This window comes from Xenopus laevis, chromosome 4S (genome assembly GCF_017654675.1).
Source record: "Xenopus laevis strain J_2021 chromosome 4S, Xenopus_laevis_v10.1, whole genome shotgun sequence".
NCBI lineage: Eukaryota > Metazoa > Chordata > Amphibia > Anura > Pipidae > Xenopus > Xenopus laevis.
The window spans coordinates 100,689,918-100,762,006 of NC_054378.1; the positions used below are offsets into that span (position 1 = coordinate 100,689,918).

The following is a 72,089-nucleotide window of genomic DNA, read 5'->3' on the forward strand; positions in this document are numbered from 1 at the left end:
CCATTCTTTTCAATGAAACCTCTTCCCATACAGTGATTCCATCATCTGTGGCCCTCCTGCTTCCATACTGTATTCTGATGTTGGAGATAAACGTTTGGCCTTTTAATTGGGCTGGGGACAGACATTTTGTTCTGATCGGCTGGTAGTAAGTTGTAAACACTGCCCCAGAACTCCATCTTAGATAAGAACATCTAAGTATCACTTAAACTTGGAGATCCTCTCTCTATGAATTGCTGGGGAACCGATAATATTCCAGGTGACACAAGTTAAAAGTTACATTAACTTTTAAAAACTGTTTTGTCCTCAGTGAAAAATAAGGTCATGCTAATCAACCTTCCAATATACGTGAATTAAAAATGTAGTTTTAAAGTAATATGTAAATGTAATTGCTACTAACAGTATTATCTGTCTGGCTGTTAATATTCCTTGCACTCCAGGTTACAAACGCCTCCATACAATGTAGCAGAAGTGAGCTGGTTAACAAACCTAGAGGAAAAATTACTTTATTTTAAGAGTCAGATCCAAAAAACAGAAAGGGATACAAAGACTGCTTTTAGCTGCTATTGCATTTATAAATGACCAATAAAACTTTTTTTAAATTAAAGACCTTTCACCTTTCACCCTACAAAAGTAATTAAAAATGTTTATTTTGTGCTAGTCAGACAAACTAAAGTTTACTAATACTATATAAATTAAATAAATCTTGTTACCGTCGGTCTTGGAATTCACAATGACAGCAAGCAGGCAGGCCATTTTGTGGGGACTGTTAAGACAAGCATTGCATCATCCCAAAATCTTATTTATGTTCTAGAATGGGGGGCTTTATGCCCATAATATACAGTTATAGAAAGTGTGGAGGAAGGGGGAGAGGAGTGCATAAATACTGTACCTAGCAATTGCTGAATGGAAAGTGAAAGTAACTGCCTAAGGCATAATAGCGTGGAAAGTGAAATATGATGAGCTGAAATTTCTAAATGAGTTTATAACAGGTATGTATTTATTTAAAAAAATATAATGTCTCCCAAATGCCTGCAAGTCACTGCTACCTGTCCCCTGCTATATATCTGTGGTGTGGCTGGGTTGCTTGGCCAGTTAGGTCCAGAGCAGCTGTTGCCTTAAACAGGAGCAGATGGAAATCTGTGCTGCATATCCACACAAAGCGGCTGGATGATGATGATGTCAGAATGGCGTGGCATACCTCCCAACTGTCCAGTTTTGAGAGGGACAGTCCCTCTTTTGACAGCTCAACCCGCACTCCTGCGTTTGTACTGGAAAGTCCCAAATTTCTCTGCACTGAACAGTCAAAAAAAGATACATTTCTAATAGGGATGCACCGAATCCAGGATTCGGTTCGGGATTCGGCCGAATCCTTCTGCCCAGCCGAACCGAATCCTAATTTGCATATGCAAATTAGGGGCGGGGAGGGAAATCGCGTGACTTTTTGTCAGAAAACAAGGAAGTAAAAACTGTTTTCCCCTTCCCACCCCTAATTTGCATATGCAAATTAGGGTTCGGATTCGGTTCGGTATTCGGCCGAATCTTTAGCGAAGGATTCGGAGGTTCGGCCGAATCCAAAAAAATGGATTCGGTGCATCCCTAATTTCTAATTTTATTTGGCATAGAGCCCAGAATAGATGCTTAAGATACATTTGTAACAGTTTTGTCCCTTGGGAGAAGTTAGACTCACAGCTCAAAGGGCAATTCACCTTCATTAGTAAAACTGTAATAAAACATAAAAACTACAGAATTGTGTTCAAACTTTCATAACCTGGCAAATTTTGTGAAATGGACATGGTAATTAGGGGGTGTGGCCGCAAAAAGGGGCGTAGTCAAAAACATTGCTTTTCCGTTTCCAGAATGTTGGGAGGTATGCTTCAAGACATGACATCAGGAGCAGAGTTATGACATCACACAGTGGCGATTAGGCAGATGTTTGTCTGCTTCACACCTCTAGTCACAAAAAATATATTGGCATTAGGGTCTAAGGCAGGGATCCCCAAACTTTTGAACCCGTGAGCAACATTCAAAGGAGTTTGGGAGCAACACAAGCATGAAAAATATTCTTGGGGTGCCAAAAAGTGCTGTGATTGGCCATTTGGTAGCCCCTATGTGAATTATTAATCTACTTTGAGGCTGTTTGGCAGTGCACCTGGTTTTTATAGAACCAAAACTTGCCTCCAAGCCTGGAATTGAAAAATAAGCACCTGCTTTGAGGCCACTGGGAGCAACATCCAAGAGGTTGGAGAGCAAAATGTTGCTCATGAGCTACTGGTTGGGGACCACTGGTCTAAGGGAATCTAATTAAATAGAGCATGACAGAGACCTCTAGTGACCAAACAGAGGTAACACGTTTATAGTCCAAAAAATGTTCTCTACAGTCATGCTATTTAAAAAGTGTATTCATTGAAACATTTAAAATGCAAAATTACCCCACATGGAGCCTAACGCGTTTCATGCTTACCCAGCCCTTAACCATAGGCCATCTCAGAGAGCACCTGTGATTAAATGCTGGGTAAGCATGAAACGCGTTAGGCTCTATGTTGGGTAATTTCGCATTTTAAATGTTTCAATGAATACACTTTTTAAATAGCACGACTGTAAAGACATTTTTGGGACTATAAATGCTTCTGGATAGGATGTTTTCATCCAGACAACCACGTGAAACACCAGCTTCCAAACCAAAAGTGGCGATCCTATCCCCCAACTGCCCTGAACAGATCACTCTGCTCTTCTCCAGCAGCTCTGCACTTATCATCCTGCGCTGCTCCAGCTGTGAGCGACAACAACCCCTCAAATCCCTTTCAGATCCACCAGCAGCAGCAGCCCTCCCTTTTCCTCCTCCCACTTCTGGTTGCGCAACAGCAGCTGCTTCCCCCGAGCTGTCACGTGCAGCCGAGAATCTCACAGGTCCTTAGCAAGGATTGGTGCTCGCCACTCCCCATGTGACATCACCTGCCCCGCCCACATTTTGGTCACATGGAAGTGACATCACGTAAGCAACTCCATTCCAGCAATTACTCAGTACGTAGGGAGAAGTTGACGGGGTTAGTGCGAGATGTCACTTAATAAGAACCACTCACAGGGGGCCGGGATCATTGTCAGCAACGGGGAGAGGTCAGTGCTCTGTATTTATCTGTAAAACCTTGTACTGCTGCCTAATGTGGTGAATATAGTCTGTATGTGTGTATTGTACTATGTTGTGTCTTAGTATTGTGTGTTTGTATATATTATTTTGTAAGCTGAGTTAGCAATGATATGCTGTGTGTGTTTGTGTAGTAATTGTGTGTTGTTTGTTGTATGAATATGCTGTATTATGTGTACTGCTGAGTGTTACTATAGTGATTCATCTACCCCTGTTGTACAATATATAGTGAGTAAAGTTCTCCCTGTTGTAAAGTATGAGCATTTTCTAAGTCACCGAGGAGTTCCAGGACCCTTTGGTCTGGTGTTTTTATACAGGTCATGGGACTCCAGAGTGACTTCTAATCTCCTCATATTATGCAACAGGGGTACTTTATTTATTATAATACATCATTTTCAGTGAGTCATCATGTGACAGAAATGACATCACTAAGCTCTAATTATAACCGATGACATCATTAAGCACCGTTTATAAGGATATCATTTACAGGATATTCATGGCTCTTGTGTATATATAGTGAGTAAAGTACCCCCTATTGTAAAATATAAGGATATTATTAGTCACCGAGGAGTTCCATGACCATATAAAAACACGAGGCCCAAGGCCGAGTGCTTTTATACAAGTCATGGAACTCAGAGGTTTCTTATATTTTCCAACAAGAAGCATTTTATTATAATACACATGTTTTAGTGAGTCATGTGACAAAAATCACCACTTCTCACCGTTTATAACTGATGACATCACTAGTCACTGTTTATATAGTGAATAAAGTACCCCCTATTGTAAATTATAAGGATATTATAAGTTACTGAGGCGTTTCATGACCATATAAAAACCCCAAGAACTCCGAGGTAACTTCTAATATCCTCATATTTTGCAACTGGGGGTACTTTATTATTATAATACACAAGTTTCAGCGAGTCATGTGACAGAAATGATATCAGAACCGTTTATAACTGATGACATCAGAACTCACCGTTTATAAGGATAGAATTTACAAGATATTCATGGCTTTTGTGTATTGTAAGGATATAATTTACAGGATTTTCATGGCTTTTATGTATTATAAGGATATTGTATGTTTCTGAGGAATTGTATGACCATATAAAAGCACCAAGCAGACGACTGAGGGCAGTTGTGGGGGTAGAGTTGTCTCTTTTGGGTTTTGAATTTAGCCTAGATTTTCAAGGGGATGTCTGCTTTAAAACATCCTATACAAGTTTCAGTGTAAACCAGACAAAAATGTGCTTAATTGCCACTGTGTGATGTCATAGTGCTGCTGCTAATATTAAGTTGTCGTCCCTCATGTCATGGGTTCCTGCCATTATCGTCCCGCCCCCTTTGGATTTTGGTTCTGGAAAAGGCAGCAACCCTAACTGGGGGAGTTTAGAGTGATATGTACATAAATGCACAGGACCCACATCATATGAACGTTTGATGGTTGTTATTGCCTGAGGTGTCATATCTCTAATGCCATTATAAACTGCCTGTGTCATGCAAGAGTGACAGTTGCACCATATGTAGACTGATTTGCAACACTCCAATGCAGGTTATTGGGAGAGGGCCGCATTACCAAGCCAATGTGGTCCTCGTCCTGATGGGATTTTTAAATCTGTCCGATAGACGATTGGATAGGCCACCTGACAAGGTCCATATGCAGGTAGATAAGCTGCAAACTCAGCCTGAATTGGCCAAATCGGCAGGTTAAATCTTTCTGTGTATTTATACGTAGCCTTAAAGGAACAGTAACACAAAAAAATTAAATTGTATTTGTGTAATGATAATCTAGTGTACTGTTGCCCTGCACTAGTGAAACAGGTGTGTTTGCTTCAGAATTACTACAATAGTTTATATAAACAAGCTGCTCTGTAGCCATGAGGGCATCCATTCACAGATGAAAAAGGAGAAAAGGCACAGGTTAAATAGCAGATACCAGATAACCTCTGTATTATACAATGAGATTCTTCAGAGCTTATCTGTTAGCTACTTACACACTGCGCTACACAGCTGCTTGTATATACACACATTATAGCAGTGTTTCTGAAGCAAGCACACAGGTTTTACCAATGCAGGGCAGCAATTCATTATATTTTCATTACACGTTTTATTTTCTGATGTTACTTTTCCTATAACTATAGAAGTAAACCCTGCAACTGCTAGGTGGGCCATTAGTTCTATTGTTCCAGTGGGGTACTGAGGGTTTAGCGATTTCACTATATGGTTTTGTTGTTTAGGGGGACCCTAAAATGATGAAGGGTGGTGGCTGTGGAGCACAAATAAGCTAAATAAAATCTTATAGAGGGAAGCAAGTGCTGCGCATTTAGAGATACAAGAGAAAGGATATTATTATCTTTGTCAATAAAATGTAATTGCAGTGCTTACAAGTGCTAAGTTAATGGAAAGGCATAATATCCTATATAAACATAGGTTTATTGTTTAAGTTCAACCAGAAGTCAGAGCTTTAAGGATTTCACTTAATTACCAGTTGACAGCTGTAAAATTGTTATTAAATGAGTGTAAAAGGCAAATGTCGCCTGTAGGTAGATCCATGTAGAACAGACCCTGTACTATATGTCTGGATTTCGTTCTCAGCAAAGCATTGGTACATGTAGTTTGTGCTGGGCTGCAGAGCTGTGACTCGGGGTTGGTAGGTGGGGCAACATGAGAAGTCTGTGAAATAACAGGATAACTGAGTCACATTGGGAGGGGAGTTTGTCAGTGTAAACAGTAGTTGCTTGTGAAAGCTCCAACTCTGTGAATTGGACGAACCCATATCTGTCACATGAACCCTGATCATATGCATGCTTTTTCTCTTCCAGTATTCTCAGACAGTGTAAAGATGTGGAACTCTCCTTCAGCGATATGTCTCACAAATCAGAAGCATTCAAAGGCACAAAGAAAGGATCGCTATATCTCACCGCCTACAGGGTATGCTACTCTGCATGGTTATTTTAGAGAAATACAGACTGTAGTGCTGCTTTACAACTGCAACTTTTGTTCACGGATCCGCACACACACAATTATCTGCAGTTGGAGAAATCACCCCTCTTTTTATTTTATATCACCAACAGTATCAACGTTTCTGGATGTTCCTGAAGAAGGGATGGTGTAACCCCCCAAAATGTTGATACTGTTGGTGATAAAAAGTAAAAAGAGGGGTGATTTCCCCAACTGCAAATATTTGTATGTGTGTGGATCCATGAACAGAAGTTGCTGTTGCTGTGGGACCTTGCTGGGTCAACGAAGGGCCAGCACAACCATTGTAGTAAAAGTGAACTACAGGAGTGCGGTTGGTTTAATACTTTACTGTTTTACAACTGGCCATACACTCCACTCCTCAAGTGAGTGGATTTTTGCCCGTTCCACTACCCCCTGCAAACCATGCATCAGTTACTGTACAACATCCACCCCGATTCGATTCAGTAACTGATGCTGTCCTTTTCTGACTAGATTTCAGTCTTTCTGATCTGATCTCAAATCAGATATCAACCAGCAAGACCATTGTTTTAAGCCTGTTCATTGGCTAATAAGCTGTCACCTCAGTTTAATGTCACTTGGAGCTGTTTTTCCTGGTGTTGAAACCACTTGTTTGGTCCCCAGACACCCTGTGTATAATTTCTGTGACAGGGATGCAGTCTGCATGCCACTGCACACATGGGGCAGATTTAGGCCAACAATACATACTTGAGAGTTTTCATACTAAAATAACATTGTGGATTGTATTCCTGTTACTGCAGTAATCATCATCATTTATTTATATAGCGCTGTCAAGATACGCAGTGCTTTACTGCAGTTATAGCAAACAGGGAATAAATGGTGGATAACAAACAAGGATTACAGAGTACAATATGGTTAGAAGGACCTAGAGATTAGAGTTTACAAACTAAAGGTTAGGGTACAATTGAGAAGTTAGGATTATCTAAACACATTGTCATTTTTGATACAGCAATGATTAATTAAGGTACATCGAATAAGCCTCTTTAAACAGGTGGGTCTTTAAGGAGCGCTTGAAAGTTTGGAAAGAAGGAGAAAGTCTGACAGCTTGAGGCAGAGAGATTGAGAGAAGTCTTGTAGACGAGAATGGGCAGAAGTGACCAGAGGAAAAGTGAGGCGAAGATCAGAAGCAGAGCGTAGGTTTCGTGAGGGAGTGTTTGGAGATTAGAGTGTTTGGAGATTAGAGATGAAATATAGGGAGGGGTTTCATTATTAAGGGCCTTGAATGTGAGTGTAAGTAATTTGAATTTGATTCTAGAAGAGATTGGGAGCCAGTGAAGGGACATACATATGGGAGCAGCTGATGTTGAGCGGCAAGCCAGATGAATGAGTCTAGTGGCCGCGTTTAGAACAGATTGGAATTGTGAAAGGTGACTTGTTGGAATACCTGTGAGGAGAAAGTTGCATTAATCAAGGCGGGAGATGATGAGAGACTGAATCAGTGTTTTAGTTGATTCTGAACTGAGATAGGGTCGTATTCGAGCAATGCTGCGCAGTTGAATACGGCAAGATTTTGCAAGTGTTTGAATGTGTGGTGAAAAAGACAGATGAGAGTCTAAGATGACTCCTAGGCAGCGTGCCTGTGTGGTGGAATGAAAGGTTGTGTTGTTTACGGTGAGTGATATCTGAGGGACAGGGGAAGATCTTGGAGGAAATATAATGAGTTATGTTTTTGAAAGGTTCAGTTTCAGGTGGCGCTGTGACATCCAGGAGGAGACAGCAGAGAGACAGTCTGTGACTTGGGAAAGGATAGAATTAGAGAGATCAGGAGTAGACAAGTAGAGTTGGGTGTCATCAGCAAAAAGGTGATACTGAATGATTGAATAAGTTTTCCTAGTGAAGTTGTATAGAGCGAGAACAGCAGGGGCCAAGAATAGAGCCTTGAGGAATTCCAACAGAGAGTGGGAAAGTAGTAGAAGTAGAGTTAGAGAAGGAAACCTTAAAGGAACGGTCAGACAGATAAGATGTAAACCATGAAAGAGCAGTGTCCTGAATGCCAGATGAGTGTAGAATGTCAAGGAGGAGTGTGTGGTCAACTGTGTCAAAGGCTGCAGAGAGATCTAGAAGGATTAGAATGGAATAATGACCTTTAGACTTTGCCAATAGAAGATCATTGGTTACTTTGGTGAGTGCAGTTTCAGTCGAGTGTGATGGGCAGAAGCCAGATTGCAAGGGGTCGAGGAGGGAGTTGTGAGTGAGATGCTGGATCAGGCGTTTGTAAACAAGCCTTTCTAATAATTTGGATATGAATGGAAGAAGGGAGACCGGCCGATAGTTAGTGGGAGAGCTGGGATCAAGGGAAGGTTTTTTTAAGGATAAGAGTGATTAGTGCTTGTTTGTATATTGATGGAAAGGTACCAGTAGAGAGTGAAAGATTAAATAGGTGGGTAAGTGCAGGAGAGAGTGTATCAGAGATTGGGTGGAGAAGGCGAGAGGGTATGGGGTCGAGGGAACAGGTGGTGGGTTTTGAGCAGGCTAGAAGTTTGCTAACTTCATCTAGAGTTGCAGGGGTGAAGGAGTGCAAAGTAGATGTGAGTGGACTGCACGTTGGTAATGTGATGGTATTTGAAGAAGTGGCTTTGTGTGAAATTAGCCAATATCTGCCCTTGTATAACCAGCTTAACTGAGCATGTAACAAATTTAAAAGGTGGACTCCAAATAATTATGCTACTTTTATGCTTCTGTTCCAGTGGTGTGTTTATTTTCCGAGTAGTTGTACCTTTTCTACATTAACATGTTTGACTTGCCTAGGCCACATTCCATGTTTTGTTTGCGTACAGGACATATTTGTCCCAAAACTGACTGCCTCAGCAAGATATCTCCAGGACATTTAACTGTGCTGCAGTCAAACTAATCCTAATAGATTGCAAGCTCTACAGGGCACGGACTTCACCCAACCTGTGTTTTTAAACTCCTACCACCAAGTTTTCACTGTCTAATTTGTACCACCTCTATACCTGTTTATTTATTTTTATGCCTTGTTAAATATGAATAAACAATACAATTCACTACGGTATTCCGGTATGATAGGGGCAACCGCTACCTGCAAATGCTCCCCCCCCCCCCACACACACACACTAATGATCATGAAAGGGGGTTTTTAACTTTGAGTTACTTTTTAGTATGATATAGAGAGTGATATTCTGAGAAAATTTGTAACTGGTTTTTATTTTTCATTATTTGTGGTTTTTGAGTTCTTTAGCTTTTTTTCAGCAACTCTCCAGTTTGCTGTTTCAGCAATCTGGTTGCTAGGGTCCAAATTACCCTAGCAACCTGCATTGATCTGAATGCGAGACTGGAATATAAATGGGAGAGGACCAGAATAAAAAGATGAGTAATAAAATGTAGCAACAACAATACACTTGTAGCCTTACAGAGCATTTGTTTTTAGATGGGGTTAGTGTAGTGACCCCCCATTAGAAAGCTGTGAAGAGTCAGAAGGCAAATAATTCAAAAACTATAACAAATGAACGATGAAGACCGACTAAAAAGTTACTTAGAAGTGGCCATTCTACAACATACTAAAAGTTAACTTAAAGGTGAACCACCCCTTTAAAATCAATCTGTAGTCATTAGTCTTGTTCATGGTTAATCAGCAGGTATATTTTATTTTATTCTGTTAAATAACACAACACACTATGATACTTCTGTATGGTAGTTAGGGGCAACCTGCTCCCTGCAAATACTATTCTCCCCCCCCCCCATGGTTAATCCTCATGTATAATGTATTCCTTATCTGTTGTACTTTAGTCACAAGGAACACTGAGAGAAGTGGCTAAACCAAGCTTCTTATCTGTCCTTGTGGAACCTGTAGATTGTAGAATTAGAGGGGAGGTAGAAAGAGAGCAAATCTAAAAAAAAAAAAAACATATTAGTTCAAATTTATTGGACTCATGGTAAACATTTAATAAAGTGTAAAAATAGTGTTTTCTGTTGACAGTTTGATTACTCCTTGCCAAGAGTGTTCAAGGGGACCTGTCACCTATTCATACGAATCTGTATAATAAAAGTCCTTTTCAAACTAAGCACAAAACCCAAATTATGTTTTTTAATTAAAACATCCATACCTGTTAAAAACTCTTTTAAAAGTCTCTGCTGTCAATCATATATTGCTTGCCCCTCCTCTATACCGTAGGCATAGGGGCGGGGCAGGCAATTACTTTCACTTTTCATTCTGCACTTCCTAGATTTCTCTGTCCTCCTCACATTCCCCCTCCTCACCATCTAACTGTAACCAGTGCATCGGCACGGGCATCAAACGCCCCATTCTGGCACATAAACCAGACTTTGGCATGATGCAAAGCCTGTCTTAACAATAGTCTTTACAAAATGGCTGCTGCCTACTTGCTGTGATGGAGAATGCCAAGACTGAATTAAACAAGATTTTAAATAATTCATATAGTGTAAGTAAAGTTTATTTTGCATGACTAACATGATAAAATAAGATTTGGAATTATTTCTTAGGGTGACAAGTCCCCTTTAAAGTAATCCTGAAATCCAATATGCATGTATTGAATATTTGTACAACTCTTTACAGAGATTGTATGTAATTCACATCAGTCCTTGCCCCAGTGGAGCTTTGGTCCAAGGTACTTATCTTAAGCTGGCCATACATGGGCCAATAAAAGCAGCCAATATAGGCCTTCCAGACTGAGTCGACAGCTTATTGGCCACCCGTCTGATAAATGGTCAAAAAATTGAGCAGCTTTAAAAATCCTGTCAGGACAATAAACACATTGGCTTGTTGTTTGGGGTTATTTATCAAAATCAGAATTTTTCAGATTTTTTAACTAAAAAAAAGTCCGACCAAACTAGAATCCACGATTTACCCTTATTTATCAATAAAAAAACGGAACAAAAAACTGTCGCACGAAAACCGTGACTTTTCCGTATTGTTGCATGAAAAAAACCCAAATTTTTCAGATTTGACTCCCAAAGAGTCCCAATTCTTCGTTAAATCGGCTGAAAAGCACAAAATGTTTGGATTATCCTACAAAACCCTGCGCAGACAATAATATTTTCAAATTGCAAATAGGACTTCTACAGGATCGACAGTTTGAAGATGGAGTTTTTTTGGATTCAGACTTGTTGCAGCCTCGGGCAAAAATAATAATAAATCTGGAAAAATATTTTTTTTTCACTAAAAATAAGGATTATATAGTAAAAAAAAACCTCAATCTTTTTGAGTTTTTACCATTCAGACTTTAATAAATTACCCCCTAACTGTTGCTGCTGGTGTTTTTGTGTTGTGATCGGCCTTAGAGCCAAAAATTCAGATCAGCTCATATCGTCCACCTCAAGGTGGGCATTTTGGGAAAGGATCTGCTTGTTTAACAACCTTGATAAACTAGTGACTTTTTTTTTTAGTGTATGGCCATTTACATAATAAACATTGGGGTCTGTTCTACTTATGTAACTAAAGTATTGTTTTTTTTTTATAGTTGTCTTGTACAGTTGTCTGGCGAATTAATACGGTTCGGTGATTTCGGTACCCAAATATTCTCTGTGGTTACTAGATGCTGAAATAATCTATCAATCGTGCAGCATAATGAAATTCAAAATGGAAGATGAATATCAGAGGGCCTAAAAATAAAGCATAAGCAACAAAAAAATATAGAAATAGAATGGAAGCCTTACAGTCAGTCTGTATTTTGATTTCCTGGGTCCCTGGGTGGCCCTGGCTACTATTTTAAGTTGCAGCCTGGAATGAAGCACAACAGGAAGGCTAATAATTTTAAGAACAAAATAAAAAAGAAATTAGGCCAAATTACATTAGACTGCGTATGTATAACTAGGCCAAATATAAAATGTGAATGTGCTTCCCTCTGTACTGGTACTTTTACTTTGTAGTGCTATGTGTAAAAATAGTACAGGTATAGAATCCGTTATCCAGAAAGTTCCGAATTACGGGATGGTTGTCTCCCATTGACTCCATTATAATCAAATAATTCAAATTTTTAAAAGTGATTCCCATTTTTCTCTGTAATAATTAAACAGTACCTTGTACTTGATCCCAACTAAGATATAATTAATATTTACTGAAGGCAAAACAAGCCTATTGATTTTAGATGATTTTTTAGTATATTTAAGACACAGAAATCCAAATTACCGTACCCATGTCCTGAGCATTTTGGATAATGAGTCCCATACCTTTTTAATAAAGAGCAGGGATTTATACAGTTGTTGTTGTGTTTTTTTAAAATAAATTCTAAATAAGGACGCCTCTAGCCGGTGTAAATACACAAATTCCCATAGTTTTTGAATAACGTACACCAAAGACATGCTATCTAACTTGATTTTCCATCCTCGGAAACAAGATCCACTTTCTGTAACATTACCCTCTCCACAGAGGCAAAAGGTCTTCTTGCTTAGCTGCATGGGTAGTAACCGAGCAAACAATAAATACCTCGAGTATTTAGAGGGCAGAGCTTGTAATTAAAGGTTTTTTCATATAGATTAGGAGAATGTAATTTCCTGGTGTATTCATTACTGTGTGCAAATGTGTAGTCTACATTCTTAAGCCACTGTTTATGTACAGCTATCACTTTGCTTTCCACTAACACTTTAATTTTCTGTATTAAAAATGGCAATTTTGCATTGTGAGGAAAACTCCAAATCTTCCTAAAGTCATCTTTTTATGATTTGTATTCTGTGCAGGTGATCTTTCTAAGCAAAGGGAAAGACCCCATGATGTCCTTCAATATGCCATTCTACCTGATGAAAGGATGCTCCATAGAACAGCCAGTCTTCTCTGCCAACTACATCAAGGGAACCATCAGTGCTGAACCTGGAGGTGTGCCCCCCCCCACACTTTTGTTTCACCTATAATTTCCACTTGTCAGTACCTTCATATAGGAATCTATTTCTGTGCAGTTTCATTTATAAGATATTAATTTAATGCAGACTACTGTGTGCTTAGTTTCTGCTTTGCATTTTTTCTTTTTCTTTTTTTTAAAGGAACAGTAACACCAAAAAAATGAAAGTGTTTTAAAGTTATGAAAATATAATTTACTGTTGCCCTGCTGTGGTACACCACTTTGACAACAGTACATTATATTTTCATTACTTGAAAGCACGTTCATCTTTTGGTGTTACTGCTCCTTTAACTAATATTGATGCTTAAAGGGATTCTGTCATGATTTTTATGATGTAGTTTTTATTTCTAAATTACATTTGTTTACACTGCAAATAATTCAATCTACAATATAACATTTCATTCCTGAACCAGCAAGTGTATTTTTTTTTTAGTTGTAATATAGGTGTACAACTAAAAATCTTGCCTGGTCATGTGCTTTTAGAAAAAGCCAGCACTTTAGGATGGAACTGTTTTCTGGCAGGCTGCTGTTTCTCCTACTCAATAACTGAATGTGTCGCAGTGGGACCTGGATTTTACTATTGAGTGCTGTTCTTAGATCTACCAGACAGCTGTTATCTTGTGTTAGGGAGCTGCTATCTGGTTACCTTCCAATTGTTCTGTTGTTAGTCTGCTGGGGGGGAGGGAGGGGGTAGATAACACTCCAACTTGCAGCGCAAGTCCCATGACTGGGGGCAGCAAGGAAACTGACAATATGTCTAGCCCCATGTCAGATTTCAAAATTAAATATAAAAAATTATGTCTGCTCTTTTGAGAAACAGATCTCAGTGCAGAATTCTGCTGTAGCAGCACTATTAACTGATGCGTTTTGAAAAAAAAAAAATATATATATATATATATATATATATTTTTTTATATATATATATATATATATATATATATATATATATATATATATATATATATATTTTAAATAAAGGTTTAGAAGCCACATTGACGCTGTACTTCGCTTATGTTATTGAAATAACTTCCTTTCATCAAGATATGTACATACTTCCCAACAAATTATACCATTGTCATTCACAGATGGCTGGGAGGGTAAAACCTCTTTTAAACTTACATTTAACAGTGGAGGAGCTATTGAATTTGGACAAATCATGTTCAAAATGGCAACTTCTGGTATGTTTTTATAATTCTTTTTTACATTTTGTAACTGTGCCTATGTAATGGATTAAACAGTCTGCAATTGCACTGTTATTTTTCACTATTTTGCACAGTACTAATGCGTACTGCAAAGTACTAATTTTTTTTTACCATTTAATAATTTGATTTTTGAGAACTAATGATTTGAATGTGGAAAATAACTCAGAGATGCTTCCTTCATCAGTTATATAACCCTCTAGCAGCAGTCCAGCATAAAAAGCTCAGAGCTGCTGTAAGAAAAGCATGATATAAACAGTATTAAACTGCCGATATCTAAAACATGAAAAAGACGAGCACATTAATATAAATGGCCAAATTGCAATATTGCATAATTGGGTGGTTTAGATCTACTTTAAGGCATTAGTTATTTGGTGTACATGACAGATAAAGGGCAATACTAATAATTTGTCCTTTGCTGTAGACTAGATTAAAAGGATGTGTGGGGTGCCATTATTTTATGCTAATTAATAATAATAAAGTAGCAAGAAAAGGACGTGTATAGTAAGTCAGTTCCTCTTTTATTAATTTGGTGATAAAATTCCTTTATTATCCACCATTGCATCCAGAGAGATTAGCTCTAATATAGTTTTGTTTTTATTAAGCTTCCAGAGCCCCTCCTGTTCCTCATGCTGCATATGGATACACTCCTGCTGCAGGAGGATATGGACCAGGCGGGTACCCTCCAGCTCCAGGAATATATACACCCCCACCCCAACCATCAGGCCCTTATCCATATGGACCCCCTGCTATGAATGGATATGGACCACCTCCGAATGCTATGGGATACCCGTATGCTCCGCCACCAGGTATTTATTCATTTTGAGTGTTTTTCTCGAATGTCAGAAAGGCTACACGCATCGCCAAATTGATCCTTGGACCTTTCCCATTGACTTATACAGTAATTTGGCAGGTTTTAGGTGGCAAATACTCCAGAGTATGATAAATCTCGAAAATCTTATTTTTTTTTTTAAAAAAAAAACTCAAATTGAATTTGGATAATTCCCTAGTCGAAATTGACAGTTTTGACCATAAAAAAAATTAAAATGCCCCCAGAAAGTATCCAAAAATATCTGCTATGAAGAAATATAGCAGGTTCCACTCATGTATAAATAAGCTGACAAGGGGAGCTCTTTCCACCGTGTAAGTTTCATGTTTCTACACGGTAAAAAAATAAGAGTAGGAATTATTTTAATTTAATGCATGTCCTAGTTTCTACCTAAACTACTATGTAGCTGTTTGCATATTCCACCATTATAATCAATTTATCACTATTCAAATTCATGTCCTAGACATGCCAGCATACAGAACAGCTTGTCCAGAATTTTTTTTTTCCAAACATTTTTATTTATTTATAATACACATAAAATTTGTTTTCTTATGCTGTTACGTGTGTAGTAAGAACAAGTAGTATGATTTTTCAACAATGGTTTTTCATCAAAATATAATTACATTACAAAACATACAGCTCAAAATATAGTACCGTATATGACCCGATGTAGTTGTCCAGAATTTTAATGATTTGGCAAGTTCATTATTACCTCTCATGCTAGAGAAGTATCCAATCTTTGTTCTAAAGCAGGCCCAGCTGAGATTGCACGTTGTCTGCTGATTATATAATATACAACACAGTGACGGGCCCAATTCTTTTAGAGTAAAGGTGGCCATACACTGAGAGATCCGCTCGTTTGGCAATGTCGCCAAACGAGCGGATCTCCCTCCGATATGCCCACCTTGAGGTGGGCAATATCGGGCTGATCCGATCGTGGGCTCTAGGGCCCAACGATCGGATCCTAAAGATGCCTTAACGGGCGGTCGGATTGCGGGACCGCATCAACGAATAGATGCGGCCGCGATCCGACGGGATTTTCTGTCCCATCCGATCGGTGAAGCCCGTCGGGGGGGCTCCATACATGGGCCAATAAACTGCCGACACAGTCTGTCTGCAGATTTTATCGGCCCGTGTATGGCCCCCTTTTGCATGTTCAGGAAAGTCTGTGCTGCAATTCAGCAGGTTGGGAAACAAAACAACCCCTTAGAGGATGATGTCTTGTCCTGGATCTTCAGTCGGATTCCATGTTTTAAAGGTTTTTTAGAAACTGCAACTGGTACAGGTATGTGATCCATTATCTTGAAACCCGTTATGCAGAAAGCTAAGAATTACACCAAGGCTGTCTCTCATAGACTTTATTATAACCAAATAATCCAAACCTTGTCCAAACTAAGATATTATATAATCCTTTTTGGAAGTAGAACCAGCCTGTTGGGTTTATTTAATGTTTACGTGATTTTCTAGTAGACTTAAGGATGAAGGTCCAAAATACAGAAAGAGCCATTATCCAGAAAACTCCAGGTCTTGAGCATTCTTGATAAAAGGTCCCATACCTGTACCAGTTTATATAGCCCACACGTGTACATAATGTTTTAATTGGTGTAAACAGAAATTCATACTGTTAATACAGATTAAATACTTGAAAAGTGGACCCTGTCCAGGAGCTTACAATCTATGAAATCTGTTTGTGTGACTGGACTCCTATTATGTGCACATCTGAACCAGTTTAATGTAATAATTGTTACGTACAGGTATGGTATTCGTTATCCAGAAAGCTCCGAATTACGGAAAGGCCGTCTCCCATAGACTCCATTTTATCCAAATAATTAAAATTTTTAAAAATTATTGCCTTTTTCTCTGTAATAATAAAACAGTATCTTGTACTTAATCCCCACTAAGATATAATTTATCCTTATTGGAAGCAAACCCGGCCTATTTGGGTTTATTTAATGTTTGCATAGTTTTCTAGCAGACTTGAGGTATGAAGATCTAAATTACAGAAAGATCCATTATCCAGAAAACCCCAGGTCCCAAGTATTCTGGATAACAGGTCCCATAGCTGTATATTATCTTTTTTCATGGAAATCTAGATTTCACTGGTCTAGGTCAATATGGTAACTTACAAAAAGGGGCATTTTACTGCTAGAAAATGTTGGTTTTAGAAACAAAATATGTAGTGTATTTAGCATTTATTTTTCGGTAGGACCTGGCATGTATCCACCCCCTCCTGAAATGAATCCCATTTACATGGCTCCTCCACCACCTTATCCTGGACCCCCGTATAATGGACCCCCATATAATGGAACCCCAGCACCTTCAGCTCCCTCTGGATCCATGGATACTGGTATGCCTGGTGAGTTCTAGTAAAATGTTTTGACTTGCTCTCTTTTGTCACAAAATATTCAGTACTGGTGCTTTTGGGGAAACGGCTTTTGGACATTTGAGCAGTGGTTAGCTCAGCCCATGAGCTTTAGTTTTGTGGATTTCTTGAAGGAGAAGGTATTGTATGACCACTGTCTGAAAATATTGTGCAGTAGGTTCTGATGCATTGTGTTGTTTTTTGTTTTAAAGGAGGCAGCAAAGCCACAGAAGCAGCATCCAGTGCATATTATAACCCAGCTGACCCGCACAATGTGTACATGCCTATGGTGAGTTCATCATTTTGTATTAATATAATGCAGTGGTGTTATTTGCAATTTGTTAATCAGACCTGTCTTTTCTACAGGATCGTCCACCTCCATATGCTCCCTATGAGGATAAGAAGAACAATTAAACATCAAATCCGGAGCCCACTGCTACATTGCCTATACATCTCTCTGTAACTGTCCTGTTTTATGTCCACCTGGTGTAGCCCAGACCAGCTTGATAACCATTGCACCCCACATGAGACATCCTGCTAATAGGTTGTTAGTAGTGATACATTTTGAAGAGTATGTGGAACTATTTACAGTATGTAAGGCAGAATAAATTATTCAATCTATTAACTTTTTTCTCAGTGGAAATTTCTCTAAGATAAACTACAAAATTCTTCACAACGAAGGTCAATGATCAGTGTCTGCTAAATCCTATCCTTTTAAAGTACCTTGATGAAATCATGATCATGTATTCACACAAACCATCGAATTACTCTCAGGGCTGATCTAGAAATAGAAAATGAATCACCATCTTTTTGCCTCCACCATAATGGAAAATGTAACTGTCCATGTTTAGTACACTTCTCCATGTCTGTAGTGACCAGGTCCAGATACATCATATAAGAGAATACAGAATGTTTAGGAACTAGAACACTAGAACTTTTTATTGTGCACTTTATCCAATTACCAGAACTAGTGCACCCTAGCACTAGCTTGTGAGGGGGTTGTGGGCCTTACAGTTCAGCACCCATACTCTATTGGAAGAATAGGTAAAGCTTCAGTCTTCATGTTATTGTCCCTGTCTGCCTTAGATGGTTCTTGCAAAACATTAATGCACAGAGCTGGCCTGAGTGACTTGTAAATACATTTTATAGAGATCCTTATAACCTCTTAATATACGTTAAAGGAACAGTAACAGCAAAAAATGAAAGCGTTTTAAAGTAATGAAAATATCATGTATTGTTGCCCTGCACTGGTAAAATTGATGTGTTTGCTTCAGAAACACTACTATAGTTCATATAAACAAGCTGCTGAGTAGCCATAGCTGAAATTGAAAAAAGTCTATATGGCACAGGTTAACTAGTGGATAACAGATAACACCATTATGTTCTACAGAGCTTATCGGCTGTGTAACCTGAGCCTTTTCAGCTTTGATGGCTGCCCCCATTGCTACACAGCAGCTTGTTTATATAAACAATAGTAGTGTTTCTGAAGCAAACACAGCAGTTTTACCAGTGCAGGGCAACATTGCATTATATTTTTTATTACATTAAAACAATTTAATTTTTTGATGTTACGGTTTCTTTAATCAATTGATGACTACAACACCCAGGATACTCCAACAACAGACTGGCACACAAAGGATCAGTTCTCTAGGACTGTAAATGCCAAAGAGCAGTGTTTCCAGAGCCGCATGGTTAATAAATATGTAATCTCTCCTTATTATGTCCTTGGGTGTGTATGGAGGAAAGTAGAAATGTATTGTATGTAAATATGTGAAGGAAGGTGCAGGTATTGATTAACATTATTCTGTTTACTGAGCACTGTCTTTTACAGATGTATGGAGGAAATATCTATATTTTGGGCAGTCTGAAATATTTGCACTTTAACCTCTCAGAAGGGTTGGAGACATCTCTGGAATTAACCCAATCTGTGCCAGGGTCAATGGACTTTCACTGAAAGGAATCTTATTCTCTGGGACTCATTCCGATAAAACAACTCTAGGAATACTTTATTTAATCTGCATTTATAGGTTTGCCGTGCTTTGTAAAAACTCTTGGGTGAAATTTCGATCTTTTTTAGAGTCTTATTCCTGTTAAATTTGAAGATTTGTAATTAAAATAAGTATAGTCTTTAATTAGACCATTTCTACTGTGTTATTATTTATTTATTTTTTATCTCTTTAGAAAGAATCCACATGGAAACTGTTTATGTTGCAGTATACATGCTTTATTGCTCCGCTGCTGTTGCAAGAAAAAACATTTAGACGTTTGCTTTGATTATTTTCTGACCTGGAGTAGACTGTTTACAATGAATTGCTTATTGATGGCTCTATGTTTGTAAATGAGCCACAAATTATTTATTTTGCTTTTATGCCCTTTTAAGGGTTGGGGCAGATTCGGGGAGATTTAGTCGTCCCACATAGAACGACAACTGGGCAATGCAGCTTTAAACTGTGTAATTGGCAAAGCATAAGGGTTGGGGCAGACTGGCAGATTCGGGGGGAAGATTTAGTCACCTGGCAGCTAATCGCCTCTTCTGCGACCATCTACCCGAACTGCCTTCCGCCTGCTTGAATGAAGAATCACCTGCACTAATACACTTGCGGCGCTTCGATTTCCGAAGTTGCCTCACGAGGAAACTTCGGGTGACTTCGGAAATTGAAGCACCGCAAGTGCATTAGTGCAGGTGATTCTTCATTCAAGCAGGCGGAAGGCAGTTCGGGTAGATTGTCGTAGAAGAGGCGATTAGTCGCCAGGCGACTAAATCTTCCCCCCGAATCTGCCAGTCTGCCCCAACCTTTATGCTTTGCCAATTACACAGTTTAAAGCTGCATTGCCCAGTTGTCGTTCTGTGTGGGATCCCCACGTAATCTGTTTGAGACTGGTATGGACTTTGGCAGCAGCAACCAAGAGATCTCAGTCTCCAGTAGGAATATGTAGGCTAATGTTCAGGTATGGGACCTGTTATCCAGAATGTGTGGGACCTGGGGTTTTCCAGATAACAGATCTTTCATAGTTTAAGTCTACAAGAAAATCATGTAAACATTAAATAAAGCCTATTGGCTGGTTTTGCTTCCAGTAAGGATTGATTATATCATAGTATGGATCAAGTACAAGGTACTGTTTTATTATTGCAGAGAAAAGGCATATAATAATTTTTTAAAATTTAGATTCTTTAATTATAATGGAGTCTATGGAAGACAGCCTTTCTGTAAATATGAGCTTTCTGGATATTGGGTTTCTGGATAACTGATCCCATACCTCAACTAGAGAACAGGGCATGCAGCTGCACTCTGTGTCCTTCCAGTCAACATACTCAATACAGCGAAACCACAGTTTTACATACCCTGATTTTAACCCTTTAAGTGCCACAGAACGTAGAATCTACGTTCTGTGGAAAAGTAACTTGAAATGCCACAGAACGTAGATTCTACGTTCTGCAGCACTTCCGGGTTTTGGAGCGGAGGAGCGGCTGTTAGAGCCGCTCGCTCCGTTCCGTTTCGATCCCCTGCCCCTAGGCAACGAGCAGAGCAGGGGATCGAGTGGCCCCTGGGGCGCGATCGCCCAGGGGCCCAAAAACAGCAGCAGGCACGTGTCACTTACGTGTCCTGCTGCTGCAGCCTGCACTGCGTCGTCGATCTCCGCCCCCACAGCACAGAGACAGGAACCACGACGCAGATGTCTTCCAGGGGCTCTTCCTGATCGCCTGCAACAGTCTCCAGCGATTTTTTCAGGTTAGTGCAACAATTACACACACAAACACACCAACACACACTTATTACAGTAATACACACTTAGATTCACACGTATTCGCTAACCGTACTGTGCAATACCTTTTGTATGTTATTTCGGTGATTATATTGCAATTTTGGGTATTTTGGTGCATTTTTAGCCATTTTATTGAATTTTTAGCCATTTTATTGCATTTTCAGCTCTGCACATGTTGTGTTCACTTGTTTCTAGCCGTATAACCTGTTTGGCCCAGCTAAAATATTCAAACTGTGATTCTGACGGCCGATAACACTAGTCTGGAAAAAAAACATTGATTTTTGTGGTTTTATTGGATTTTTTTGCATTTCACTCTTTACTGCCTTATTTTGTTTTGCCTTGTAAATTTTATATACTATATATCCATTTGGGGGTCTCTGTGTGCCACATAGTTTGGTATATCTATGCATATTGGGCATCAAAGTGTTCAGTAGACACCTGGTGTTCATATTTAGGATGTTTTATGCTGATACGTTACGAAATGTGGGGCATATAATGGGGTAAAATTCAAGCTTTCTGACAATTTTCAGAAATTTGATAAAAACCGTTATGTTCAGCATTGCTTTGCAGTTTGGCAGTTTGCAGTAGAAACATTTATTTACCCATATTGGATTCGTCAGAATGTGTACTTTCTGAAAATATATGGTTTTCTGGGGTCTCTGTACTGTTAGGGGGGTCTAATGTCGCATAATACACACACCAGGTGCTTATATTGCAGCAGCCAGCGCCTCAGCCATGAAAATGTATATACACTATTGTCATTTGGTGGTCTCTGTGCGCCACATAGTTTGGTATATCTATGCATATTGGGCATCAAAGTGTTCAGTAGACCCTTGGCGTTCATATTTAGGATGTTTTATGCTGATACGTTACGAAATGTGGGGCATATAATGGGGTAAAATTCAATCTTTCTGACGATTTTCGGAAATTTGATAAAAACCGTTATGTTCAGCATTGCTTTGCAGTTTGGCAGTTTGCAGTAGAAACACATATTTACCCATATTGGATTCGTCAGAATGTGTACTTTCTGAAAATATATGGTTTTCTGGGGTCTCTGTACTGTTAGGGGGGTCTAATGTCGCATAATACACACACCAGGTGCTTATATTGCAGCAGCCAGCGACTCGGCCGTGAAAATGTATATACACTTTTTTCATTTGGGCATCTCTGTGCGCCACATAGTTTGGTATATCTATACATATTGGGCATCAAAGTGTTCAGTAGACCCCTGGCGTTCATATTTAGGATGTTTTATGCTGATAAGTTACGAAAATGTGGGGCATATAATGGGGTAAAATTCAATCTTTCTGACGATTTTCAGAAATTTGATAAAAACCGTTATGTTCAGCATTGCTTTGCAGTTTGGAAGTTTGCAGTAGGAACACATATTTACCCATATTGGATTCGTCAGCATGTGTACTTTCTGAAAATATATGGTTTTCTGGGGTCTCTGTACTGTTAGGGGGGTCTAATGTCGCATATTACACACACCAGGTGCTTATATTGCAGCAGCCAGCGCGCGTCAGCCGTGAAAATGTATATACACTATTGTCATTTGGGGGTCTCTGTGCGCCACATAGTTTGGTATATCTATGCATATTGGGCATCAAAGTGTTCAGTAGACCCCTGGCGTTCATATTTAGGATGTTTTATGCTGATAAGTTACGAAATGTGGGGCATATAATGGGGTAAAATTCAAGCTTTGTGACAATTTTCAGAAATTTGATAAAAAACGTTATGTTCAGCATTGCTTTGCAGTTTGGCAGTTTGCAGTAGAAACACTTATTTACCCATATTGGATTCGTCAGAATGTGTACTTTCTGAAAATATATGGTTTTCTGGGGTCTCTGTATTGTTAGGTGGTCTAATGTCGCATAATACACACACCGGGTGGTTATATTGCAGCAGCCAGCGCGTCAGCGGTGAAAATGTCTATACATATTGTCATTTAGGGGTCTCTGTGCGCCACATAGTTTGGTATATCTATGCACATTGGGCATCAAACTGTTTAGTAGACACCTATGTTTATTTTTAGGATGCTTTATGCTGGTAATGATACATGGACAATACGATGCTGGAAAGTTGAAGCTTTGAGGCAATTTCCAGATATTTCACCCAAACCGCCAAATTTGGCAAAGCCTTGCGACTCAGTAGTTTGGAGCAGAAAGGCATGGGTACCCATTTTAGATTCTGTAGAATGTGTACTTTCCAAAAATATATGGGTTTTGGGGGGTAAACATATATTTCTGTGTTTTTACCCCACAAAAATGCAGTCAATGTGTTGATTTTTCATTAGATGAAGTTACCCACAGGACTATTTGTATGCGCTAACTTCATTTTGGGGCCTCTAAATGCCAGATACTTTGGTAAACCTATGAACAATGGCCACCAAACTGTTTGGAGGAACCCTGGCAATCATATTTAGGGTGCTTTTTCTTGGTGCGTAACGATACATGGGTGATATGGTGCTGAGAAGTTGAATTTTTGAGGCAATTTTCAGATATTTCACCAAAACCGACAATTGTGGGAAAGCCTTGCGACTCAGTAGTTTGGAGCAGAAAGGCATGGGTACCCATTTTAGATTCGGTAGAATGTGTACTTTCCAAAAATATATGGGTTTGGGGGGTAAACATATATTTCTGTGTTTTTACCCCACAAAAAATGCAGTCAATGTGTTGATTTCTCAGTAGCTGAAGTAAAGTCCTGAACAATTTGGATGTGCTAACTTCATATTGGTGTCTCTAAATGCCAGATACTTTGGTAAACCTATGCATAATGGGTATCAAACTGTTCAGTGGACCCCTGGCAATCATATTTCAGGTGCTTTTTCTTGGTACCTAATATAGTTTGGGATATGCGGAGCAGCAAAATAAAACCTTTGAAATGATTTTTCAGAATTTTGAATTTTTTTTTGAAAAACCGCTATGTTCAGACAAGCTTTTATGTTTGGTAGTTGGGAGTAGAGAGACATAGTTACCCATTTTGTAATCGGCAGAATGTGTACTTTTCAAAAATGTATGGTTTTCTGGGGTAAACCTACGGTTTCAGGATTTTTTGCCTTGGAATCTAAAGCATGCCGTTTTCTGCCTTAGTGCTTTCAAAATTCGGTAATATACTGCCGGGAGTTTTTGCTGTACAGAAATCCTAAATCTCCCTAAAACTATACATATCTGGTATTGGCACATTCGAGAGACATAAGGCTTTCCAAATCAGTTGGATTTTCATCCGTAACATAAAATATTTTTCTGGTATAAATTGATATACGATGAAAAATGGTAATTTTTCATTTTTTTTTTGGTATTTAGTACTATAAATTTTTTTGCACAGGTGGAAATACATGAAAACTCAGGCAGATTTAGAAAGCTCAGTTTCTCCCGAAAAAAACAATGTATAGTTTTCCTAGGTAAACTATAGGTTTCCCCTCAGAAAATGCCCCTAAAGCGAGAGAGCACAAAATGTTTCAAAAACGGCTGGCATTTCGCGTAACCAAAATGTGAAATTCTGCTGGCACTTAAAGGGTTAAGTTTTCCTGCATTTTACATTACTTCTTTTGTCGTCCTGCCAATTTATAATGCATTTCAATGGGTGCTTTTCCCTGATTGGACATCATGATTTTCCGCACTTTAAATTTTGCCCTACTATTCCCAAAAATGCCTCTCTATTAATCTTATTAAAAGAGGTTTGAAGAAGTTTAAAATACCAAACAGACACATACTTTGCCGTGGTTCTGCCTGTACATAGTCAATTTCAATTAGTCTGCCCCTCATACAGTCATGCACTAATCAATTAATGCTTTAAGTTGTGTATGTGACTGTCAGCAATTACTGTCCAATAGTGTAATATTAATGCTGCGATGTTCAATCCTTGTCATTAACACACTAAGTATTGTATTCAGGGTCGGACTGGGGTGCTGCTGTCTCTGCAAATTGCAACCAACTTTAGTACAACGATTTTACAGCCTAGGAACTGCGTTTCCTGGGAAATAGAAGGGGAGCGGCTCATCTGCAAAGGGTCAAGAGTGAGTTTATTGTCATTTCATCCATATACGTTTGTACAGTGAAACTAAACAACGTGGTGCTACACACAACATAGATGTACCGGACAACAGACAAGGCCCTGGACTCTGACCTTGGTAATAAATGATTAAAGGCAATACACCTAAAACTTGAAATGCTTTTATTTGTTGCTGAGCTGAATCAATGAACACAAAAAGAAACCACTGTATTGAGATAACATTCAGGAAATCAAATTAAAAAATGTTTTTAGATACGTCTTATTTAGTTTAAAACAGCACAGACAAAAATAGCTCGCTAATATCCCATTACAAGCAACGTTTGACCTCTTTGGTCATTATCAAGCTTATCAAAAGACCAAACAGATCTGAAACTGCTGCCACTCTGATCAAGTAGGGCATTGGGCAAAAGAGGTACCTGCCTAGGGTGCAAAGATAGTGGGGTGCTGGGCAGGTACCTCTTATATTATCTTCTACCAACCCCTAGTCCATGTTCACTACCCGCTAATTTGCTTTAGACTTCTTTCTATTAGATGCTGTACAACTGTTAATAAGTTATAGAGCAGCAGCTTCTAAGCAACTTAAAAGAGAACTCAACCCACCCGACTAATCTAGATAGTCCCCCTCCCTGCTTCCCCCCAGAATACTTCAATAGCCCTGAAAATGTCCTTATTGGCACCTGTGCAGTTGGAGCAGTCTTCTGGTTCATACCAACTGCATGCGGCAAAATTGCCTTAACGGACCCATATTGCCAAAGAGGACCCAAATAAATCTGAAGATCCGGAAGATGTCGCCCATAAGCTCTGCTGCACTTACTCTGCACTGATAGGTGAGAAATATTTTAGGGCTATTGAAGTATGCTGGGAGGAAGCAGGGAAGGGGGACTATCTAGCTTAGTAGGTAGGGGATTTTTGTAATTTGGGGGTTGAGTTCTCTTTTAACAGTTGCCTTTATTATTTAGTTTACATGGTTTTTGAGTTATTAGCCAACCTATTTCCAAACTGGAATTTGTCTCTGACATCAGCAACTAAATAATATTGACTAAATAACTAATATGCTGTGATAGCTCAATTTTATTGTCATCCTCATTGTGATTATGGATTCTTCCAGTCCTTATGTTAATCTCAAAATAGAGAATAGTGCACATGTTCCTTTTTTGTTGATTAAAGATTTAGGTTTTGAAAAGATTTACATACATTAGGATGTAAAGAGTGTACTCTTGCAAGGTATAGTGAGAAGTAACTTTATAAACCCCATAACTCCCCAAATCCCAGGGAGCAATTCAGATATTTCATATGATGGAAGCCAGCAAAGAATGGACCAATACCTTATCTCATTTTAGCACAGACATTAAAAGAGTGTGGGGTCAGTGTTAATGCTGATACAGGGTCAGCCTGCGGGCGAGGCTCATTGTCTGGGATCAGAAATATGAAGGTTTGTAGGAGAGTTGTGAAGAAGAGAAACATTTCCATCCTGGCCAACTGCTCGCCCAGGCAAGATCGGCGTCCTAAAAAGTACAGATTCAGCATCAAACTAAACGACTGATGAGCACTACAGAGATATTTCTAATTAGGTCTTCATTCCCCCCTGCTTCACAAACAACTAGATGTCTCACAGCATCATTGCAATTAAACTAACATCATGTATTTATAATCAAGCACAGAGCGTCTTCAGCAGTGATGGGGCAAAAGTGAATGGTACATATATTGAGAAGGACTCTCCCACCTGTGGTCCTACAGATTTCATTGGCTCCCGTTCCACCCAACATCCTCAAGCTTTCAGTGAGAACAGGGCTACAAGTTGGGCAACTCGATTCTGATTCTGCTGAAGCCTAATCCGTTGATACCTGCTTTCCCACAACTATTGGTTCCTAAAAGCTGTTATAATCATTGTTGCTACAGTTACTGTTCTATTTAGAGCCCATGTGAGTAATCATGGAGACTCCTACGGATACTTAACAGGGCCCCCAACCAAAGGCAGCATGGGCAGTGGACTCTGCTGACAAGTAGATCGAGGCCCCAAAAACGCCCCGCACACATGGTCATGCCTCTGATCCACCCCAGCTATAATCTGGCCAATTCCCCACTTGCTCCCCGGAAAGTCATGTCTCCTGTGCAACCTTCATATTGGATCTTTGCCCGTCTGGAAAGTGTACATCAAGACCTCACATTAGGGTGGCCCTGGCTGTACTATCATCTCCAATGCTACTACATGTGCTTCTGTTCTTCCAGCTGTGTCATAGGGCCACTACTTGGACTAGCCCTAAACACAAACCATACATTTTCTCTAGGGTCAGACTTGGCCAGTGGGACATTGGGAATAAAGCCAACAACAGACCTGCTGGATACTCCCCCTGACCTCTCCTTGATTGCTGCTGCAATGTACAAGTACAGTATAAAGTATGTGTGGGGCCATTTGGGGAGTCAGATCATGAAGGCGGAAGGTGGGGCCCCTGAGATGGAAGTTCCAGTGGGTCCCGGTCCCCCCAGTCGTACACCGTTTCCCTCCACTATTTGTTATAGCATTGGCTTTGATCATGTCCCTGTCACCATCAGTTTTTTTATTACCTGCAGCAAATGGCACAAATGCTTCTTTCTTTACAAATTTTCCCTCCTCATCCAGAAAATGCTCAGGATAAAACTGATATGGGTTTTCCCAGACTCTTTCATCTTTTAGAACAGATGATAGGTTTATCATGACAATCATTCCCTAGAAACAAAACAGGAATACAGTCAGAACAGTATGACTCCCAAACAGGTGGGCGTTTGCTTCTGGAACGTATTAAGTTGTCGGTTGTTAAAAAAGTCTGACTTTCATGTAGTTATATTACTTTAATTCACCTTTTATTTCACATTATTATGACATCCATTACCTTTGGGATGAAATAGCCTTGGATTTCTGTCTCTATACGCCATGTGTGGCAAAGTGAGAGGGAGCACAGCACCGCACCTCTAAATCTCATGGATAACAGCATTGGTATAGGGCAGGGATCCCCAACCTTTTGAGCCCGTGAGCAACATTCATAAGTAAAAGGAGTTGGGGAGCAACACTAGCATGAAAAATGTTCTTGGGGTGCCAAATAAGTGCTGTGATTGGCCATTTGGCAGCCCCTATGTGGATTGTCAACCTACATTGAGGCTCTGTTTGGCAGTACATCTGGTTTTTATACAACCAAAAATTGCCTCCAAGCCAGGAATTCAAAAATAAGCTCCTGTTTTGAGGCCAATGGGAGCAACATCAAAGGATTGGAGAGCAACATGTTTACTCACGAGCTACTGGTTGGGGATCACTGGTATAGGGCATGTTTAATACATCCAGCATAGCAGGTTTCCTGTTTCTTCCAATTATTTGATCAATTTCCTCTTGAACCTTCCCTGAATCAACAGATTCAGGTCAGTAGATAATCTAATGCAAATACGCAAATATACAAATATGCTGTATTCTCAGTATACCATCAGACTGTCAGGAGAAACTACAGTAACCCACATAATCAGGCATAGAATTATCCCTATACATAAGAATTGGCACAAATCAGAATAAGGTAAATTGGATTTAAATATTAGTATTTTTTTTTAAAAGTAAAAACAAATTCAGGCACTTACTCTGGACTTCTGGATACAGCAGCATGTACAGTAAAGCCCACCTCAGGGTGGTAGTTGTAGTTTCTGTACCAGCAGTACATATACTCAACTGGAGTATAAAGAAGATTATTTTCATTGAAGCTGCTCTCTTTGTCTCCTTTGGCCTAGGAAAGATAGAATTTGACCGTGATGAGTATGTCTTTTAATTGTGGTCTTTTGGATCCTCAAAGTAATTGGTATAGTCTTTGAACAGGCTGACACTGAATTACATTGAGTTATATCTGCTCCTAAAAACAGCTGCATTGCATACACTGAAAGGATCTACTCTTCCAACACTACCTGAGACAGTGAGCATCTCTAAGGAAATAAGGGCATCCGCTAAAATTAGGATGAAGGAGATTTTATCTTCAGGTGTGACTAGATTTGTCAGGAAGGGTATTAATCTACTCCTGAGGGGACTCTTTGCTGCTTGTAAATTGCACAAAAATCTGTTGCGTCTGCCCGCTGTCTGCCTATGGATGTGTGTGTTCATGTGCACACATAAAAAGGGTCACATAGGGGCAAATTCCCTAGCGACCGCTTCACCCACTTTGCAACACTTCGCCAGGCATAATTCGCCAGGACACCACTAATTCCCTAAAATGTGAAGTTGCCTCCAGGGCGCAGAATGCTGGCGAAGTTACGCTAGGGTTATTTCACCAAGCAAAGCGAAGTTGCGCTAGCGTTGGCTAATTTGCATACGGCGGGAAGTGAAAGCTGAATGGACGTATATGTTGCAGCAAATACATAACATTACACAAGGCCAGGGAATAAGATAAAATCAAGTTGTTATAATGCTCTACACACGAGCCAAGTGTATAGTTTATGTGCCATATGTTAGCAAATGTAGGGGGGGACCCGGGTACACAAAAACATTTTTACAGTCTTTTGCAGGCTATCACCCAGAAAAAAGGAAAAGACGATAGCGTATTTTGGGACAAAAAATGGAGGGTCCTATGCACTCCATTGCACTTCGCCTGGTCTGAAGTGGCGAAGGCAAGTCTGGTGCAAGAGGTAACGTTCAGTAAAATCCGCATCTTAGTAAATTTGCGGTTGACCGGATGTGCAGAACATCACAGCGGAGCACAGGGGTGCCACGTTCGCCAGCCTCAGCTTCTTCCGGATCCTCTTCTTGCTGTTCAGTCATTTAGGGCGTTTTCCGGCTCAACTGAGAATGCGCCATATATGGTCCTGTCGGCGATCGCTTAACGAAGAAGCTGAGACTGACAAACATGGCGCCCCTGTGCTCCGCTGCGCTGTTTTGCATGGGACACAATTTTGGAGTAACACTGTGCAGGGTGGAGGCAGGGGGGTGGAGCCTGTTTGGCTGAATTCGCAAAAAAGTGCTTCATCTGCCTATAACTGTCCTGAAATAAATACTGGATTATTTGCATCCCTTAAATGGCAGATACACCAAAGTTATGGCACTAATTACAGCATTTTTGCCAGAATGATATCACTAAACAGGTCACATTTTGGTCTCACAGGGCATCATATCCTACCTGACAAGGCTAATATGCATTTCCTGATCCAAAGACACTAAAGGACTCCATAAAAACTGTCAGGACTACAGTATGTGTAAGCTGCCTTGTCACACCAGCATGTGTGGCTGCCAGATCCCCACACTCACTCAGTATATTCTAGGGTTGCCACTTTTTCTGGGGCCAGAAAACAGGCAGGGGGTGGAGCACATGAAGTCAGAGATGGGGGGGACCGGTGACGGGGTCGGATGGGACTGATGATGTGGATGATCAGTGATTGGCTGATCGCCATGTCATTATTTTCAATGTCCTGTCCTGATTTCCTTATTTGGAAATCCAGACAGGAAGGTTTGACCCGAACAGCCCTTCCAAATACTGGGCTGTCCAGGTGAAATCTGGACAGGTAGCAACCCCAGGATTGGACTGGGCCGGCGGGACACCGGTGGGCCCCTGCCCTCATGGGCCCCTGCCAGCCCAGACCCACTCCCTTAATCTGCACAGACCAAAAACAAAAATGCCCACAGAAGTTTGGAACCCGGTGTGCCCCCTGTGCTCCAGTCTGACCCTGGACAACCCTAATATACAGTAGACACACATCTGCTGACAAAAGGACTTGTTTCTGGGTTTTTCTACTCTTAAGGTGGAGTGCACTTGGCTGGAGCCTTGTAAGACAACAGGGAAACACACTGCCATAGTCATGTACACAGCAAGGCCACCAGCCCACCTCACCCATACATCTTAATGCACTGCAGAGGGACCAGGCCATTTGATGTATTCAAGTTTAGGGAGGACCCATTACAGAGATACAGTCACTTCTAACCTAATAAACTTGTAATTAACAAGTTTCCTTTGCAAATCCTGGTATAGCCCAAAGGGTTTCCTTCCTATTATTCCTTTTACCTTTAGCAAAGCAGAAATATTCATATGCATAAAGTCACTGTGTTACATCTGCATTATACAATCTTATACCTTTGGAATTTCCAGTTAACCCAAGTGCTTCATAAAGGGGAAATCTAAGCCGATCTGCTATGTCTTCAGACTTCTGGAACAGAGCTTCTTTTATTACTTCAAACACATTTAGCACAACCATATTTTGCCAACAGATCTGCAGGCTGAACACATCTCCATACTTTTTACTGAGCTGCAAAAAGAAATATATTCATGTCAGACATCATCAGCCACGTACCAGGCTCTACCAGCTGATATTTATCTGAAATACTAAATAAGTGATAAGCAGCCGATGTCCCTCCTGGTGGTGTTGAATTACAGCTCAGAACCACAGAAAACCCAAAGGCTGTTGGGTTGATTCTGGGAATTGTAGTTGAACAACATCTGGATGGCCAGTGCTTTCCCATGTCTCCGCCAACATTTCTTTGTTAATAGAAGGTAATCTTATTTAAAATAGTATTGTTCAGGGTTATCAGTAGGGGGTGCTGGTGACTGAGGATTGTAGAGGACTGGGCACTTTCTTAAAGTGGCCATACACTATAAGATCTGCTCGTTTGGCGACTTCGCCAAACGAGCGGATCTTTTCCCCAATATGCCACTTACGGCAGGGCTATATCGGGGGTAATCTGAACGTTCGGCCCTATGGCCAAACGATCGGATTACGACAAGCGCAATGGGCTCCGACGGGTCAGTCGGGAGAAAAATCTTCCCGATTGATATCATGTCCACATATCGAAGCCTCTAAACGACCGATATCGGCAGCATTATCTGCCTGTGTATGGCCACCTTTAGAGATATTGGTGGAAGTCCCAACTACTTCTACTTATGTCAATGCTAAATTCTTGGCAGACTCACATTCTGCATACTTTATAAGTCTCCTAGCTTAAAGGGGAACATGTATGGAAAACATAGTTAAAGGAACAGTAACACCAAAAAATGAAAATGGTATGTACTATTGCCCTGCACTGGTAAAACTGATCTGTTTGCTTCAGAAACGCTACTATAGTTCATACAAACAAGCTGCTGTGTAGAAATGGCGGAAATTGAAAAAAGGCTATATGACACAGGTTAAGGCTGGGGGCAGACGGGAGATTACTAGACAACTTCGGAAATACTAGGCAAATTCTTGCCTGCGGGAAGGCAGTGCAGGGAGATTAGTTGCCCACAGTAGAGGAGATTTGTCACTGGCGACTAATCTCTCCATCTGCCACCACCCGTCCCTAAGGGTAAGGCCACACTGGGCGTTTTGGGAAGATTTGGTCGCCTGGCGACTAATTGCCTCGTCTTTGCGGCGACCAATCTCCCCAAAGCCTTCCCTCACTCTGCACTGGCTAAAATGAAAAAACGCAGACGCTAATCACACGCGGAGATTTGTTTTCCGAAGTCGCCCGAAGATTCCTCGTGAGGAAAACGAATTGCTGCGTGTGATTAGCGCCGACGTTTTTTAATTGTAGCTGGCGCAGAGTCAGTTGTTCTATAGCTCTCTCTGAGCAGTTTGCAGTCTACAATACCCCTTCACTTTTTGCTATACAGTCTACCTTAGCTACTATCTTGGTTATTCTCGTCTCACCATAGCTAACCTCTCCTGCTCCCTTCCTCTTCTCTTCTTCTGGATGGGCTGGGCTCTCTTACCCAGCCAAATACTGAAATGCCCAACCTCTCACTGGAAATGGTTTCTGCTCTGGCTTCTATCCAGTCAACTGCCTCTCTGTTTATTAAATGCTTCCAACTGAGACTGAGGAGAAGTAAATAAGTTCACTGCCAATTCCACTGCTCATAAGGAATTTTTCTTCATTTAAAAAGGAAGCTATGCTATAAAACACAGCTATAAAGGGTCAGTTTTACCTATATTAAATCAAGTAGCATGTATAAGGTATGTCTATTGCCAACAATACTAATGCTTAAACCCTTTATATTAAAATCCCCTACCCTCCTACCCTAAATATATCCCCTCCCTACTCCCCCCTAGCCTAGGTGTTACCCACAGTAAATGCCCTTACCACTTTACTTACCCCTCGTTGCAGATGCAGCTCATTAGAGTTCACGTGCGACATCTTCTTCTCTTCGGTTATTGTCGTAAAGTAAGTGCCGTATCAGCGCATGCGCAGTTGGAGCAGTCTTCCAGTTTTTCACAACTGCACGTGCGCTGAACTAATGGAAATTGCAGAAGCACCAGAAGAAGAATTGAAGAGAACCGAAGAGAAGAAGATGGCACCCGTGAACTCTGATGCCCTGAATCTGCACCGACGGGGAAGTAAAGAGTTAGGGGCATTTACAGAGGATAACACCTAGGCAGCCCCCTCATAGAGGGACAGGGTAGTAAGAAAAGTAATGTAAAAAATCTGAATAAAAAAAAACATTGGCACCAAATCCCCCCTTACAAAAAATTGGGGCCCCAGAGAATATTTTTTTTAAAAAAAAACATTGGTGGCAGGGGCATATAGAGTATTAAAATAATACATTGGTGGCCAGGAGATTAAAAAAAATTAAAAACACACACATTGGTGTTCAGTAGAATTGAACTTGTGGCTTCAGGACTTCAACTTTTATAATGACTTTGGGTCTTTCCGCCACTTCAGGACTTCAATTTAGACTGTTTTAGTGACTTCGACTTTGGCTATTTTCGTGGCTTCAGGACTTCGGCTGTTCAGCTTTTTGGCACTTCCGCATTTCGGCTGTTTGGGACTTTGGAAGGGCGGCACGACTTCGCGATGTCAAAGGGGGCCAGCTCTTTCGAAGAGTTCAGCACTGCCGGGCCCCCCTTCGATCACACCCACTTTACCACAATGACTTTTAAGACCATATCCAAATTAATGGTGGTAACACTACAGAAAACCAAATGGTTGCTGCTCACAGGAGGGATATCAGCTATCACTGATATGTGAACAAAGTGCATGAAGTCATGTTAACCTTAAGGTCAGAAACACACTCTATTATTTCGGGAGATTAGTCGCCCAGCAACAAATTGCTTCTTCTTCGGGTGAGTAATCTCCCTGAACTGCCAATCCGCCAGCTAGAATTTAAATCGCCGACGGGATGGCAATCGTAGCGATTCATTTTCTGAAGTCGCCTGAAGTTGCCTCACGAGGAAACTTCGGGTGACTTCGGAAAATGAAGTGCTCTGAGAGCCATCCCGCTGGTCATTTTCATTCTAGCAGGGAAGGCAGTTCGGGAAGATTAGTTACCCCAAAGAAGAAGAGATTTGTCGCTGGGCGACTAATCTCCCCGAATTGCAGCGTGTCTCTGCCCTAATAGGGAGGGAGTATGATAACTAAAGGGCAAAATGTCTTATTAAATTGTAGCCAAAGAGTCTGGAAAGAAAATTTTTTTGCCGCAGTTCAAGCTGTGTGCTTGACTAGTTGTGTGTATCTCAGAAAAGATGACAAAAAAGTATTTAATACATTTGACAGGATTGAAATTTCTGGCCCACAGGCCTAATTGATATATTGCTAAAATAATTGCACCAAAAATTTGTCAGGTGATTAAGGAAAAGCTTAGTTTATGCTAAACTTACTTTTTAGACACGCTGGGTTTTTTATTTGTCAGAGGTGTTTTCTTATCCTTGGCCGGGATCTTCATGCCTGTGCCAGGCTCATCCCTAAACAAATATATAAAGGTAACAGACAATATAAATTAATTGTGTGTTTTAAGAAATATATTCCCCAAACATTGGGACCTGACTAATACGCATATATCTTGCTTGTGAATATTGCAGAATTTCCTCAGGTGGCAAAAAGCCATTCCTGGTAACTTAAATAACCGGAATTTCAGATTTTTAATGCAGAGAGTGCAATTTGACTCTGTTCGCTAGCAATGTGGCCCCCACCAGACCCCCGTCAGCAATCTTAAGGTGTCCTGCCCGGATTTCCTAATTTCACCTGGAAAGCCAAGTTTTGAAAGGGGTGAAAACTGCCTGTCCGGATTTCTAAAACCGAACAGGTGGCAACCCTAGATGGTGCACACACATCTATAAATAGACACTGACGCATGCGGAAGTGAGGCATAGATAGGTAAGGAGTGGGAAAGGTGACAAGGGCAGCAGGAACCAGCCATACATTTTGTGTGAGTGGTGGCCCAAATCACGGGTCCACGCAGGGCCGGCCTTAGGCCTATTGGACCAATTGGGCCCAATAGGGCCCCGCACCTCTGGGGGCCCCGCACCTCTGGGGGCCCCGCACAACAGGGCAGCACAGATAATATTTCCCTCAGCACATGATGCTGCCTGGCCTGCCCCCAACTTTGATAGTCCAGCCCATCCCCAAATCCATAGGTCCAGCCCACCCCCAACTCTGATAAGCCAGCCTATCCCCCAACTCTCATAGGCCCAGCTTTCCTCCAACCTTGATAGGCCCTGCCTGCCCCCAATCCAACCAAGCCTGCTCCCAAGCTGAATCGGCCCAGCCTGCCCCAAACTAATTGGCCCAGTCCACTCTCCTATTTCCTCCCTCTCTCTCTTTCCCTGTGTGCCCCTATTATGTGCCCCTATTTCATCCCTCTCACTCTCTTGCCTTGTCTGCCCCTTTCCTTTCTATATTGTGCCTGTATGCCCTTATTTTCCTAAATACTTGGTGTGTCAGTAGCCAGCAACACTTTGTCTAGGGGCCCCGCCAACATGGTCCCAATTGGGCCCCACATTTGATAGGATCAGCCCTGGGTCCACGCATCACTATGAAGTTGCATTGCTCTCCAGACTCTAACTCTGAGTCCTGCTACACCTCTCACCTGTAGATGTCACTGTACACTAGTGTTACAATCAGGTTCCCTTGAAGCTGTTATTCCTGCTTAATACACAGTATGTTGCTAACTAGTCTCTCCTGTCTAGCAGCCCGTCTTTTGTTCCACACCAGGGAGAACTCACATTACCTCTTACCTTGGATTTGTATATTTGAGAACAAACTTGCTTTCAACCGGGGGAGTTGCCTGCAACTTGGAAAAAGTGCTTATTCATTGCCTTGGAACTGAAGGACAGCTTCTTTTTTATACCTTGCCAACTGTAAGGGGATTACTAACAATCCATTGTGATTTTTTTTTCTAGGAATCATGAAAAATATGCGGTTTACCTATTTTCTAAAAAGCTCTAAAAATTTGAGATTTATCAAGTAAAAAAACCAGGAAAGCCTTTCATGACAAACTCAAAATTTTAGAGGTTTTCTGATTTTTTTCCCACTACAAATTGTCAGTTTTTGAGTTTTTTCGAGGTACTCATAATTTTTCTGGATCATCAGCTATTTTCTTTGTTCCAACTGTTTTTAATTGGAACTTTAAACTCACAAACTCTAAAACCTCGTCTGTCGTTGATTTTATTAATCATGGTTTCAAAAACCTCTAAAACCACTAAAATCTGACCTTCAATAAATAAGCCTTCACGTGTCACTTAGGAGACAGCTCTTACTGCACACTCATTTCTTCTTTAAAAATAGTGTGCTCCCAGGGGCTCACCCTCGCCCCGTACCCCCTGCATGCAAACTAACCCCCCTTACACATTCCGGCACACCTGATTTGCTTGCATCCCTGCCCCCCCCCCTGTGATTGCACCTCTCTCACCTTAAAATTTAACTCAGGTCAAAATTCCTGTGTGGAAGAGCCGTTGCCATTCGATGACACGCAAACAACATGTCCGGTGTGCATAAAAGAATGGAACTCAATGTGAAATCGCAGGTACAAACAGTGGCGTAACTACCCTTGGGGCCCACTGGAGTCACGATAATGGTTATCGCAGGAGGAGATTTTACAGCGTGCATGGCAGCAGTACTCCAGCACCTGATTCATAGGGGGGAGGGCTCGACAGGGGGGCCCGGGTGCCCATCCTGTACCAGAGCCCACCTGGACACAAACTACATGTATCTGACTGTTGGATGAAAACTACGCATGCGTTTCATCCGACAGTCAGATGCATGTAGTTTGTACCCGCAAACATTAAGTTCCATTCTCTTCTGCACATCGAACACGTTGAATGTGTGTCATTGCATAGCGACGTGTCAAACGTAAGTGCGCCGTGGAGTTCAGCCCTTAAGGGAATTTAACAAATGAAATGCTTCAAGCCCACCTGTGAACGTTCTTAGAATATGATTTAACCCCGGCAATTACTTTTTTTTAATTGCAAGCCAAAAAATAAATCTTCCATAACAGTTGAAAATATACTGGTGATAATTCCTGAGCCTAGCTCTAAAGGTGGCCATAGATGCAAAGATCCGCTCGTTTGGCAACATCGTACCAAACGAGCGGATCTTTCCCCGATCTGCCAATAACAAACATGGCTATATCGGGTGTAATCTGATTGTTCGGCCGTATGGCCGAACGATCCGATTACGATGTGCCGTTCGCTCCGGCGGGATCGGTCGGGTAAAAATCAAACCTGACCGATCGACCAAAGGACCGATGCCCGCTGGACGAAAGATGTCGGCACACGCCACACACAATCTGAAAATCGTACGAATCCTCGATTCGTATGATAGGATCTATGTGTCTATGGCCACCTTAAGTCACACTCTCAGCTCAAGAGCAAGGCTAACACAAGGATTAGAAAATTCTACAGTTTATAAACCATGAAAGTCATAGACAACTCTCCAAAATATTTTTGAATTTTGATACATTTTGTTCCTTATTTAGTCAAGTTAGACATCTGCTTCAAGGGCTGTCCCTCTGAAGCTTTTGGTTATATAGAAGATACCCCTCTGCCACTGATACAATAAGTGCTACTAGATTAACTTGATTATAGACACAGTTGTCTGCCACACAGTCACTTTCTGCACTGACACTAAGGGGCACATTTACTAAGCTCGAGTGAAGGATTAGAATAAAAAAACTTTGAATTTCGAAGTTTTTAATTGGCTGCTTCGACCATCGAATTGGCTACTTCTACCTTCGACTATGACTTCGAATCGAATGATTCAAACTAAAAATCGTTCAACTATTCGACCATTCGATAGTCGAAGTACTGTCTTTTTAAAAAAAACTTTGACCGCCTACTTCGCCACCTAAAACCTACCGAGGTACAATGTTAGCCTATGGGGAAGGTCCCCATAGACTTTCCTAGCAATTTGGGATCGAAGGAAATTCGTTCGATCAATGAATTAAAATCCTTCGAATCGTTTGATCCGAAGGATTTAATTGTTCGATCAAACGATTTTTCCTTCGATCGAACGAATTGCGGTAAATCCTTCGACTTCGATATTCGAAGTCGAAGGATTAAACTTTGATAGTCTAATATCGAGGGTTAATTAACCCTCGATATTCGACCGATAGTAAATATGCCCCTTAAACTGGACCATTAATAAAGATACGTCATAGCTGTGCTTTGTTGCCTGTCTCTGCTTGTAAAATATGAGCCCTCCATTGTGCATAAAGTTGTTCTTTGTAGGGAGCTCTTTGCTTCACAGTACCTGATTGCTTAATCCAGTCCAAGTTTTGTTTATGCAACCAAGTTCAATCATTCCATCACTCAGTAATAATGTTTCTGGACTCCCCAAAGAACATTTTAGACAAAACAAAAATTCAACTAGACATGATGACACAAAGACATTGGAAATTAAATGAATTCACCCTATTCTGTAAGAAACAATGATAATATTGTCCGGTGGAACAAAATGTGTATTAAAAAAATGAACTGTAAATTAACTTTGCCACTCAATATCAAGAAACCCACAGCACCAGAATGACAAAAAAGACTGCAGAACCCAGTGGTCATTTCCCCCCACCCACAATAAATCGCAAACACCTTCTCAATCCTCGTAAGTGCATCTTGCGTCACATGTATTTTGGGCGCTGCCTGCTTAAGAAATGGTGATGCAGTCCAGAGAATAGAAATATACATAATTGAAGATGCACAGGGCTTTTACTATACATTGCACATTTGCAAATTGATGTCCTTAACCATCTGTATTTGGTAATGCATGTATATTGATGAAATTCTTATTTGAGAGAAAGTGAAATACATATTTTAATATGAATGTAAACCACCCCTTTAAAGTGGTGGTTCACCTTTGAGTTAACTTTTTTTTTTCTATTGCTTTATACTGTAGGTTTTGTGCATATTGTGTGCCTGGACATAATCCGCTCTAGGCAGAAGTGCAGTAAATGTAATTAGGACCATGTGCACACTTGAGTTTAGGGCAGAGACAGACGAGAAGATTCGGGGAGATTTAGTCGCCCTGCGACAAAACGCCTCTTCTTCGCTGGGCTAGTCCGACCCTGTACTGGTTCAATTCACTGTGAAAATGAAATGCCACTTACAACCAGCGAATTCTGCTATTACTTATTAAGGGCAGAGACACAAGTGGAGATTCAGGGATATTAGTTGCCTGGCGACAAATCTCCTCTTCTTCAGCGACTAATCTCCCTGAACTACCTCCACGCCAGCTAGAATCTAAATCGCCGGCAGGATGGCACTTCGATCACTTCATTTTCAGAAGTCACCCGAAGTTGCCTCAATAGGAAACTGGCAGGGAGGTAGTTCGGGGAGATTTCATTTCATTTCATTTTCACAGTGAATTGAACCAGTACAGGCTCAGACTAGCCCAGCGGGATACCGGGAAAAAACCCGGTGGGCCCGACCTTCATGGGCCCCCGCCGGGCCAGACACCCTCTCCTGATCTCCTGGTCCTAAAATAAAAAAGAATTTGGGGCGCCGCACAACTCTGTTATGCGCTCCGTGCAACTCCATGTGCGCATGCGCACCATGCGCTTCATTTACGCATGTGCAGTTTTGTGTGGCGTCGTGATAGGGGGGCCAGGGGGTCTGGAGGGGGGTCCTGGGTATGAATCAAGTTTTAAAGGGACTCTGCCATCATTTTTATGGTGTACTTTTTATTTCTAAATTACAATGTTTAAATTACAAATATTTCACAATGTAACTGCTTCACAATGCTCTGTTGAATATAATAGTGTACTACTTATCTGTTTTCTGCTATTTAACTTGTGCCATTTAACACTATTTGAATAGCCTTCATTGCTACACAGCGGCTTGTTTATTTATACACAATAGTAGTGTTTCTGAAGAAAACAGATTATTTTTACCAGTGCAGGGCAAAACTACATTATATTTTTATTACACTTTCATTTTTTATGGTCTCATTGTTCCTTTACTGAACAATAATTTTAGCAGCACAGGACAATTGTGCATTATATTTTAATTACTTTAAACTAGGCATGTACCGAATCCACTATTTTGGATTTGGCTGAACCCCCGAATCCTTCGCAAAAGATACGGCATAATACCGAACCAAATCCTAATTTGCATATGCTAATTATGGGTAGTAAGGGAAATCACGTGATTTCCCTCCCTACCCCTAATTTGCATATGCAAATTAGGATTTGTATTTGCTTCGGCAGGGCAAAAGGATTCGGCTGAATCGGAATCCTGCTGAAAAAGGCAGAATCCTGGCCGAATACCAGTGCATCCCTACTTTAAACACTCCTTTAAAGGAGAAGGAAAGCTTCAAGACAGTTTATTGCCAACAGATTATCCACAATAGTGCAAGCTAGAAAGCTATAATTATTCTGCAGAATGCTTTACCATACCTGAGTAAACAGCTCTAGACACTGTCTCTGTTTGTTTAGGATAGAAGCTGCCATATTGGCTTGGTGTGACATCACTTCCTGCCTGAGTCTCTCCCTGCTCACTTACAGCTCTGAGCTCAGATTACAGCAGGGATGGGAGGAGGGAGGGGGAGAGGAGCAAACTGAGCATGCTCAAGCCCTTCCCTGGAGGTTTAAGATGAAAACAGGAAGTCTGATACAGAGGCCCATGTGTACACAATAGAAAGAAAGAAATGCTGTGTTTTCTTTTGACAGAGGACTCAGAGCAGCATTACTTGTGTATTTATATATAGACCTTTCTGATAAAGATTACTTAATTTTAACCTTTCCTTCTCCTTTAAGGCCAAAGTGCTGTTGTGAATAAGCGGTGACCCCCCCCCCCAGGGCAAGTAGTAGATGGTAGTTCACTGATAAAAACACAGAGTGGGTGGAAGCTAATAATGGAATTATGCTAATAATGGAATCATAGGCTTTTGGTAATAATGGAATTATGTGTGTCACTAGGTCTACAGGTATTGCACTGATATCATTTTGTGTTAACCTGAACTGTCTATTCTAATGTTAAAGAACACAGAAATAACAATACTTGATGGCAACAGACAATGGATGGGCTAATATAGTCCTATGAGATAGTAAATGTGGCTTTGCTTTGGTTTGTACAAAAACTGAATAAACCCTGATAAACCCTTAGAATTGTATAAAAGTAATGCTGAAACCCAACGAAAAAGACGGCAAGACAAAATTGTAAATGGGACAGATTCGCTCTAGACAAAAAAGTTGCCAAGAGGAGCTCCGGCCATCCTTTTTTCTGCTTTGGAGACATCGTTGCATTCTGTGGTGGGGATGGTGAAGGAAGCTGTTTCTGGACAGGGAGGCAGTAGAACTGCTGGCTCCCTGCTGTTGTCTTTTTCTTATTCCTGACCCCCCTATAGAAATACACACAGACACCTAAAATTAAAAGTAAACAGCATTGGTTCCTCCCTACCCTCTCATCAAGCAGCACTTGCCCGCTGGACAAAAAAAGTGAATCAGAAAAGTGACGTTCCTAGTGGTGCCAATCAGGTCCGGACTGAGAATTAAAATAGGCCCTGGCATTTCAGATACACGGAGGCCCAGTCAGCCCCCACCAGCCCCACCAGCCCACTAAATACTGACTTTCTGTGGGACCTTATAGCAGCCCCTCTGGCATTTGCCAGAACCCACAGATTGCCAGTCCGGGCCTGGTGCCAATAGCAGTTACCCCACCACTGTCGCTTGAGAACTTGTAGTTTCTGACATGGACAGACCAAAACATTGGTGCCTTTTCATGGAGTATGACAGATAAAAGTCCAAAGAAAAGACTAGCAGAGCAACAGTATGGTAAATTATGGTAGAGACAGTAACATTTTGCAAAATAAATTGTGTAGCCCCCCTTCACCAATCTGTATTGTTAAGTGGTGTGTGGTAAAGCAGTTGACTCCATGCAGAATAACATTTAGCATACAGTGTAAACATAAAAGCATATCTTATGACTGATTAATCAGATGAACCACAATAAACAAGCCGAGTGTCTATCTCAGCAGACCTTTGCTCTCTTACCTGTGTCCTAGATTCCACATATACCACTCTGTTCTGTTCCCTGAGTCAGCGTATAAATATCTGCACAGAATGAAATGCAACTACTGTATATATTCCTGCTGCTGTTGCCCCTCAGCCTACTGCACCTTTATTTATAGTACTATCTGCTTTTATTATACTTAGCATGAAACAGTGGCTAATGTTTTCTGAAGATTGGTATGGGACCTGTTATGCTTGGGGTCCTGGAATTTTCCAGATTAGGGGACTTTCAGTAATTTGGGTCTTCATATCTTAAGTCTACAGAAAAAAAATCATTCAAACGTTAATTAAACGCAATTGTATCTTGAGATCAAGTCCAAGATACTGTTTTATTATATAACAGAGAAAATGGAATTCATTTTTAATAATTAGAATTATTTGCTTAAAATGGGAGTTGGCCTTCCTGCAATTGGTTTACAGATAACGGATCCCATACCTGTATTGTCTTTGGTGCTTTTAGAGAAAGAACATGTTATGTGTTATTCACATTCAGTAATACACAGAGAGTGACTGTGCAGACAGGGTTATCCATTGCACCAAGCAAATGATATATGAATTGCAGTGTATAGAGGTAAAAGGTACTCGATCAGTAGACCTTTTTATGTGATACTATTTCATGGTTTTGCATGTATTTTTTTATTTTTATTCAATGTTTATTACAATTAGGAAACAAGAGTAGCAAGTTATCTAACCTTGGCACACATTTTATAATCATGTGGGACCTGCAAGTAAACAAACACAGGATCTTCCCGTGGGCTGGGCTCGCCATAAGGAATCTCAAAGGAGAAACGCTGCAGGAGAGTCGTGAAGAAGAGGAACAGTTCCATCCTGGCCAACTGCTCTCCTAGACAAACACGGCGACCTGGAAACAACAGTTAAAATTTAAAAGAAGTACAGAATATGAAAAATATTCAAAGTCAAACTTTCTGGAAATAAAGGGAAGTTTTAGGCTGATGACACTTGGGTCATTTTACTTCTGTCAGATGGAAAAAATAGGTTGGGATTAAAATTAACTTTAGGTAAATTACATAAAACAAATATAATGTAAATACTGTATTATAGTCATGCTTATTCAATGCTACTAATTGTACGCAGAATGCCTTATCTAGTTTTGTATTTGTATTATTATTATTATTATTATTACCAGCAGAAAATGCCATAAATGCTTCTCTTTTTACAAACTTGCCGTCGCTATCAAGAAAATGCTCCGGATAAAACTGAAAAGGCTTTTCCCAGGCTTTCTCATCTTTAAGCACAGAGGACAGGTTGGTCATAATAGTGACACCCTGTAAAAAAGCAAATGAGATGAAATTTAGCAGATCCACCCTGCTATATAACCTACTGTATACAGCATACATGACTTTCCTTATGTCCCCTAGCAGCCTACTTACATTTATTCATAGCATCCAAAATAAAGACTTTCAGTTGTTCAAGCGTAGAATCCTTTGTGATGATTTGAAGCTTTCATTAGCTAAAACTGTAGGGTATTGCCTGTACCAAGCTGGTACAGCTTTTTTTTGTTAGAGTGGGCAATCATTCACATGAAAATCTCTTGATCTAAAAATCTACTGATTTTATGGCCTTTCAGTTTACCTGTTATGTAACTACTTCTCTACCCTGTGTTATAATAGGAACTAAGAACGTACAGTATATATTTCATCAATATGTCATCTATTATAAACTACTGGAGAACTGAACTGTACTGAAGGTGGGAATTCAATAAAAAAATTTTTTTTAAATAGAATTAATAGATTTTTAGATAACCTACTTTTGGGATGAAAAAGCCTTTGATATGTGTATCTCTGTATGTCATATGTGGCACAGACAGAGGGATTATATCCGCGTAACGCTGGATTTCATGGATTACTGCATTGGTATAAGGCATCTGCAACACATCTCCCATTGTTGGCTTCCTGGTTCTTCCAATCACGTGGTCAATTTCCTCATGCACCTTTCCTAAAAGCAGGAGTAAATGCTCAGTGTTCCATAATTATTAAAGGTTTTAGAATGCTGCATTCAACAGAGAGGATGCAAGCCAAATGTGTTCCTCCATATAGTGAACCCCAGTAATGCCCAGAGAGTCCATAGACTATGAAGGGGATCAGACAAGTCCTTCCCCTGTTTTTCTGTCTGTGACATCATCCAGCCTGGTTACAGGCTGGAGAGTCATCCAATTGGCTGGGCACCCTGGGAGAGAAGGAGGACCCAGGGGGATGCCTAACTTTGGGATCAAATTCACAGGGTTACAGATAGAGCTGATAAAGGAGCCCCTGCTGCAGTAGCCAGCCAGAGCCAGAGAGAGACTGAGAGAGACTGAAAGAGTAAGCAGGGAGAGTGCAGCATGTAATGTGACTGCAGTACTAAGGGAAACTGTGTTTTGTGCTGAGCTGGACAGATTTGAGTTTCAGCCTAGAAGAAAAGGGTGCCCTCCATTCTGTTCAGGGTTGGGTGCCCGTAGCAACCCTTGTGTGTCCCTGGTGTGAGGACAGGTGTTTCTTGTGAACCTGCCATGTGGGAGCTACAACCTATATCCAAAAGGAGAGGTACATTGGAGTAGGTAGCGCTATCTGGGAAATAAAGAGCTCCGGGGAAAATGGACATTTCATGTGAACTGAACTGTGTTGTCCACCTTGACTGGAGAGAGACCGTTCTAGTTACTAAACAGAAACCTGTTTCCCCAGTGTAGGAAAATTATTGCATTGCACTGTAATACAGCTGTGAAACTATAGAATTCTCTCCCTTAATCAGATGTACTGGTAGATACATTAGATTGCTTTAAAAATTGATCAAATGGCTTTTTTTTAGGAAGCGAGAAAAAAATCTTATTAAAAATAAGATACAGGATTCGGGTCCCTAAAGACCCTGAGTTATTGTATAAACACAATTATGTACCCTTACAGAAAACCCTTCAAGAACTATATCTTAAATGGAAACCTTTATATATCTCATGGACTGGCAGAATTAATGCCGTTAAGATGACGGCCTTACCAAAAATTTTGTATCTATTTCGAACCATTCAAGTAGATCTCTCGCCACAATACATTAAACTGTTACAGAGACAAATGAGTGACTTTGTATGGGGAGGGAGGAAGCCTCGTACAGCTGCTAAGGTGTTACAACGTCCAACTTCTGTGGGTGGTTTTGGAATGCCTAACCTATCTTGTTACTTTAGAGCCTCTCTTTTGGATACTGCTGTAAAAATGCATAGCCCTTTAACTTGCAGATATTGGTTGGACTTGGAGACTTTTGAGCTGCCCCAAATTACCATTCCTCAACTGCTGTGGACTCCTCCTAGCTTAAGACCTAAAAGCTTTTTGATGTTGCCCCCTACTGCTCACATCCTTAAAGTGTGGGACAAAGCACGGTCTGACTTAGGCATCACCTCTACTATCTCCTTGAGAACACCATTACAAAGTCTCCATTACTTCATCAGTGATTTACCTTTGCAACCCTGGATTGCTAATGGAGTGCAAATTGTGAAGGACCTATTTGGTCCCAGTTCATATCTATCGTTCCAGGACTTGCAATCCAAATTCAATTTGGAAGACCGAGATTATTTTACCTATTTACGCCTTACACATTTGCTCAAATCGCATGTCCCGGGGTTTCGATCTCATCCTGTGCCCTCGTTTCTGGAGAGACTCTCAGCTACTGGCTGGTCCATGAGGGGAGTGCTTTCTAACTGCTATAAATCGCTTCTTTCAGATCCTCCAGAATACAAATATCCGTATATGATTAAATGGGACAGAGATCTTCAATCATCACTCCATCCTGATAAGTGGTTAGAGGCGGCGCAAATCTTATCTGGTGCTACTAGATGCACTAACCACTTAGAGTCCCACAAGAAATTGATTTATAGGTGGCATCTTACACCGGCAACTTTGCATAACATCTCACAATCCCATTCCCCACTTTGTTGGAGAAATTGTGGTCAGTCTGGAACTCTGCTTCATATGTGGTGGGACTGCCCACTGTCTCAGCTCATTTGGAAATCTGTGTTTACTATTATAACAGTTGGTCTTGAATTAGACATCCCCTACGACCCACAAGTGGCATTGCTAATGATGTTCCCGGACTGCGTGCCTAAGTATACGAAAAAGCTACTTTTTCACCTTTTTAACACTACCACTAGCTTGATTGCCAAATTTTGGAAACCTGGAGGACCAATTTCAATTGACCACATTTTATCAGCAATGGATGTCCGAGCGGATATGGAACTAATGGCGGCGCATAATGAGAACCGACTCCCAACTTATGATGCCATTTGGCAGCCGTGGTTAACTTACAGAGGAAAACATACTCGATAGGCCTAGAGGACCCACAGTCTGGACACTTTTCTACTTGCTTTTTATGGCCCTCTTTCTCATCTACTAATCTGCATCGAGACGAGACTCTCACTCAAAATTGAAACAGGTCCCACTACATGGTGTGACTGATCCTTTTCCCTTTCCCCCCCCCTTTTTTTTTTCTCTCTGGGAAACCTTCCGTATGTTTGTTTGTTTTTATTTGTTTCTTTCTCATACTTACAGTTTGGCTGTATTTCGGATATGTGTAACTGCACATGTTTATTCCTGTTACTGCTGTTTAACAGAATGCTTCGTTTAGCTACTATGGTGACCTTGTTTATGGTGTGAAAGGTACAATGTATGTATAATATTACATTCTGTGTTGTTGTCAACATCTTTGACTGATATCAATAAAGAAGTTATAAAAAAAAAAATAAGATACAGGTACATTGGAGAGGCTTCAGATTTTATTTGCCTTTTCAGGCTAAGCTAGTAGTTAGGCAGCAGGGTGAAACTCAATGGAAGTGTGTCTTTTTTTCCCTAAATTACTATGTTGCTATGTCAGTTAGGTTTCTTAATTGGGGGTGTTACAGTCTTTTGCTGAGCTCCTTTCTTATGTAGTGTATCTGTACAAATGAGGGGTCCTGGTTTATTAGACAATTCCCAACAGGTCAGAGTAACCACAGAAGAATATGATCTACTGTATATATGAAATGACCCTTTGTGACCCTATACCCACATAATTGGTGTGGAAAATAACTTTTAAAGCTCCTTTATAGGTTGCTCATCTCCTTATTGATCCGTTCCTCAAGAGAAAAAGGCAAAAGGGTAATAAATAGTGATGGGCGAATTTATTCGGCAGGCATGCAAATTTCCACATTTCACCACCTGCAAATTGTTTCACGAAAGTGCTGCAAAAATTTGCCAGTGAAAAAAAATCACTGCAACACCTATTAACTTTAATGCATTTGAACAAAAAAGTCGCATTTGTTAAAATTGTTGTGCACATAAAAATTGTTGCGCATCAAAATTATTTTGAAGCCCATTGCCTTTGGACTAAAAAGTTGTGCAAGTAAAAATTGTCGCATGTCGAAATAATTTTGACGTCCATTGACTTCAATGCGTTTTGCAAATTTTTTGCCGTTTTGAAAATTTTTACGGAGTTTCACAAACTTTTCAGCGAACCGAAATGGGACAGATTCGTCCATCACTAATAATAAATGGCTAAAAAAAATATATATATATATTTAGCTCTTTTTATAACACAACAAACTTACTTTGCACATTTGGATACAGCAACATAAATAGCAGGCCCCATCTCAGAGTTGTGGTTGTAGTTTCTGAGCCAGCTGAAAATAAGTCAGCTGTAGTTAACAGAAGATTCTGTTCATTAAAATTACTGTCTTTAACTCCTTTTGCCTAAAAGAGAGAGAGTATCTTAATGTAGGGTAATGTAGTATATGGTGAATATGCTTTAAATGTGCTCCCCTGAAGTTTCTTCCAGTTACTGTCAATTATCAGCATTTCTACAGTACTTACACACAGGAATTTTTTGTGTGTTTTTGATCCATTTTAACACCAGAGTTGCAGGTTTTGGAGTGTCTATGTGCAGACTAACTGATTCCCTTTTATTCTGCCTGGTTGAACCTCTGAGAGATCAGGTCTGTGGTTTGTTTTTGGTGAACACACTGGATTTTAATGCCGATCAAAATATATTAAAACAGAGAAATGCATGTTGAACTGAGAAAAATGCACTTCTACTAAAATGCACATACAAACACAAGCATATTAAAACACTCACTCAGGAGAACTCTATCAGTATTGGTAGGAACCCATAGGTTTACTAATGTCCCTATGGCTTTAAATCCCTACACTTCCTTATCTCCCTAGTTGCTGGGCAGATGCCCATGTATCTAGTTATCTAATTGACATATTTCTGTTATTGGCCTACATACCTATGACCACTTCCTGCCACACTTTAATATAGTGTCTGTTAGGGGTGGAGCTTTCTCTTTTTGCATCTATTCCAGGGAGCCTGGTACACCAAGGCCCAGTAAAGCTGTTCTGCCCAAGAGGGACCAGTACCCAGGGTTGGACTGGAGGGCCTGGGGCCCACTGGGGCTGCTTCCCTCAGGGCCCCCCTCTGGCCCCCCATGCGTGCACATGCACGTGCACTGTGTTTTTGCCGCAACCTGCAAAAAGCTACTCCTTGTTACTTTAAGAGTTGAATTTCTGGTTATTAAACTGGAAATTTGTCTCTTCTAGCGCAAAAGACACATTGCAGGAGCCGCCTTCAGGTGGCAAGGGGTACAGAACCACCCCTATCTCTGAGTCTGCCTAAAGTGAAGGGACTGTAGCTGGATAGGGAATCAGGCTAAAATCTATTCTCCCTGATCACTCCACAGTATGGGATCTGGACCACGACTGGGCATTTCATCGTAGAGGTGCACCTTAAACTTCCCTAGCTGCTTTCACATAGTGCCACATTTTGCTGGCTCTGCCTAAGAATTTTAACATCTAGCACATAGCGAAGGTCCAGCCTTATGTGTTAGTCAAGTGTAACCCTTGCTCTGCTGTTTAGCTGGACATTAACCTTTATTGGTCTAATATAGTCCAAAACAGCATTGCAATTAGTTTTAGAATATATATCCATTTCTTTAATATCTAGATAAAAGGTAATAATCCACACTTTTTTTTGCCCCAAGTAGAATCATGAAGTACTGAGTACTGTCAACTTTTCCTTCTGCCCTGCTCTCTGTTTTAGTGTGTTTCATTCTGCCCCCCCCCACTACTTCCACATTGTATTAAAAGATACCCTGGATAACATTTGTCTGACCATCACTGAACATTCATACAGTTAGTGGAAGGTTATGTTTCTTCTCTTCTTCAAAGCCCCAATGGTTTGCTTAGGACCTCCTTGAACAGAGGGTGAGGTTGCCAAGCCAAACCATGTCACCTCTTTCCCCCTACCCACCCTAAACTCAAAACTTTTCACACTCACATTTTCCAAATCTTAACTTCATTTGTAAGCTTTTCCTTTAATGGTTAGTCCTAAATAAAGGGTCCCCAGGGTTCTTCCTGGAAAGCCACCTTTTTGCCAGCTGTCACTTGGCTCTTTCTTTATTGCAATATATATCTCTTATCTACTGTTTTAATAAATCCTACCTCCTGATAGTATGGTAACTCAAGGTTCAGTTGCTATTCTTCTCTATCTCCAGGTATTCCTGTGTAAACTTACCTTTTCCATCTCAAGCATAAAGGCATCAATAAAATCCCTTGTGTGCCCAGAATCCCATGTTTGCTGATGATCTTTGATAATTTCTTGTAGATATTTAAGCATACGTATCTGAGGTTGGAAAAACATCTTGGCTAGGCCTGGAATCTTAGATGACCATGGAAGTGAAGCTATAATCAAGATTCACAAAATAAAAGCAATATAGTGTCAGTGTAACACTGTAAATATACAACCTATATTAAATTATAACTTGGTTTTTATCAATCTCCCATGAAATAAACTCGTTTAAAGGCAGGCCATTTAGGATTATTAGGTATCCTCTAAATAAACAAAGGTATAGGGTTGTTACTGCAAAAATAGTTTGGGAAACCCTATAATGATATTAGGTTACTACATGATATAAACAAATCAGAGTATGTTATGTGTTGCACTTATACAAAGGAGAAGTAACAAGTTACTTATTTTTTATTAAATGCACCCTATTCTGAATGGCTGGAATTATTAAAGTGACTGACACTTTACAAGCTGTAAATTTGTTTTTCTTCAAGGTTAACATCACTACTCTTTATCAACTTAGTTGCTCTTCTGTGGACTTTCTCTTTCTAAATAATTCCTCTTTTTTTTTTTTGTTTCAATATTTCTTTATTGCAGAAATTCAATATTTACAACTCAGTGCAGTGATAAGAAAGAGAAAAAAAAAAAAAGTCCATGTATACAAGCATTGAAATCAACAGATTGCAATAAAACACAGTACACACAATACGACTAACCGACACATGAATAGGTGCTATAAGCCACTGAGAATGTAAACATATCAATAAGCAAGGCAGTCAAAAGGTTTTTTTCGTTTAACCAGGGTAGGTGTGAGAGGAGGAAAAGAAGAAACGGAAAGAAACAACAAGACTGGAGAAAGGAAGAAGGAAGAAGGAAAGAGAGGGCGAAAGGAAGAGGGGGAAGAAAGAGGGAAAAAAAAAAAAAAAAAAAAAGGGGGGGGAAGGAAAAGACCTTCATACACTGCACCAATCAGTATACAAACAAGATAGTAGCAAAACTATACCAGGACATCGGCCTTGTTACTGCATATGGCCTACTAGTAGGCTAAGACATCACGATCAAATCTCTCGGGGTGACGGTAATGAATCCAGGGGTCCCAAACTTTCGTGAATTGGGCCTGTTTATCCTGTGATATGCTAGTGAGTTTTTCCATAAGGAAAACGGCATCAATTCTATTTTTGACAGCAGAGAAATGTAAATGGGGAGTCAGCCAAGCTTTGGCAATGGTTTGCTTAGTGGCAGTGAAAAAATGCGTGATTAATTTATATTGCGATTTACGTAGCGCCTCTATTGGTTTGTTCAGTAATGCTTCCATCGGGCATTTAGGTAAATTTACTTGCAATACCGTATATATTAATTCGTAAACCCTAGCCCATAGACGTTGTGCCCTAGTACACTGCCAAAATGTATGTAACATTGTGCCTGGTAAGGCACAGCCCCTAAAACAGTGAGGATTAGCACCTTGTTTCCATTTGGCTATGCGAGTAGGCACCAAGTACCATCTACTTAAGACCTTGTATGAGGTTTCTTGCGCCAATATATTAACAGAAGTGTGCATCGTATTTGTAAAAATAGCTTGCCAAGTTTGCTCATCCAAATCTTGAGATAATTCTGCCATCCAAGATTTAATATATGTAAGGGAAGCTATAGGTTGTGAAGTAGTGCTTTGTCTGTATAAATAACTGAGGGATCCTTTCATGAGGGGACGATGCAAACACAATGACTCAAAAAATGTGAGAGGGGAAAAAGAACATCTCTTCTCTAGAGAAACTAAAAAGTGCCGTATTTGAGTATAACGGTATTGTTCTCGAACAGGAATGGCGTACCTATCTTGTAGGATCGTCCAGCTAAGGGCTTTATCATGTACTAAATAGTGGCGAATATGAGTGAGTCCTGCATCTATCCACCATTTGAATTGTCGAGGATCCAGGCCCGGTGGAAAGTCTGAATTATGAAATAAAGGTGCTAAGGGTTTATGTTTTGATAGCCAATGAGGTTTAGAATTTATGGTCCGCCATATAGCTAAGGTATGATTAATAGTGGGAAAGTTCTTGTGAGATTGTAATACGGCAGGAATCCAAAGGATATCCCCAAGAAAACTACAGTGACAAATACTCTGTTCGATCAAAACCCATTTCGGCGGATGGGAAAGGACAAACCAATGCAACAATTGAGATATCTGTGCCGCCAAATAATATTCACGGAAGTTTGGGACACTCAAGCCACCCATTGACCTATGTCTATATAATATTGCTTTAGCTATTCTCGGTCGTGTAGCACCCCAAATAAACTTGAGGCATGCAGTTTGTAACCTTGTCATCAAATCAACTGGCGGGGGAACAGGAAGGGTACGAAACAGGTACAATATACGGGGTAGTATACTCATTTTTACAATGTTGATCCTACCGAACCAAGACATTGAAAACTCTTCCAAGAGTCTAAGTCATCCATTAATTTTCTAATAAGGGTTTTGTAGTTATTAACACTCAACGTGTTGTACGAATCAGTAATACATACCCCTAAGTATTTAATCGAGGTTTGCACCCATTCAAAATCAAAGTTCAATTCTAAAAGTTTCTTCATAGCAGGGGAAATGTTAATCGGTAAGGCCTCAGATTTTGAAACGTTAAGTTTAAGCCCAGAAAGTAATCGAAATTTGTCCATGATATTAAATAGGTTCGGCAATGATATCAATGGTTTGGAAACAGTGAGCAACAAGTCATCTGCATATAAACAACATTTGTATTCCTGTTGTGCTACAGAGATACCCGATATGTCAACATCCTGTCTTATCCAGGCAGCCAAGAATTCCATTGTCAGAACAAACAATATTGGCGACAGTGGGCACCCCTGCCGCGTACCTCTCTCTATTACAATGGGAGTGGAAAGAAAGCCACGAAACTTCATTTGTGCCGTAGGAGAATTATACAGTGCTTTGATATGAGACAAAAAAGTCGGAGGGAACCCATATCTACCCAGGGCATATTTAAGAAAATCCCATGACAGAGAGTCAAAAGCTTTCTCTATATCCAGAGAGAGGAGCACAGTAGGCGTGCCCCTCTCTCTGGCCCAATGTACCAAATCAATAACCCTGCGAATGTTGTCTGTTGGTTGCCTGCCAGGCACAAAACCAGCCTGGTCTCTGTCTAACAAGGTATTCAGAAACACATTGATACGTTTCGCCATGATTTTTATAATTCCTCTTTTTAGGTAATGGATAGCATGCCATCGGGGCCTTACCATTGCTTAATAATGGTGAAAAATTACCTTTCCCCATGAATTAATACACTTTTTAAAAAATATATAGGACAGTATATGCTCATTGCCATTACTTATACAGCTACTTTTATTATCCACAAGTTTTCCTATGTAGGTCATCAAGAATTCCTCAGGCCCCCCCTGCTTGAAGATTGCTTAAAGGAGAAGGAAAGCTACGGAGGCATTTTATTGCCAATAGATTAGCTGCAATAGTGCAAGCTAGAATGCTATATTTATTCTGTAGAATGTTTTACCATACCTGAGTAAAAAGCTCTAGAAACTCTCTCTTTGTTTAGGATAGGAGCTGCAGTATTAACATGGTGTGACTTCACTTCCTGCCTGAGTCTCTTCCTGCTCTGGGCTCAGATTACAGTAGAGAAGGGAGGAGGGTGGGGAAGAGGAGCAAACTGAGCATGCTCTTGCCCAGGGCAATGAGGTTTAAGCTGAAGGCAGGAAGTCTGATACAGAAGCCCATGTGTACACAATAGAAGGAAAGAAATGCTGTGTTTCTTTTGACAGGGGACTCAGAGCAGCATTACTTTGGGGGTTTACTGGTATATTTAGATGGACCTTTCTGATAAGACTAACTTAGTTTTAACCTTTCCTTCTCCTTTAAAGTGAAATTTGGGGTGAAAATTTTAAATTGGCTATATTAGATGGAAGTGTCGTTATTTTTAGATCAATGCCTCACTTGGTACAAACCAATATGAATTCTTAAAATCAATGGAATTTCTTCTCATGGGATCTGAAGCCAAAATATAATCTAGCTAAAAATGCTGTATTTTATATACATAAGAGCATGTGAGCGTGTGCTGTGATTTAGTAGGGAAAAAGATGAGAACGACTGAGAGAATCTTCTGAGGCACACAGGCTCTGGTTACCTAAAATGTAATTTGTTAAATTTTTGAATTATCTTATTAAAGGACAAGGAACCCATTGATAATGATATAGTGTCAGGAGATCTATTTTTTACCTATCTCAGAAGGGCTGATGTTTTTATTTTCAAATAAGCGATGGTTTTCCTGTACTGCTGTGTTCAAGTGCACATAATTGCAGAGATAGAGCCGCATTGGCTTTTGTGATTAGCGCTTGTATAGTTCTCTTGCGTGAAAGCAGCAGGCGCATGTGCAAAAATGTATGAAATCTACTACAACACAGGAAATAGTATCAGACTGGTTTATAAATGTTAATATGTCTTAAAGTAAATACATGAAATTAAAAACATTTTCATTTTCTTTCATTACCTGGGGCACTGTCCCAGATTCTGCTTTTACACTTTCTTCAATTAGACACAGCAGCTTCTGGAATGTGTGATCGTCATATTCAAACCGTTCACCAAATATGATAGAGCAGATAATGTTACTAACTGCTGTGTTCAGTAAAATATGTGGGTCAAAGGGACGACCTGTGAAAATCCAGCATAAATTATAAGAAAACATCACTTCCAAATGTTTGCTTCACCCAAATGGGCTACTAAATTCATTTTTGCTTAGGACAAAATTTGCAAACTGGGACACAATATAAATGTGTAAAATACATGAAAAAACCCAGAACCTTTATGAAGTTAAAGTACACAACATGGAACTGAAAATCTAGCAATGCTTATGGTTAGGCACAGATTTGTGCACATCTGTCTGTTGTCTGTATTGCTCAGTTAAGAGTTTATATCCAGGCAGAATTGGAATCCTTGGCCCTTGTGTATTGGCCGACCCGTCACTGTTTGTCACTATTCCCGCCCCCAGGTTGAGGTTCCTATAGATCAGTGATTCTCAAACTGTGGGGCTTTCTCATAGCAGTGATTAGGAGGCCAGTTGGGGATCAGAGAGTAAGTATTTAGTTTGAATCCCTATTTACTTCCCTAGAAATTCCTGGAAGCTTAGCTTCAGGGTAGGCCAAATGTAAGTCAAAGGTACAACCTGCAAAAATCCAGCATAAAGCATTAGAAGACTTCACTTACAAACGTTTGCATCACCTAATAGGCTACTAAATTCTTTTCTCCTGCAGATGCAATTTTGCAGAATGGGGAAATATAAGGAGGAAACTTTTTCTTATATCTATAAAGTTGCTAGATAAGGGGGCTCTGAACCAATGTTTTACCTCAGAAGGGAATTGAACCTGAAATTAAACCATCACGGTGGGCCAAAGTAGGATTCCCCGATCTCTGGCCCCTGGATTAATGGCTTTATCATAATGGGGATGTATGGAGACCTGATGTAAGAGGACCACATCAATGCGCTAATGTGGTCCTTGCCCAACAAGAATTTCAAACCTGACCAATCGATAACTGCCTGGTATTTGCCCAGATATCAGCTGGGCAGGACCTCTTGAGGATCTCTTAAATAGTCCAATAAGCTGCAGAGTCCTCAGCTTTTGTTGCCCAGTGTATGGGCAGCTTTAAACATAGCAACCTGTAACAATAAAGGACAACTAAAGGCTTTCACTAAAAGTTACTCTTCACACAACAAATTCAGTGCATGATAAGCAGTAAAATTGGATCATGTCAGATTGTTTAACATTCAGGACCTGCTTCAGGTCAATTAATTGTATCATCAGTCAACTTAAAATGCTGTATGTGTGCAACAAAATATTATCTGCCTCTATCACATAGAAAGTGTATTGAAGAATTGTAAAGACTGTAAGAATGAAATATAAACCATGAAATTTGTTAACAAAAGTTCTGTGGAAAGGGCTTTGACTCTTGTCTCAAAATGAATTATTCTGTGGCCTATTTTCTTATTGGAAATCTTTAAAAATAACTCTAGTTTTCTGACCTTGCTCAGACTGGAACGCGGCACACAGGTACCCAGCTTCTTCTCTCACTCTCTCCTCCAGGGATTTTTTTCCCATCCCAAAATCCCTCAGTGTAGACAAGGTAAATCTTCTTAAATCCTTCCAAGATTGGCCATAATTTGCTAACACCACAGCTGGTTAAGAGACACAAAAATAACATTCATTTGGAGTCTTCTTAATTGGACATTGACACTGCATAATTAATAATGCCCCATATCCAGAAATCCCAGTCTCAAGTATTCCAGATAAAAGATCCTATACAGGTATGAGATCTAATATCCAGAATTCTTGGGTTTTCCATATAAGGAATCCATCGTTAATTTGGATTACCATACTTTAAATCTGATAAAAATCCTTTACACATTAAATAATCCGAATGGGATTTTTGATACCAATATGGAATAATGCAGTTTAATTAGCATCAAGAACAAACTGCTGTTGTATTAATACAGAAAAAAATATCAAATTCTTAAACAGAATGATTTGATTAAAATGAAATCCATTGGAGATGACCTTCCTTTATTTTTGAATTTTCTGAATAGCAGGTTTCCAGATAATGGATCCCATACCTGTATTTATTATTATATGCTCCTAGTGGTTTATTTGTACATAAAGCACCATATATGTGCCCTGTATTTATTGTACCTGATATAAGTAAAGCTCTCATTTACATGGAGATTTAAATTCTCACTACCTTTGTTGTTTCCAACAAACCCAAGGATTTCAAACATGTGGAATTCTGGACGATCTGCTGTATCCTCTGACTTCTGTATTAAAGCCTCTTTCATTACTTCCAATCCATTGAGCACCACCATGGGTTTCCAAAAGACCTGCAGGCTCATCACATCCCCATACTGTTTAGAGAGCTGGAACAAGGAGAGATAAAAGTAATGTATATGCTGTATAAAACTGTAAAAGCATGCTTATGCCTTATTTTAATACAGTAGCTAAACTAGAACTAGCTGACAAATAACACTGGTTCAGTTACCAGCTAGTGCTAGAACTTAAACACATGAATCTTAAAGGGATAATAGTGCTGCTCCAGCAGAATTCTGCACTGAGATCTGTTTCTCAAAAGAGCAAACAGATTTTTTTATATTTAATTTTGAAATCTGACATGGGGCTAGACATATTGTCAATTTCCCAGCTGACCCCAGTCATCTGACTTGTGCTATGATAAACTCTTCAGTCACTCTTTACTGCTGTACTACAAGTTGGAGTGATATCACCGCCCTATCTCCCCCCCCCCCAGCAGCCTAACAACAGAACAATGGGAAGGTAACCAGATAGCAGCTCCCTAACACAAGATAACAGCTCCCTGGTAGATCTAAGAACAGCACTCAATTGTAAAATCCAGGTCCCACTGTGACACATTCAGTTGCATTAAGTAGGAGAAAGAACAGCCTGCCAGAAAGCAGTTCCATCCTAAAGTGCTGACTCTTTCTGAAAGCGCATGACCAGACAAAATGACCTGAGTTGGCTGCCTACACACCAATATTACAACTAAAAAAAATACACTTGCTGGTTCAGGAATGGAATTTTATATTGTAGAGTGAATTATTTGCAGTGTAAATAGTGTAATTTAGAAATAAAATCTACATCATAAAAATCACGACAGAATCCCTTTAAATATGACATACAAAAAGGGAGAAACTTTCTTTATATGTTATACTGTATATCACAGCAGCAGGAGAGGTGAAAATGCAAGGTTGCCATGTGAAATGTATGCTACATGGAGATTCATAGTTTAATAGCAACAATATTCAGTCTGTGACAAGTAAACAGTAAAATATTAATTACAACAAAGACATCCACATGGAAAAAAAAAGCACTTTGAGGATTACACTTACCTGTTTGAAGCTGTTGTGTAGGTTTCTAAAGTTTAACTGCAGTAGATTCCCCACAAAGGGCTTGGAAGGAGGGCTTGGTGGGAAATTTTTGCAGGGTTTCCTGCTCTTCATGTAATCCAGCAGCAGAAGGCACAGGGTGCAGATAATGCCCAGTGTGAAGACATTACACCCAAAGGCAAATGAGCAGAGCTGGGACAAAAGGCTCATGGTTTCAAAGTCCCCTGTAGAATTAGTTTTTGTGCTTGGTGTGATCCTCCTTCATCTACACTTGCATTCAATATACTGTGTATCTCATCTTTTTACCATTCCTTTCATGCGCTGTATAGAACAATATAGAAATATCACAGTTTTTCCCTAGTGCTTCTGAACCTTTTCAGCACTAGATATGAACTGCTCTGAACCCTGCCAGTAATACACCTAATGCTGATTCCTCTGTAAACTCTCCAGTAGATCTTGTTTTGCACGGAAACAGGAAGGACTGGCTGCTCACAACAGCTCACACTTTACTGCCAGCTTGAACAATCCAATCAGTATCAACTTCCCTGTTCTGTGTGCTGGTCAAAGTGGAATCTGGATTACAACCCTGTACGGATAAAGTTCCTGAATACTTGCCAAGCCCAATTCATATTAAGTTCTCCCTCTGCTGGTAACATTAAGATTGTTATTGATTGTTATAGCACATGTGTAGCCAAATCTGTGGGATTCCAATACAGGTATGGGACCTGTTATCCAGAATGATTGGTACATGGGGGTTTCTGGATAACGGATTTTCCGTAAATTAAATCTTCATACCTTTAGTCTACTAGAAAATCATTTAAACATTAAATAAACCCAATAGGCTGGTTTTGCTTCCAATAAGGATTAATTAGTTGGGATAAAGTACAAGCTCCTGTTTTATTATTACAGAGAAAAAGGAAATTGATTTTAAAAATCTGGATTATTTGATTATAACCAAGTCGATGGGAGACGGGCATTCTGTAATTCGGAGCTTTCTGGATAACGGGTTTCCGGATAAAGGAGCCTATACCTGTATTACTTTTTTTGGTTTCAATAATTTTTATCGAATTTTATATTTATATAAATAATTTCTTGTCACAATGGTCAGATTTATAAACAAACCATTACGTTATATGATAGCTGTACAATCGTGTGACACATTTACAATAATGATTTGACAAAATATTGTGAATTACAAAGTAAATCCAAACATACGGGAAAGAGAAGTGTAAGTAAAATCCCTAATCCCCTTTCTTTCTGTACCCTTCCTTTCTCCTTTCTTTTTTTGAGAATTTAATATAAAGAGAAAAACAAAAAAGTATAACTAAAAACAAACAATTACTTTTGTTTGTTGTGTCTTAATGCCTCAAGCTTATGAAAATGTTATTAAAGTATTATCCTTGGAGCTTCACTACAAGGTCTCCAGTCTTATTTTTACTAACATTTAAAGGAGGTACTGTACTCATAGAGTTTACAATCTATTTCCATTCATTCATTAGCTACGCTTTCTTTTCTTACCTAGAATGGCTGTGACTGATTCCTTGTGCGGCTTAATGAAGTGATGCAAATTGATTTAAATAAAATTATGTATTTGTGAGTATTTTTTGTGGTGTTGGTGCTGGAGTTATCTACTAATTCATTTTAGGCAGTGCTAGGAGCTTTTAATTAGGAATTGGCCTACCATCACTCAAATAAATATTTCCAATAAAGAAATCTTGGCATTTGCAAAGAGGTGACTAATAGCCGACGAAGGGCATGGCCTTTTCTTCTGACACTAGGCCTGTTCTGACCACCTCTATCCACTCAGGGAGAATAGAAGTAGTCAGTGTCGGACTGGCCAACCGGGATACCAGGAAAACTCCCGGTGGGCCCAGGTGTCAGTGGGCCTCTTGCTTCTAACCATTTGGCCTATTTCATGGTCATTTCCTATTTCTTTATGGGGAAAAAAGAAGCTTAATAGTGGAAGAATAGAGTATAGTATGTAGAGATAAACGACTAGGAGAATAAAGAGGTTGAGAGAGAGGAGGAATAATAGTTTTGAAATTGGGCCCACAGTGTAAGGTTTTCTGGTGGGCCCCTGGCATTCCAGTCCGACACTGGAAGTCGATCAAATAGCCAATGTACCACGGCCCTAAAGGCTTGGGGGTACAGTAGATCTGACTCCCCCCAGTTGGTGGACTGATTTTAAGGACTGTCTGGCTTGAGGAGCTAATGTTTTACATTGTTCTCCTAACTGACAGAGCATTAATCATGGGGCTGCATGATCGGTGTACCAATGATACGGCCTGTTAATATTTGCCCACTACTTTCTGTATCAATGGCACATTTATATAGGATGGCAATACAATTTTCACATATTCTGGCAACCAACATTGACCCTCAGTCAGTATGGGGAATGTCAACTCTTTCTCTTGGAGATTCCCCCTAAAGGAAGAAAATGGAACGTAGTCTTAATGGAGGAGCTCAGCCCTCCGACATGATATTTTAATTATTTGTCTCTCTGTACTGTCTCCTTGCCCCCTTGCAAACTGCACAAAAGCCTGACCTCCTCTACATCATATTCAAATGTACAGCCGCATAGTAGCTATGGTTGGAGATCATTATCACTTCCATTTTGTTACATAATGTGAGTAAATACAAATGGCAGACAGAAATCAACACATACAAGAGTGTGGGGAAGCATACAAGAGAATGGGCACAAGAAATGCATTAAGGAATGCATGCAGTACTATGGGTGCTAATTATGACACAAAATATAAAAAAGATACAATTATAAAGATACATTATATAGTGAATAAAGTAACCCCTCTTGTAAAATATAAGGATATTACTAGTTACCAAGGAGTTTCATGATCATATAAAAACACGAGGCCGAGTGTTTTTATACAGGTCATGGAACTCCGAGGTAACTTCTAATATCCTCATATTTTGCAACAGGGGGTACTTTATTTATTATAATACACAAGTTTCAGTGAGTCATGTGACAGAAATGACATCAGAACTCACCATTTATAACTGATGACATCAGAACTCACCGTTTATAAGGATATAATTTACAGGATATTCATGGCTTTTGTGTATTATAAAGTATATAATGTGATGGACACAAAATGCAGATTGAGCATGCACAAGTACATAAAGGATAGGAAGACAACATTAAATACTAAATACAAGGCATACAGGTAGAAGAAAAAGAAAAGTGAAAGGATAAGATACTATAAGAAGCTGGAGACTAGAAAGTAAGTTTGAGAGATATTTAGAGAGAGAGATAAAGGTAAAACAAGTGGACAGCATAAAAGACATGTAGGGAGAGGAGACCAAAAGGAGAGGAAAAAAACATGGCTCTTGAGGAAATTGTGACAATGAATGTGGTGTTTATACAAATGAGCTGTAGATGTCACTGTGTTCAAGACTAACGGGCAGATTTCTCAAAATGTGAGATTGCTGCACATCCCATACAACTCACCCACTCTCTATTCATTCCTATGGGATTTTTACAAGAGTATTTATGAAATGGTGAACTCTAACTCTCACCCATTGATAAATATGATTCTAAAAATCCCATAGGAATGAATAGAAAGTGGGTACGATTTTCTGTAATGAGCTCCAATCTCACATTTTGAGAATTGTGCTGCATGAAGCTGCAAATAAGGGACTGTTACACCCATACACCAGGGGGGTCCAAACTTTTTGCAACAAGGGCCAGATTTGGTGAGGTGAAAATGTGTGGGGGCTGACCATTCAACCTGACATTCTTTGAACCAGAATTTCAGTCAGTGGGCAGCTTTGAAGGTGCCCCAACATCGTTACATTAATGCTGAATGATCAGATAGAGATAAAGAATTGTTTTTTTGTTTTTACCTGCATATCAGACAATTCAGCTCTTAAAGGTTTTGTTCACCTTTAAGTTAACTTTTAGTATGTTACAGAATGGGTAATTCTAAGCAACTTTTTCAGTTGGTTTTATTATTTGCCTTCTTCTTCTGACTCTTTCCAGCATTCAAATGAGGGTCACTGACCCCATCTAAAAACAAATGCCCTGTCAGGCTACCAATTTATTTATTTTTTTATGGACTTTTTATTACTTATCTTTCAATACAGGCCTTTTTCTATTCATATTCCAGTTTCTCATTCAAATCAGTGCTAGGGTAATTTAGAACCTAGCCATCAGTTCGCTGAAACTGCAAACTGGAGAGCTACTGAATAAAAAGCTAAATAACTCAAAAACCACGAATAATAAAAAATGAAAACCAATTGCAAATTGTCTAAAAGATTTCACTCTCTACTTCATACTAGAAGTTAATTTAAAGGGGAATAGCCCCTTTAATGTTAGTAGAGTGGGCAAAAGATCTTTCCTACAACCAATGGTCGTGGAAAAGATCGCAATAGTAGCGTGTATGGCTACTTTAACAGAGGTTCTGCTACACGAGCTAGAGCCGGGAGTATGAAGCAATCAGCAATTAAGTTCCAAAAAGTTTACAAGGACTAACAAGACTGCAACCTGGAGTATAAAAAAAGCTCTGGGTGCACCCCAATTCAAGCAATGGGTGCAAGGAAATATTGTTGGGGAAGGAAGTAAAAGCTTCTCCTGGCTCCTACTGTGGTGTGGGCTCCCCATTGGAGCAGAGCCCGTTTGGGTGCAATTGGTCCAATCAGCCAGCCCTGGTGCAACCTCTGGGGTAAGAACTTGGAAGATTTTGAACGTTTACAAACTGGACAAGAACCAATATAATCATCAACATCTTGCTTTAATGTTGGACACCAAAGGGTGCAGAAGAGAACAGGTTTTAGTGAGGCCTGGGTGCCTGGCTACCTTAGAAGCATGAGTTTCTAACAGAACTGCCTCATAAAGGTTTTCTGGAACAAAGAGTTTGTCTGGTGGTACATTAGGAGATAGATTAACCTGAGCCTCAGACAAGGAGGAATACAGTGTTGCCACATTGACTTCTTTAGAGACAATAGAATCAGGTTCAGACATCTCTCAAGGATAAGAGACAAAACTTCTGGCGAGAGCATCAGCTGTAGCCAGGCCTGGACTGAGAGTCAAAATAGGCCCTGCCATTCCAAGTACACAGAGGCCCAAACAGCCCTCTACCAGCCCAAACAGCCCCCTACCAGCCCACTATATGGTAACTTTCTATTGAACCATACAGCAGCCCCTCTGGCATTTGCCAGATTGCCAGTCCGGGCCTGGCTGTAGCATTTCTTTCCCCAGGCCTGTAGGTTATTATAAAACTGAAATGAGTAAAAAATTACGCCCACCTGGCCTGTCTGGGATTTAAGCACTTGGTAGACTCAGTATACAAGAGATTTTTGTGATCGGTAAACACAGTAACCATATGTTTAGTGCCCTCCAAAACATGTCTCCACTCAAAGGCCAATATAATGACCAGTAATTCCCTGTTATCAGTGTCATAATTCATCTTTGCAGGAGAGACCTTCCTTGAAAAGAAAGCACAGGAATGAATCTTACTGGTAACAGGGTATTGCTGAGATAAAACTGCTCCTGCTCCAATCTCAGAGGCATCCACTTCTACCAGGAAAGGAAGAGTAGAGTCTGGATGCTGGAGCACCGGAGCAGAAATGAATGCCTTTTGCAATGGTTCAAAGGCCCTTACAGCCTCTTAAGGCCAAATAGTAGGATCTGCCCCCATTTTCGGTGAGGACAGTTATTGGAGCCACCAGATTAGAATTTTTTTTTATAAATTGCCTGTAATAATTGGGTTTTAATTACAAAGTTAAAAACCCCTGTTTTTGTAATGCACTTGCATATATACTAGATACTAGATTACTTATGAGACAGGGGACCAGGGAATGTGCATTGAGCAATCTTTTTGTAGTTCATTTGGCCAGATCAGTAGCACTTCCATTGTATAATTTTACTTAGCCTTAGAGTGCTCCCACAACTCCCACAGCAGCTATGCTGCAGGCCAAGCTTCCATGTGGTTGTAGCACCCCTACACCAGCCCCTATAAATGCTGGTCCCATGCCTTTAAAAATGGCTGTTGGTCTGGGTAGTCTCTGGACACCATTTCACTTGCAGCAGGAGCCTATCAGATAGTACATGTCTCACTTCTTTGATGAGTAGAAAACCTGGTCCTTACATTTTAAGTTGCTTTGTCCACCATCTCATACATCTATTCCTTAAAAAGGGGTTGTTCACTTTCAAAACACTTTTTTCAATTCAGTTGTTTTTAGATTGTTCCCCAGAAATAAAGACTTTTTTCAAGTACTTTAGATTATTTATTTTTTACTGTTTTTCCAAAATCTAAGTTTATAGTTGAATGTTCCTGTCTCTGGTGTTTGAGTCTGGCAGCTCAGTAATTCAGGCGCTGACTCTAAACTGTTACATTTATTTGATCCATTTCTCAGCAGCATCTCTGGAGTATTATCAACTATTGTGTCTAACAGCTGCCTGTAATGAAACCCAGAGATTCTGCTGGGCAGGGACAAAGATAAGAAATGTATCAACTAAATGTATCCATTTAGAACAGTTTACAGGGTCGGCGACCCCCCCTCCCAGGGCTGCTTCATAAGGTGAAAAACGACAATTTACACTTCATTATTAAAAAAACGGTCACACGTAAAAATTAGAAAGTCATTTGAAAAAGTCATTATCTATCTGAAACCAACTAGTTGTTTGAAGGTGAACAACCCCTTTAAATATCAGATTAAGTTAGTATAAACAATGCTCAGTTCCCTCTTCTGCACAAAGGGTTTTATCATCTCATTAAGGGTTTTGTGCCTACAACTATTTTCTTTATACCTCAGCACAGACCCTCAACCCCAGTAGTATATAGAGCTACTTATGTTATGCCTGGAATGTAAACTGTCTATAGCACTGGGTCATGTACAGTATTTTAGGCAGAATTCCAATGCACATGCCCACCCTTCATTTTGCCTCTGTTTTTTTTTTGCCTTGATAAAGTCAGGGACAAAACCTGTGTCGACAAAACTTTTTTTTGAGTGCCTTATTTTTATCCAAATAATCCAGATTTTTACAATTATTTCCTTTTTCTCTGTAATAATAAAACAATACCTTGCACTTGATCCCAACTAAGATATAATTAATCCTTATTGGAAGCAAAACCAATTGTTTTTTTGATTATTTCATGTTTACATAATTTTTTAGTAGACTTAAGATACGAAGATCCAAACGATTCATTATCCGGAAAGCCCCAGGACCTGAGCATTCTGGATAACAGGTTCCATACCTGTAATATATTTGTAGAGTCTTAGCTCACTGCTTTTGTGTATAAAGAACATGATGCACTGTCATACAGTTTTTAAAGCCATATATTTCGTATCTTAAATGAACTGACCTGGCTATTCCAGCTGGTGATGCAGCTCTGCAATGTGACTGAGAGTTAGACGTGTCCTGGAGGCAGCAGGAGCAGAGTGGGCTGCAACAAGGAGTTGGTCATGGGGAGTAGAAAAGACAGAAAAGGCCAAAGAAAAGACTAGTAGAGCAACAGTACAGTAAATGATTGTAGAGACAGTAAGAATATTTCCCTAATCTGTATTGTTAATCGGTGTATGGTAATCACTTGTTTCCATGTAGAACAAAAATTAGCGTAACCCCATCTAGGCTAGATTAGATCTTATCCGGATAGAAAACAGGAGGAACATCAATAACATTCAACACTCTCTGCACAGGATGGGCCTTTGCTATGTGGAAAGGTGAAGGAACGATGTCGTTGAATTACAACTCACTCATGCTGTGTGACTAAATAGAAAGAATTGGATGGCAGAAGACTTTTGAACAAAACCAACAGTGACAGGCTTAATTTTCTCAAAGCACCACTGGGTTATCCTATTCACAAATCCCTGAGGTAGACATATACAGGTGACACAAACACAGCAATTCAGAGGCAGCACCACCTGATGTCCCCATGGAGATAGTTTGGCATACTTCTAGATGCACCCTCAGGATCTCTATGCAACAGTGAATGCAACTAACCTAAGCTCCTATCAGTTTTGTGATTCCTACACTACTTGGTGATTTCTACTTCATAGGTCTCTGCTCCTAGGGTTGCCACCTTTTCTGGAAAAAAATACCAGCCTACCTATATTCTTGCTGTTTATTCCTATTAATAACATTGGCATGAAGCATCATTTTTACCGGCCAGGCTGGTAAAATACCGGCCAGGAGGCAACCCTATCTGCTCCCCAACTTCACCAAGGGCCTCACCACTCTGGGGGCCTCTCCTTGAATGGGTCCTAAGTCCCAGGTTCTCCAGCACCATCAACCCTGTTCCTCAGGTGGAGGCCAAAAGAGGAAGTGCCACCTCTTTTTTTTCCAGCACTATATCACATGTGACAGGAAGGAGTCACCATACTCCTGGGCCAATGAGATACATATGCAGATGAACCAACTTTGATACAAACTCTTCTGCCTAGCAAAAAAGGGAACTGATCCTGTAGGGCAGGAGTGCCCATTCTTTACTAATGCGAGGTCTACTTTTAGTGATGTCCCATTATGATCTACGTCCATAAAAGCTTTGTTAGCATTCTGTTTCATGGACAATATTACTTAAATATTATATTGATTTATGAAAGAATTAATAATGCTATATGTAACAAACAACTATTCCGTATGTAGCCTTAACATAAAAAAAAATATCTGAATGAAAAGCATCAAACAGGAGGGTGATATAGACAAGCTGTTTGTTGACAGTGTCTACTGATCCCCAACTAAAGGTCTACTTGTAGATCCCAATCTACGTTTTGGGCACCACTGCTGTAGGGATTTCTGACATAAGGGCTGTTAAACCATGTCTTGCAAATGACTTATCAGATAAAGCACTATAAATAAGTTGCATGTCTTTAGCAGCAGACCTTTGCTATTCAACCTGTGTCCTAGATTTTCACTTAGCATTGTTCCCTGAGTCAGCATATAAATGTCTGCACAGAATGAAATGCAACTATATATTCCTTAAGGGCCCCATACATGGGGCGATAAAAGCTGCTGGCAGACCATGTCGGCAGCTTTTTGGCCCATGTGTGGGGCCATCCAATGGGCGTCCCCTATCAATATCTGGCCGAAAGTCGGGCAGATGACGATCCTGGCAGGTTAAAAAATCCCATTGGATCGCAGCCGCATCTTTTCGTTGATGCGGTCCCGCGATCTGAACCAATGTTGGGCCTCCATTCTGATCCAATGTTGGGCCCTAGGGCCCACAATCAGATCAGCCCGATATCACCCACTTCAATGTGGGCCCCAATATCGCCCACTTCAATGAGGGCATATCGGGAGAGATTCGTTTGTTTGTGGATCTCCCTGTGTATGGCCACCTTTAGCATGAGACAGTGACAAATGTTTTCAGAATACTGACTTTACTGCTCTTACTGTTATGTGTTATTCACATTCATTTAGACATAGGGATGTTCTTATACACAGGGACATCTGCACTAATAGTTATAGTGTGCTGATCTGTCCATTGCAGTCAGTGGCTCTTAGAGAACCCATTAGAAATCTGAACACCAATTGAAAAATATTTTTCTTCTACTAATATTGTCCTAATATTATCATCATCTGTCCTGGTTTCTTTTATTTTTGCCTCATATTACTGAACAAAGGATTCCTGATTTCCAAATTTTGACAGGACGCCTATATTGTTTACAATAAAAATGTATTTCCCTTTGTTTAGAGACTTTTGAACAGAAAGACTTGGGCCTGATGGTACCTGGGTAGAGCAAGCAGTATCCCTTTCTTAAGTTGTTGGAACACACTGGGAGGAGGCAAGTGGAGTGATGTTCTGTAGCTGTGCTGTGGCAGTGGTTGTATTCCCTGTACGGGCAGGTTTGTCCATTGCACCAAGCAACTGATATATGGATTGCAGTGTACTCTCTTATTCAAAGCACTTGACTTCTTTATCCAATACCATGATTTTTCCTGATTTTTATATTAATTGTTTAACAGAATTTAGAAATAAGAGTAGTGAGCTATTTTCCCTTGAAATTTTTGTTGTGCATAAGCTCGGCACCCGCAAGTAAATACGGCCTTTCCTTCTCCTTTAAATAACAAAATGCATCACAAACATGCATAAGTATTTTTTAATAGTGTTTAATAGAATTTAGAAACAAGAGTAGTGCTTTATTTTCCTTTTTAATTTGTGTTGTGCTTCAGCTTTTAGACATTAAAACACCAAGGGGCAGATTTATCAAGGGTCAAAGTTCGAAGTTAAAAAAACGTGGAACTTCGAATTCAAAAAGACCAACCGAATAGAGGTCGAAGGTTTTTGGGGGTCAAAGTGGTCTGTATTCGGCCTACTTTGAATCGTACAATCGAAGGAATAGTGCCTTCGGTCTACTTCGATTCGAAGTTTTCTCCCCAAAATACTTCGATCTCTCAAACACCACCAATTGCCTCCATATAGGTTCTAGGAGGTCCCCCATAGGCTAAAACAGCACTTTGGCAGCTTTTAGGTGGCGAATGGTCGAAGTTTTAAAGAGACAGTACATGATAAATTTCGATATTCGAATTTCGAAGTTTTTTTCAACTTCGAATCGAAGTTGGACTATTCCCTAGTCAAAAATAGCTCGAAATTCGAAGTTTTTAGCTTCGAAAACTCAATTCGACCCTTGATAAATCTGCCCCCAAGTGATTCAAAAGCCTACAATAAACACCCCCCACAATAAAACAGCAGTAAAGCACGATCCTGTAAAACAATCAAGCCCTTAAAGGGGTTGTTCACTTTTGAGTAAATGATGTAGAGAGTGTTATTCTGAGACAATTTGCAATTGGTTTTAATTATGTATTACCCTAGCAACCATGCATTGATCTGAATAAGAGACTGGGATATGAATACTTGAGGCCTGAATAGAAAGATGAGTAATAAAAAGTAGCAATAACAATATATTTGTAGCCTAAGGGCTCTTACTGACGAGTGGTTGAAGCTGCGCTCCCCTGCGTTCTGTTTTTCTGCGTTCAGCCGCAGGGGAGCGCAGGAATAGATGAATTTAGTTTTTTTCAATGGGGCTGTACTCACACAGGCGCGTGTAGGCGCCGAACGCAGGTTGAGGCGCAACATGCTGCATTTTTCCTGCGTTCGGCGCCTACACGCGCCTGTGTGAGTACAGCCCCATTGAAAAAAGCTAAATGCGTCTATTCCTGTGCTCCCCTGCGGCTGAACGCAGAAAAACGGAACGCAGGGGAGCGCAGCTTCAACCACTCATCAGTAAGAGCCCTAACAGAGAATTTACCTTTTAGATGGGGTCAGTGACCCCCTATTTGAAAGCTGGGAAGAATGAGAAGAAGAAGGCAAGTAATTCAAAAACGACAAAAAATAAATAATAAGACCAATTGAAAAATTGCAGTTAAAGGTCCCCATAGACGCAAAGATTTTTCTTAACTGAACGACTGATTTTAGAGAAATCCGACCAATCCATCAAATTATCGTGAAGTTAGTGGGAATTGCCAAGCAGGCAGCTCCCCTTTGTTTTCCTGGCAATATCTCCTGAAATGGTCTTTTTTGTTGATGGACAAAACGTATATTTAAACAATCGTTTCGAGATAATCGTGGTCTCACGATAACTAAAAGATCTTTACATCTATGGCCAGCTTAACTTAAAGGTGAACCACCCCTTTAAATAATAAAAGGCATATATGCATTATGCTTATGTGCATAGATCAATCCCACAATTTGAGGCTTTTAGAACTGTTTTTTAGAACTTTTAGAACTGTGCTAAAAAACGGTCAATTACTATTGCTACCTTGTAGATTACATTTTTAATAATAAAACCTTTTCCACACGTGTAATAAGCAGCTATCTAACCTCTACACAGATTTTATAATCATGTGGAAGCTGCAAGTAAACAAACACAGGATCTTCCCGTGGGCTGGGCTCGCCATTAGGAATCTGAAAGGAGAAACGCTGCAGGAGAGTCGTGAAGAAGAGGAACAGTTCCATCCTGGCCAACTGCTCTCCTAGACAAACACGGCGACCTGCAAACAACAAATGTAAGTGTAAATTTAAAAGAAGAGCATGCATAAATATTCAAAGTCAAACTTTCTGGAGATCAAGGGAAGTTTTAGGGTAAGGGCACATGGGCAGATTCGGGGAGATTAATTTCCCCGACCTGCCTTCCCCTACCTTCTTGTCGCCAGCGGGATGGCACTCGTAGCGCTTAGTTTTCCCGAAGTCGTCCGAATTCACCTCATGAGGAAACTTCAGGCGACTTCGGAAAATGAAGCGAGGCGAGAGCCATCCCACTGCTTATTTTTCATTGTAGCAGACGGGGAGGTAGGGGAAGACGTCCCGAAGAAGAGGCGATTTGTCGCAGGGCAACTAATCTCCCCGTGTGTCCTTACCCTTAGGCCACTGACATACAAGAATATTAGTTGCCCAGGGCCCTTAGGCTGATGACACTTGGGTCATTTTACTTACGCTCTCAGATTGAAAAATGTCCTCACTTTTGGTATAGGATTAAAATTAACTTTCGGTAAACTACCTAAAAAGGAATATCATTTACTTAGTAGATATAGCCAATGTATAAATACTGTATTATGGTCATACTTATTCAGTGCTACTAATTGTATGCAGTAATTGTATTGCAGATTTATGCACAGCAAGTCCCTGACCCCTTGAGCACATAAGTCTGATGCTTGAGGCAAGGTGGTGAGATGTCAGTGGTGCATGTTCCATTGCCTTTTCTAGTTTTGTATATGGATTATTTTTATTATTATTATTACCTGCAGAGAATGCCATAAATGCTTCTCTTTTCAAAAACTTGCCATCGTTATCAAGAAAATGCTCCGGATAAAAATGAAAAGGCTTTTCCCATACTTTCTCATCTTTAAGCACAGAGGACAGGTTGGTCATAATAAGGACGCCCTACAGAAAAGCAAATCAGATTAAATTAGCTTGGTGTCACCATACTTAGAATCCCTTTGCTTATGTCCTCAAGAAGCCTACTGACCATGAATTTATGTATAGCATCCACAAAAAGGCTTTCAGTTGTGCCTGTGTACCAGCATAACACATATTAACAATCTGACCAGTACAAGATAAACACGTTTAATCAAACTACATATATAGTTTTTTGAAAAAAACTGCAGGTTTTAAAAAAATCCCTTACTTTGTCAAATGGGTTCTTTCACTGAGGGAGGCCATACTGTGACTATAACAGAGACTCTAATATGCAAATTTTAGGAGCATGCTCAGATTGTAACACTGCTTTGAGTATTCTACCCAGAATGCCTTGTTTACGTAAACTCCTCCACTAGAAGTATCAGGATATTTCCCTATCTTGTCCCCTGCTGGTGATGTTATTATGCAAATGAAGGGCACATACTAACTTCCAGCAGGTGGCAGCACTACTGAACAGCAGCTAACACAGAGGTTTAGCTTAGAAGGGTTGATAATCAAGCAAGGAATTTCAACTGAGCATGTGCGAGATTTCAGAGCTGCAGTTGGATGTGAAGATATAGGTAGGAGGAGACAGTGAAATCCAAGATGTCTGCCTCAGCTAGAACTGCAGGGGAGATAGGGGGGATCTTGCAGAAAGTATAGTGAGCTGATCATTTACATTATACAAACAATTCTGTTTTAAAAATCAAATTTCTTGAACTTTCACATAGTGTATTTACTTAGTAAATGATTTTGGTCATGATTGGTGCCCTTTATGGCTTTCATAATCTAATACTGAGTATAAGTTATTGCCTGTACCAAGCTGGGTTTGAAAGACTTTAGTTGTATTGAATCTTTAGCAGAAATCTGGGCAATCATGCACATGAAAATTGCCAGATATCTGATTTTAAGCAACCTGATACATGACTGCTTCTCTACCCTGCGTTATAAGGAACTAATAATGTACAATATAAGAAATCTCAAAATATTTCAGCAACATGTAATCCAATGTAAACTATTAGAGAACTGGACTGTACTGCAGTTGGGCATTCAATACATTTTTTTAAATATAGAAAAAATAACTATGAAACTTGAATAAGATTTTTAGATGACCTACTTTTGGGATGAAAAAGCCTTGGATATGTGTGTCTCTGTATGTCATATGTGGCACAGAGAGAGGGATTATATCTGCATAACGCTGGATTTCATGGATTACTGCATTGGTATAAGGCATCTGCAACACATCTGCCATTGTTGGCTTCCTGGTTCTTCCAATCACTTGGTCGATTTCCTCATGCACCTTTCCTAAAAGCAAGAGAAAATACTCAGTGTGCTATTGTTTTGAAAGCTTTTCGAAAGCTACACTCAACAGAAAGGTTGCATGTCCACTGTGTTCCTCTGTCCAATGGAACCTGGGAATGAAATTTCTTTAGACTACTGGAAATTGCATTGTAATTAGAATGCAATT

At 40.1% G+C, this 72,089-nt stretch overlaps 3 protein-coding genes and 1 pseudogene across 5 annotated transcripts in view; 1 reads left to right on the forward strand and 3 right to left on the reverse strand.

Annotated features, from left to right (window-relative positions):
* Positions 1 to 2,955: 2,955 nt before the first annotated feature.
* Positions 2,956 to 19,478, forward strand: wbp2nl.S (WBP2 N-terminal like S homeolog). 3 transcript variants are annotated; one of them, XM_018259230.2, is made up of 8 exons: positions 2,956 to 3,114; positions 5,962 to 6,070; positions 12,794 to 12,929; positions 14,037 to 14,129; positions 14,756 to 14,959; positions 17,183 to 17,335; positions 17,554 to 17,630; positions 17,708 to 19,478. In XM_018259230.2, exons 1-8 carry the CDS (start codon positions 3,056 to 3,058, stop codon positions 17,753 to 17,755), a joined length of 879 nt encoding a protein of 292 aa, XP_018114719.1. In that variant the 5' UTR covers positions 2,956 to 3,055; the 3' UTR covers positions 17,756 to 19,478.
* A 6,966-nt stretch (positions 19,479 to 26,444) lies between these two features.
* Positions 26,445 to 33,221, reverse strand: LOC108715020 (annotated as a pseudogene).
* Positions 33,222 to 42,939: 9,718 nt separating this feature from the next.
* On the reverse strand, positions 42,940 to 58,169 carry cyp2d6.S (cytochrome P450 family 2 subfamily D member 6 S homeolog). The gene is given in 9 exon segments (NM_001093574.1): positions 42,940 to 43,162; positions 43,445 to 43,586; positions 44,069 to 44,256; positions 47,864 to 48,005; positions 49,825 to 49,998; positions 54,378 to 54,538; positions 55,905 to 56,057; positions 56,618 to 56,789; positions 57,774 to 58,169. Coding segments are annotated over 9 exon segments (1,518 nt in total). The 5' UTR covers positions 57,981 to 58,169; the 3' UTR covers positions 42,940 to 42,983.
* An 11,130-nt stretch (positions 58,170 to 69,299) lies between these two features.
* The window catches only part of LOC108715778 (cytochrome P450 2D17), a 10,671-nt gene continuing 7,881 nt past the window's right edge, over positions 69,300 to 72,089 (reverse strand). The window contains exons 7-9 of the mRNA XM_018261235.2: positions 71,739 to 71,926; positions 70,465 to 70,606; positions 69,300 to 69,717 (exon numbers count right to left, since the gene is read on the reverse strand). Coding sequence (XP_018116724.1) covers positions 69,539 to 69,717; positions 70,465 to 70,606; positions 71,739 to 71,926 — 509 coding nt within the window. The 3' untranslated portion in view covers positions 69,300 to 69,538. The remainder of the gene's footprint in view (positions 69,718 to 70,464; positions 70,607 to 71,738; positions 71,927 to 72,089) is intronic.

Bases quoted from the DNA above. Each gene is read 5' to 3' on its own strand.
- wbp2nl.S (XM_018259230.2), top strand. From the start codon at position 3,056: ATGTCACTTAATAAGAACCACTCACAGGGGGCCGGGATCATTGTCAGC. The intron at 14,960-17,182 runs GTATTTATTCAT...TTTATTTTTCGG, and splicing joins CCCGTATGCTCCGCCACCAG to TAGGACCTGGCATGTATCCA. The intron at 17,336-17,553 runs GTGAGTTCTAGT...TTTGTTTTAAAG, and splicing joins CATGGATACTGGTATGCCTG to GAGGCAGCAAAGCCACAGAA.